The sequence below is a fragment of the Cupressus sempervirens genome, chromosome 11, assembly GCF_028749045.1.
Source record: "Cupressus sempervirens isolate cs-2001-9-10 chromosome 11, ASM2874904v1, whole genome shotgun sequence".
NCBI lineage: Eukaryota > Viridiplantae > Streptophyta > Pinopsida > Cupressales > Cupressaceae > Cupressus > Cupressus sempervirens.
In genome coordinates this window covers 603242633-603314721 of record NC_143128.1, presented here as the reverse complement: position 1 = coordinate 603314721, position 72089 = coordinate 603242633, and positions in this window count along the sequence as shown.

Genomic DNA, 72089 nt, shown 5'->3' with positions numbered 1-72089 from the left:
TTATGTTTTGAATGTCAAAATTTAAACAATTTTACCATAGTCAAAATTTGGTTGAAATTTCGACCATATCGGGCCCATTTAAAAAAAATAAAAAATTTAACAACCCAAATAGGCCTTTGGTCAAAAATTTTGGTCAAAAATGGGGGCCTAATGTACTAGTGTTGTTAGAGGATTTCAACACCCTGTTAGAAGTGTGCTTGGTTAGAGGACTTCAACTTATAATTAAGTAACCACCTTGTTAAAGGATTTCGTATAGCTTGTTAGGACTATTCTATTAAGAGAGTTAATTGAAATCACTTGTTAAAGTGTCTTAGCATAGATCTTGCGGTTAGCACTTGCTTTCCTAATAATAAATCATCACCGCACAATATCTGATTGATCCTTCACGATTCGATGTATCAATGCTGCATCCTTCTCTATCCTTTGTTCTTCTCTAACTTATTCTACAATTCACTCTTAATTCTAAGTCGCCTTGAATGCAAACTATCTTGTTTGCTCTTCCAATTTGATCATTCACCCCTTGTACACTCATTAAAAATTTTAGGTCTTCGTCCTCCTTAAGAAGACTCTGGTGGCTTAGGGTTAGGTAAGAATCTATGGCTGAGATTCATCCATTTTTCCACTTAAACCTTCTCATTTTTTGATTGGCTATATGTAATTGCACAGTGAATCCACATATAGATTCATCCTTATCTCCAAAAGCTCATAATCTATCCTTAAGTAAGCTCAAAAATAGTTTACATAGTTGTTAGTGACATTACAAACAAATATGTCCAAACCGTGTCACTCGAAATATGAAGTCACTGATGCTCAACATGCACTGCATTTCTGCTTCTGACTTGGCACCTAATTACTTGACATCCACTATCTACTTGGCACTTGAATCACTCAGCATGGTCTATCTGCTCAGCACATGAGTGACTCGATACATGAGTGACTCGACACTCATTGCAACTCAACATGGTCTAATATTTACATGTTGTGCTCAACATGTATTACTTGTTCAACATGAACTAAGTAAATGTTTTAAGTGTGTTGACACTCACTTGCCAAAACAAATATGAGATCAACATTATTTTCTTCACTTGCACCAAGTGCACTTTCCAAATTGTCAATCATTTTCTTGGTTTTGTTTAATACCTTGGGAGCAATAGTATTCATCTTGATATTTTCCTTATCTTCTTAATATATCCCAAATAGTTTCTCACCCTTGTTAACTAGCTCAGTCCATAGAGTTTCAATAGCCTTGGAGGCATGATCTATGCTGATCTCATAATCCATGGGTTCAAGCAATGCAACCTTAGTAATCACCACTTTTGCAAGTGTATTGTCAGTATCAACAAGAAAAAAATATCATCATGATATTTTCCCCACTTGTTTTGGTGGATTTTTTTTGTCTTTGGTACATCCTTTCCTTGAAGCTTTCAAAGTACTAGGTCATTAGACTATCAAAGTTGTTACCCAGTGAATGAATAAATCATTGTTTTGATAAATATTTGGTGTGTATGTGCTGCAATTAAATTTTCCAATTGAGGGTCAATAACATATAAAATAAAATGCATGCTAGTGATAAGCCAAATTTGTATGTATTAGACCTTGCAAGCCCGATTGTCTTCACATTTTCTACAAATTGCCTCAGCTGTAACTCAATTAAATCGTACTTATGATCCTTCTTCACAATCTTGTATCCTAGGTCAACTGTTATGCATAACATATTGTTCGGTCTTCTTGATTGAAATATTTTATACACCATAACATAAACTTCAAATTTCAATTCTAATTTTTCTTTTGGTACAACCTTTGATCCTCAATTATCCTATTGTGATTTCATTTTTTCTATTTCTTCCTTTGAAGCCGTACACATTGATTAAACCCTTTTTGTTATGGGATACCTTATGACCATATGAATTACATCTTATGTAATTTTAATTGGATCATCCAACCACATTTTTATATCATGAACTTGGCTCAAAATAGTACAAATCCACTCTTCTTTAAATTCCTTTGGGAAATGAAGGGCATGGGTGAGACCCTTAGTCTCCAAATGTTTGTATTCATATTTCAATTTTTGATAAAGACATAATTTTTCATATACTTTCCTCAATTCAAAATAAAAAATTTCCCCACTTTTACAACAATAAAATGAATAGATCTCATTAACCATAAAAAACCTAGGTGGAATTAATGAAAGTGTACCAACCTTATCTATTTGAGTTATGACTTTAGGAGATAATTTTTACTTCAACTCCTTATAGGCTTCATTGTGGATCAATTTTAGTGAGTTCTCATTCACATTTATCTTCATGGTTGAAGAACTTGAAGTTAATGGCATGGGTTAGGGTTTTAGAAAATAAACATTTCACACTTCTCTCAGTTCACACCAAATTCTCCTTTGTACTTTGATTTTTAATAAAATTTGTACTCACAATCTTCTGTAATCAACTTCTCACATAAATTGTTCAAATTTTCTCTTTATTCTTTACAAATAAAGGGTAACCAAATGAGTTTCTTTAATCCTTTTTAATACAAAAAGTTTCCTTGAAATGTGCATTAGGACATATTAAATGCCCCATACTCCATATTCTATTGTAATTCATAAAATTGTTTACCATTGATTACTCGATCATGATCCATTTCCTCACTTACTCAATTAGCATTATAGAGTTGTCTCAGGCTCATTTAACACGCCATCTCTCCTTGCAAAATTAACAACTTGGTCAATATTAAATCTTTAGTCACTAACCATCTTGGTGTGATCACCAATTTTGTAAAACTTCCAAACTCTACATGTCCTTGTGCATCATACAATATGAAAATATGGACTTCCTTCCAATGTAAATTGGGAATTGATGTAATATGTATCAATAGTAGTATAGTTCCATACCTGTTTTAATGGTTTTGTTAGAAGTAGAGGTTTCACCTAATCCATTGGATGAGGTGTCACCATTAGTTGCATTTGATGTTTCATTTTCTTCTAATTTCTTCCTCCATGTCTTATTCATTTGTTCACATATTTCATCCATGTCGACTCTTCCTTTTACTTTTTGATATTCCTATTTGGTGATGACACTCAGTACCTATAGTTCTTTCTTAAATGACCAACACTATGGCAATGATAACTTGCCATACTAGAGTTCCTCCAATTACCAGATCTAACTCCAAAGTGAAATCTTATGAAATTAGTAGCAATATGACCATACTTTCTAGATTCATTACAAGAATACCATGTATTATAATCTCAATTGGTTGTATTTTCTTTGTTTCTTAGTGTCTGGTTAGACTTCATCTGTGATCTATATTCTTGTGACTTGTGTCCAAACTTGTTGTAAGTATAATAGTAACTATTAAATGCATACTTCTTAGGGGACTGACTAAACTTATGTCTACATTTATGTGCTTAGTGACTATACTTGTTTCAACTATAATAATATTCATCAAACTTGGGAGTAACATTGGACTTACTAGTTTTGCTTTTGCAAACATTTTCTATGTGTCTAGGATTCTCACAATGATAGTATGTAGGTTTCTTTGGCTTGGGATTTGAGTAAACATTCCTTTTTTTAGGTTCCTTAGATGATTCTCCTTCTTTGGTAGTAGAATTCTCAGTATATCCTAGTCCAAATGTGTCTCTTAGTTACCTCTGTCCTCTAAGTTGTTCATCCAATATCTTGATACTTTCCTTTGATATCTTTAGTCTCTCATTTATTTCTCAAATTTTAATCACACTTCAATTTTTCTTTCTCAGTTCTTAATTCAACTATCTCTTCCATCTTCCTTCCAATCTCATGGTCTGCACTGAGTAATTGATTCACCATATCATAGCTTCTTGTGTCAACCTTGTGATTTATTCATCCTTAGCATCCAATCTTGATATAATCTATCTTTTGTCAGCTTCCGTCATTTTCTTGTCATCCTCAACTTTTATTTTATTTTATTTTCTTCACCAATAGATAAGCTATAGAAGCATCATATTCATTAGACATGTTTCCATCAAATAGTTCTTCAATTTATTCTTTCAGATAATTTCATTTGTTTGTTGAGAAATTTCCTTCCTTCTTTTTGATGACCTCTTCTATGTGTCTTTCATCTCATTTATTTGATTTTCTATCATCCTTAACTCTAGTATTTGATTATCAATAGTTTTGTCAAGCCTATACCTCTCTATGACTCAAATCTATACTCTTAGGTGGTAAAACCTTCAACAAGAGAACTAGGCTTTGATACCAATTGTTGGAATACTAGGACATGTAGGATGCTTGGGTGGGGGAGGGGGGGTGGTAAATCAACATCCTCTAAAAATTTAGTGTTTCTCCTTGCTTCCTCTAACACTGAATAATCACATAACATTTTTCACAATATTTGTAAATGAAAGTAACTTAACTAATTCAATGCACCAACCATAAAAATCATAAAGATAAAAAAAAATACATAACACAAATATTTGATCACACAAAAACCCTTGGATAGGGGGAAAACTATAGTGGGGATGATACCCACAAATCCATCACTACTATAGTAAGAGGTTTCCTTGTTAGGACTACAATGGTTTTGTTACCTTTGGTAAATTACTCTGTTAGGAGTATACAATCAAATCTTCTAGGATCTACTTTCTTCAAGGATTTTACAATACTCTACCAAGTGTGTACTCAGTTAAGATATTTTACATAAGACTATTAAGTCTACCTTTTGCAAGGATTTTGAACTACTACAGTGATTAAAAGGTAGAAAAAAATGATCTTTATGATAGCAACTTACTTTTCTTGATTAGATCTCAACTCTACATATTTTTTTATCACCTCCCATGACTATTCTTTAATTCCTCTTTACACTATTTGAATCTTTGACCTTTGATATACTCAATGATTCCCTCTATCATAAAATTTTCTCAATTGTAGTAGCAATGGTATGCCTGTTCTCACTTCAAGAACATCAATGATCTAGAATAAACTATGTTCCATGCTTTTCCTTTCTTCTTTTTCATTGTCCTTTTCCTACCTGAAATCACACAACAATCAATTTGAACATTCTTCAAGAAATATTTTCAAATCTCAAGGTATCGATCTGTGGGAATCATGTTTCTCACTTGTTAAGATCATAGCACATTATTTTATGTGCCAATTCAGACATTTAGGTATCCTTTGTCTCACTTAGTAAATACTTCTAAACTTTATGTTGTCACTTGGTTGTAACTCTACTCGATGATCTCTATCTGGCTTGGTGATGTCTATCTGGCTCGATGTATATAGAGACACTTGGTAAGCATTGTGCTCAGGTATAACTATAAAAATCACCCATCTCCTCATTTATTGCTTGGGCAATATACTAACATGGTTACTATGCTCACCTACTAACATATTCACATCTTCTTTAATCTTTTTGACACTAATTGGCAACATGATTATATTGTTAGAGTAATTATTTGTTTGCACTTATTAATTAAATCACTTTGATTTAATTAATTAAGTTGCCTATTACTCTAGTTTGCTTAAGCTATCTTGTAGGTACATATAATTAATATTTTATTAATTATATTGTACAACCCTAGCTTTTTTAGGCTTTAGGTTACCCTTTTCAGGTTTTGATCTCCTTTATAAGGATTGATCTCTTTGTATTTTTCATTATGAAGATTCGTTGAATAATATTTTCTTCATCTGAGTTTTTCAGATCAAACCCTTGGCTCTTCTTGTCTTTTTCTTCTCTGTGACAGGTTTTCTGCATGCAGGTTTTCTTGGGCTTCATGGATTTGTTGTGCACTTTTGCTCAAATCCTACATGGTATCAGAGTCAAATCTGCTGTAGCTTGTTTGGTGTTTCAAGAAAAAGGGAGAACAAGGGTTTGGCGGATTAGATCTGGTATTTTTTTGAGCTTTTTTTTTGAGAAAATAGGGGGGTCACTAATTTTTAGAGTAGTTTGAGGCCAAACAGACCTCACGGATGGATTCAGAAGGCGTCAAAACCCCCATTTTGATATAAAATTTGTTCGATTTGGACAACATTCATTTGGGAGGCAAATTTTTTTTCGTAAAGGGCTGTACGACCTTTGCACGCAATCTAAGATGCACAAAATTAAAAAAATTGCAAAAATAATTGCAGGCATTTTTAGCTCGCGACGATTAGTTAACCACGATGTAACCGCTAGCTGTTAACCACTGCGATCATCATTGGCAGAAACTGCGAGCGGTTACTGCTGGCGGTCTGCCAATGGCCCGCAATGGGAGCCGTGGCTCCACCCCGTATTGGCCCTCCAGCCTCTGACCACCCCGGCCGCCACTTCGCCAGTGGTGCAGGGGTGGCACCCTTTTTTTTGTTTTTTATTAAATTTTCTTTTCTTGCATTTCAAAGGGATTGGTGGTTTTTTCTCCATAACTTGAGCATACATACGTATTTTTTCGATCCAAAAAATGTTTCAAAAAGCTGGTTCCAAGATGGAGATATTTGTGTAGGATTTTATGAGTTTTGGTGTAGTTTGGTTGCCTGTTTTGGCAGTCAAAGCTGAATGTTCTATTTTGCACTCTCGGAGGCGTATCTTGAGCATCCGATCTCCATTTTTGGACTTCTTTATATTACTAGAAAGCTCTTTCTGTGTTCTTTTCAGTGATGCTAGTTGTTGTTCTAGATTTTTCTCTAGGAACATTTTATTCAGCCTTTTGCATTTTTGCATGTTGGTGGATATCCTGGCCATTTCAGGTTCGAGGATCGATTTTGTTGCTTCAAATACTTCATTTTTGGGCTCTACCTTTTGTTGTTTTAGCCTTATATTTTTTATGATCTTTATTGATATTCATTGTAAGCATCTTTATGCAACACACTAAGATAAAGTGCCACTCTTGATTTTTGAGATCCTTTTCATCATTGTGATTTGTTGTACTCGCACTATTTTATAAAGTGCCATGGGGGGGGATAGCTGTTTGGCAATTTTGTGTCCTCTTCCTCTTTTTGTCTCATGCAGTATCGGTGACATGTGCCTTTATAGGTGTCTATACCTCACTCTTGATGTGTTTGGTTCCTGTGTTGTAGGAGATTTTTGGCCCATCTTTTCAGTTGCATGTCACCTCACCCCGTCTGCATTAAGGGGGGGTTATATTGTTGTTCTATGCTTCTTTGGTTGATGGTTCGTTGGTGTGAGCTATGTATTTAGTACCTGATCCTACATAATAGGCAATTGTAGTGGCTGGCTACGTATGCATTTCGGTGAGATGGATCATCTACCATATAGACATGCTCGGTTCGCGCCTTCTATTTCCATGGAGGCTCTATAGATCAACATTTTGATAGAGTTTTGCGATTATTCATGCTTCAGTGATTCTCTTTTGATATCTTTGTTCCTTCTTCTGGAACATTCTTTGCTATCTCTTTTTGGAGTACGGTTTTTCCCATGTGGTTTTCTCTATTTCTCCTCTTTATAGAGATTTTGTTGTGATTAGGTACTTGATCAGGCCTTGTTGTCGAGACCTAATTTTCCTGCTTTCATAGCTGTGCTAGGTTAGCTTACCTCCTGAGCTTCACTTAAGGGGGGGTGTTAGAGTAATTATTTGTTTGCACTTATTAATTAAATCACTTTTATTTAATTAATTAAGTTGCCTATTACTCTAGTTTGCTTAAGCTATCTTGTAGGTACATATAATTAATATTTTATTAATTATATTGTGCAACCCTAGCTTTTTTAGGCTTCAGGTTACCCTTTTCGAGTTTCAATCTCCTTTTTAAGGATTGATCTCTTTGTATTTTTCATTATGAAGATCCATTGAATAATATTTTCTTCATCTAAGTTTTTCTTCTTCGTGACAGGTTTTCTGCATGTAGGTTTTCTTGGGCTTCTTGGATTTGTTGTGCACTTTTTCTCAAATCCTACATATATATGGTAGTAACATAAGTAAATCAACAAAAAAATTAATCAAAATATTAGTCCATTATAGATGACATCTACATCATAATAAGGTAGAGCTTGTGTTAGTGATGTCTTAAAATAGGAATTAATGTTTGCCCCATATTTTTTAATGGCTAGTTATAACAGCTTTTGTAGAAGAGTAGAAAATATGAAATTTTACATCATTCTATGGTTTTGTTCAATCTTGGCTGTAGATAAGTAGTTTATATAAATGTCTTGTCTAATAGTCCCTTTGTTCTAACTTATTTTTAGCAATTATGTTGAACTTTTTTAGGGTCTACTTTTCCCCACTTATTTTAGCTCATCTTATAAATTTAATGTTAATTGGTAATGCATTTTGATAAATATGTGTTTATGTTGTTCATGATGAAGACATTTTCATTGAGATTATTATTTAAAAAATAATAGGTACTTAAAACCATTTGTTGATTAGAATAAATAATGAATGTTAAGGTTTAATGTAGATTTTTTCAAATATTCTATGTAGTAAGTCAAGTTTAGAAAAGTGAATCACACACCAATTGTCTGGAACTCTTCTTCATGCCAGCATGATAACTTCAGTACAAGGGATTATTCTAGAAGTGTGAAGACCCAAGGCTTGGAGGGTCCCATGGACAACCCTCTAATTTTATGGACTTAAAATTTATGAAAAATATATATTAATTTCTAGGCATTGACTGTGTTTTTTATGGCTATAAATATGTTGATTAAATAGAAAACAATTACAATAGTAAATTTCAACAAATCAATGAAAACAAAGCTGAAAATTAAGGCTAAATTGATTTATAGTCTTCATAAAAAATGAAGGATTGCAGATGCTAATTATGCATTTTCTAAAAGTCTTAGCTTTTACATTTACCAGAGCTTCATCACCAACAATATTAACAAGCCTAACCAACTAAACATGATTTTCTCAGTTATTTGGGGCTCTTAAAATGTTAAAAAGTGCACATAATTTAATTCAAGAAGGAAAATGTTGACTTAAATAAGAAAATAAACCAAGCTGAAATACTCGCACATTGCCAAAGTATGTTGGAAACATTAAATCCTCAATTGGTGAGACATTTAAAAATGAATCACATATGATTTTTATATAAAACCTAAAAACTTCAATGCCCAATAAAAAAAAAACTGAATAGAGAAACCAATAGTAAAAGAGTAGAAACAATCTTGGAGGAGAAAGGGAGGGCTTTCATCTTTAGTGCTTTCAAATCTTCTAAGAATTGGAAGTCAAGAGGAAAATCATCACCCGCTATGAGGAGACCCTTTCCAAATGTAAATGGTAAGAAAAAATACTTGTCGATGCGGAAGGCCATGTCCACTCCACCTCCAACAACACATGTAGTGAGAAACCCACATGGATACCATACGTCCACCAACATGCACAACACCACTAGAGGCTCCTTAGTTGGCACATTATAGTCAATACCACAACTTTTCCCCCAAATTTTAGAAGAGAGAAAATGTAAAATACTACTTGGATAAATGGCTAGGACCAATAAGAAAAAGGCATTTAAATATTAAAAATTCATGTTAATTGTAAATATTGTAATGACTTTAGGATATGAGGATTTTTTTTGACATTTTCACACATTCCTAAGCAATGATTAATAAAAATTAGTGAGGTGAAAACATTAGCCCCACCATAAAGGTAGGGACCAATAAATATAGTTAAACTTTCCAAAATTCTTGAATAATAAGAGTATCAAATAAATATAAGAAATATTCTTTGAGCTTGTTGATATTTTTTTAGCCTTGATGCAATAGTGTTAGCTAGGTTTTATTTTTTGAATGTCTTATTTTGATATTAAAAAAATTCTTCGCTAGTGTGTAAGTGTGATTCCATAAAGGCTCTTTATTGTGTAGTTAATCTTCTATGATCAAAATGCTTATTTAGTAGATATTCATAAAGAATTTTTTCTATAGATAACAACAAATATCATAGTTTTTGTCAAGTGGGTTATTAGAGCCTTGGAAGGTAGTGAGGGTGCATGTAATGTAGAGTCTAAATATTTTTCTTTTTGTAAATGTAATCCTAGCAAGGTCTTGTCTTTTATGCCATAATCATCATGAAGAAGACTTCATAAATTCAAGACCATCTTTTGCTAACAATGTATGTAAGATTTGAGAGACCATTCAATCATATCTTATTTGGAGTATACAAAATTTAACAGATTTTTTTGTTAACTAATAGTTTCCTTAGTATTATCTTATACATAATAGATAGAATATTCATCTTACCAACATTGTCTACGTTTTTAATTTAGTTGTTTTACATGAGAAGTTCATAATATTCTAAACCACCTATCTAGAGACACCAAGAATGATCTCTTTGGTGATTTTAAATTCTTTCAAATAGTTGTGAAGTCTATGCCTTGTAAGGTGGTCTTGAAAGTTGGGTTAAGGAGAACAAGCTCTAGAAGAAGGGTTACATGGAGCTCTGAAGCACTCTCTTTGTGTACAAGAACTGTTTGAAAAAGGTATTTGTAGGTTTCTTCTTTTGACTCAAAAGTTTTCTAATATTGAAGTTATTCTATTAATTTTTATCCATTGACTTGTATATCAATTTAATCCACATGGTATATGAATCAAAGAGTAGAAGTCATTAGAATGACTCAAAATTTTAGTAGAATCACAATTATTTTCATCAATTTTCATGAGATAATATTTGAGAAGGAAATAATTTGTTAACAATGCTAATCAAAGGTGTTCTTAAAAGGTCTAGATCTTATGTGCTAAATTGACAAGAAAGAAGCAATATTTTAAGTTATGAGTTCCAAATGTAGTTAGAGTGGTTAGAAGTTTCATTCTGAAATTTAGTATGTCGACTTCCTTCATCTAGTTAAATTTTAATTATATTTTATACGAAATTGGATAATATTTCACACATATAGAATATAGATTCATGTCTAATTTAAGAAACAGATCTATCCATATATCTTTACTATTTAAAGATATTTGCAAATTTATTCAAAACTCTCTAATTTCATCCAAAATAAGTAACCTCTATGCTCATTTAAGTAGACTAATTTCTATGCTCTACCTTAAATGGAAAGTCTACTAACTATATATGAACCTAATAGAATTTATATATTTATTCTTTTAATACTTAGATCAACATTACACTTACAACTTGAAATGTCTACAATATTTCTTCTTAATAATATATTTAAAATGAGCTTCACCTACTTTCAATATATAAAAATTATATAAATGAGCAAGACACTAGGATTTGAACATTTGTAAATTTATAAAATAATAGTAGATCCATTAACTCATTCATCATTATATTGTCTTTCGATTCACTTTTTTCCTTTTTTTTTAAAGAGAAGTTGGCCTGTTGGATTTTTCAAGACATTAGGGCTTAGTACTAAATATTGCTTACATATAAAACATCAAAATTCAAAACGATATTATCAAAAGGTCCCATAAACGGCGGTCAGTTTTCAATAGTCACGACGGCTAGTGCAGAACTAGGATTACTATAAAGAGGCAATGTAATGAAAGACCAAATAATACATCTCAATATCAACAACACAAGCAGATCAGTAGAGAATACCAAGAACATAAAAAACCGGTTCATTCCACAACACAAGAAGAGAACAAAACATTAAGAATACAAGTAGAGTATCAAGATAATACCCATTAGAACATAAAAAAGTAGTGTTATCCATAATAAAACAACGCTGCATTTGAATATAAAGAATACAAGGAGTACATAGAATCTCTTAAATAACATTGCGAATTGAATACGGCGAGCTGAAGAACATAACAAATATCGAGGTTTAAGAACCCTAGTAATTATAATAGTCACCATGGAGTCCACAGCGAGCAGTAACAATTACAGGTTTGGTAGTTATCCTGTACTAGTGAGGAGTAACATTAACAGAGATGAGTACGAAACGCCTGAGCTGGACATACCACCCCCAAATGATGATGGCGATGACGTCACAGTTGTCGATCCTCCTCGGTTGATAGAGCCGAACAGATATCAAACAAGCAGCGGCTTGGATCCTGAGATAATTATGGAGCGGCTTGTTCAAGGGCCACACCTGCGAATGAGGTGTTTCTTAGCTCCACCTAAACCTGACCCTCAACTTCTACTCGGAGACCCCACTCCCACTGACGAGATCGTTCAGAAATATGAAGACGTTAACAAGGATGAATGTGTTATTTGCATGTAGCCCTTCGTTGGGGATGATCATAACAACACTGCACCTTCTCCCCTCGATAAGCTATCTTCCTCCCAGTTGAAGGGCCTTAAACAGTTATCTTCTTGCCTTCACACCTTCCACTATAAGTGCATCTACAAGAGCCTCCTCAGCTCCGACTTCATTTGCCCCATCTGCAGATATACCCAATTTCCTCTTCCTGATCACACTCTTTAGATTGGAGCGTCGCCCATTTATGAAAGGAGCATGCTGATACCGTTTATGGTCAACAATTTGTCCAGCTTTCTATATAATGATCTTAAACACATTTATGTCGTAGGTTTAAATCTACTTATTTCATTCATTATTTGAAAATATCTCATACTCATGAAAGGAGCATGTTAGAATCATTTAGGGACGACCACTTAGCCTGGCATATTTCATTAACATTTTAATGCGTTTCTTTCATAATGGTTTATCTTTAATGATATAAAAATCTATTTTAAAAGTTTTAAGAGATTATGAGTCTATATTATGAAGATAGTACAAATATTATTATTAATTTATTAATGTTTCATTATAATTGTATTTTGAATATTATATAAAAGTTATTATATTTTGTGGTAGTATTTTTTTAGATATGTTCTTAATTTAATTAAAACATATAACTAGTAAATGAAGTAAAGGAAATGCATTTAATAATAATAAAATCTTTGAGGCTATATACTTTAATTGCATATGGTTATCTTATGAATGAACATAGTATTTGAAGCATTGATTTAGGTAAATTGGACTAATGTGGTTTCTTAATTACCTAAATGAGGTTAGTTAAAGAATTGTTCTTTATGTTTTTTTTTTGATTAATAGTCCCTTCTTTATATTAAAAAAAATTACAATAAAGTTACATATTCACAAAAAAAGGGGTCGGGGGATACAGGATCACCCCGCGAGTTCATACAACCACTGGTCTAAAATCAACTATTCATCAACAAACTTTAGAAAACAAAGAAATTCTCAAGCTACTAGCGCAATGCTAGCCGAGGAAGGAGGATCCTTATCATCAGAGCTCCACCCAAAAGTGGGGAGAGTAAATGGCTTAGGGGGAGCCCAACCATTATCCGCAACAACAACATTATCTTCTTCTTTCTCTCCCTCAGGCCTGGGAGGAGAAATGGCTAAATCCAGCTAGGGAAACACCCACTTGGGGTTTGAGTGAGTAGAGGGCCAACTAGTAACAGAAGCATCCATTGGAGACCACCCTGAGCCAAACCTTTGGGGAGGTGAGGCTGAGCGGTACTAATCACCAGAACCTCCAAAAATGTGGTGCCAACCAAAAGCACCACCATTGGGAGAGTGGTCCTATTAAGAGTGAGGTGTATGTGAATGATGAGCATAACTGCTACGTCCTCAATAGCGGCCGCGAGGAGGGGTATGGTCATGGGAGGCCAAATCCGGTGAAATACGAGCAACCGTATAGGGGGCATTTTCCCAATGAGCCAAAAGCTCCTATAAGTGCACCACCTCCAAAGCCACTTTATCCATTTGTACTTGAATTTTCAACATGACATTGTTATAAATACATGCTTTAGAGTACATAGCAACATTAATGTCAAGTGTGTTGTAAGCATAAATGACTGCATTGTGATCTTTCCAAATGGTAAATAAGATCTCCAATCTAAAAGCATTCCATAGTTGGGCATATTTGAAGGGAATCAAGGTATTATCACCCAAAAGAACCATATGCCAAGAAAAAGGTTCTGGGCAGAAGGGGGAAAGAGATCATGGATCCATCGCCAATAACACTGAGCTCATCTATAGAACCAAAAAATGTGCAAAAAGGACTCTGGTTGACCACAAAAAGGGCAACAGGGGTCAGGAACTCCCAAATGCCACAACTGAGAGCCTAAATGAAATCCTTGGAAAAGAATAGACTAGGCGAAGTGTGCAATTTTAGGTTTAGTAATGGCATGCCACACAGTGGAGAACCTATGACTCCAAGTGCGATGCGAAGATTGCAAATGCCAATGTTGGTTGAGAACATCAACCATGGGCAGGTGAGGAACCATCCATCAATAACCCAACCTAGGTTTATAGCTGGTTACCGAAGTGTCTGGATACCACTTTCAATCTTTCCACCAAGGGTGAGAAGACTAAATGCCCACTTTGTGTAACAAATGTGAAACTAGAAGATCAAAAGTCTGTCGATCTGGACAAGTGAGCCAGAATCACACTTGTATGTCTTCCCATGACCACAAGCTCATAGTAAATCTAGAGAAAATATCTTTAGGGGTCCTTATGCCACATTTAAAAAAATGCAGAGCACTAGCCTCGTGCAACTTAGCTAGGAGAATAACTTGAATAGCAAATAAAGGTGACTTCTAGAGATTATGCTGGTTCAAGGAAAGCCCATCTCTGAATCCATTTCTAACCTAGTGAAGCCATGGCTTAACTGCTTTCCAGGATTTCCAAATACTCTTGGCAACAAAAGTACCTTGAATTTGAATAGGTTTAGGGGTAATTAGAAGGGTTTGAAACCCAATCTCCTTCTAGGCTGGCTAGTGAACCAGAAAGCCTGAAGCAATATAATGCCTTAACATAATCTTCTAGGCTTCATTTCCAGAAAGAGCTCAAATCACCCATTTGGCACATAAAGCAGTACCTTGCTTCTGGGTGGACAATAAGCCAAAGCCACCAGACTCCTTGGGAAGACAACAGAAATCCCAGACAACTCTATGAAAGCCTTGGTGAGAAGCGTCTGACGCCCAAAGGAAGTCATGTAAAAGGTGTTCAAGTTTGAGGTACGAGGCCTTTGACGAAGCCCAATAGGAAGAATAATAAACATGGGTGGCGGCTAGCACTTTGGAACAAATGTGGAATCTTCCTACAAGTGAAAGAGGTTTGGTTATTGCTTCTTCTCTATTCTAGCAAGAATTGCATTCTAGAGCTCACCAGGTGAGGCTTGGATGGTGAAGGGGATACCCAAAAAATGAAAAAATTCCCCATGTTGAACCCATTTCCATTGGTATTGCTCAAGCCAAGTAGGACAAGGAAGGCAATACTGTTTGAAACAAAGCGTTTTGTGCCAATGAATGGTAGACCCTAAAGCAAGACAAAATGTGTCAAGACATTGCAAAGCACAGGCAATATTCTCTTCATCCTCAATGCGAGTGAGGAAAGAGTCATCTACAAGATGACCATTCACAAGTTGGTCAGGGGAATCTGAAAGGGAAATACCTTGAACCCTTCTTTGGGAGATGGCATTAGCGAGCAAATACCCAAAACCTTCTATTGCCAAGACATATAATGAGGGTGCCAGTAGGCAGCCTTGGAAAATTGAACGATAAAGCCCAAATGCTTCAGACTGATAGCCATTAATGGAGATACAAGCAGAGGCATCTCCAAAGAGCATTTGGATTGACTTCAAAAATGTAGGGCCAAACCCAAGAGCTTGAAGCAGGGCCAGAATGAAAGGCCACTCAATCCTGTCATTAGATTTAGCAAAATCAATTTTAAGAAAGATGGCCTGTTGCTTGGAATGACAAGCCAATTCCATCCCTTCCCACCCAACAATTATATTATCCAGGATATAACAAGACTTGATAAAACTTGTTTGTTTAGGGTGAATGATCAGAGGAAGAAGATGGTGGATTTTGAGTGAGAGAGCCTTAGTAATGATCTTATAGGAAACATTCAACAATGTGATGGTCATCCAATTATAGATGTCTTCAGGGTCACTTGCCTTAGGTATGAACTTAATATTTCCTTTGTTAATAAGATTACCTAGAGAACGGGAATTGTATGCCTTGATATAAACCTTATGTAGGTCTAGACCAATCTCATCCCAAAATGCTTTGTAAAATTCACAAGGGAAATCATCACAACCAAGGGCCTTATCATCTGCCATGGAGAAGATAGCTTCCTTGAGGTCCTCTAGAGTGAGCTTCTACTCACAGAACACATATTGTTTTGGAGCAAGTTTTTTAGACGTGATAGCCAAACAAGCTTGCAAGGCTTGGTTCCTAACTGCCAAGGTACCCTAAGCTATGAAAACTTTTTCATAGTGGCAAACAAAAGCTTTAAGAATATTAGGAAGCTCATAGAGGGTATGCTGACCCTCCCAAATACACTTGATCCCCACCACAGAGTGGCATGCCATCAACACATTAAAGAATTCCTTGGAAGCTTGATCACCAACCTCCAACCAATGAATGCGGGCTTTGAGTTGAGCTCCCTAGGTAACATAATTATCTGTAACTTGTTTTTGATGGTGAAGGTTGGCAAATCAAACTCGGAGATCCATATCAAATAGATTCATGACAAGAGCTTCAATGGCCATATAGAGATCTTTGATAGTGGCCTCATAGGATCTCTTGAGTTATGTAGCCAATTGTCTCCCATAAATGCGAAGAAACCTTAAGCACAGTATGGGTCATGGCATCATTCCACCACTGGATCCACCCAGAGGATGAGTGGGGCCTAGGTTTAAGGTTCCAAGTTTGTAAAATATTGGTAGTGGTGAGCAGATGAGACATTACAGAAGTATTAAGGTAAAATTGAGTTTTACAATTACGAGGAGGGGCAAAATGCTAACTAATGGAGAAATGGATGGGAAAATGGTCTGAAAGAGTCACATCAGGGAGTAGAGTGACAGGTAGCAGACTCATGTGTACTAGACACCATCAGTCTAGTGGCAATGAACAATGGGATAAAAAAGACCCAACTTGTTCCGCATGTAGAACTAGGATTCTCACTCACTAGATGACCATCAAAAAGGTAGAAGGTCCACTTTATCAACAACTAGTTCAACCATATTAAAATCCCCATAGAATAACTAGGTGGTAGGTGGCAAAGAATCAGCTAGCCACCTCCATAAATGTGAGTGCTCAATCGCATCATTAGGAGCATAGATATTGAGAATGCCAAAAGAATGATTTTGAAAAGACAACAAAATCCAAACTACTCTTTGCATGGGGTCAGAACCAAGAGAAATAACAAAAGGAGAAAGTCGAGGGGAGAGGAGAGTGACTACACCACCTCAACAAGCTTCATGCTAAGAAGCAAAACTAACACCATCCGGCCATATCACATGGCAAGTTGAGTTGAGAAGGAACCCAGAGACTTTAATTTCTTACAAACATAGAACATCAATATTGCCAAGCCTATGCTTGGTATCATGAACAAAATAATTTCTAGGGAGGTCTATTAGTTCTCGCACACTCCATGAGAGAAAATTCATCATAAACCATCTTGCATATTCTCCTCGTCCTCAAGCAAGGAAATTTTTTTATGTAAGAAAGTTGAGGGTTCAAATGAAGAGTCACCCAAAGTGATGGCTTGTCGCTTATTGCCTTCAAGGCTGCATAAGCAATGGGGAGATGAAGAAGAAATCATAGAAGCTACTTGAGGTGCTCAAACCCAGGTAGCTCGTATCTCCAACTTAGTTGTCCCCTACAATGTAGGGTTTGAAATGGGTGGTGGCGGCACAACCAAAGGAGCCTCTAGTGCTGAGGGCACAAGAGGAGCCACACTAGAACTGGGATGGCTAGGTTCTTGAGAAATAGGGTTCGACTTAGTAGCACTCTTTCCTTTCTTGACAACCGTTGTCCACTCATCTTTTTTAATAGCCAGAGCTGGCTTGGGCTCCTGTACTAAAAAATGATTGTGCTCAAGAAGAGTACAATCCTTGATCTTGTGACTCATAGATTGATAGTGAAAACAAGTATTTAGGAGATTCAAGTAAAGAACCTTTTGAGAAAAGGTGGTAGCACCAATCTGAATTTCCACAATCTCTTTAAGGTCCCTAGAAAGGTCAACTTCAACATAGACCCTCCACTGAGGACAAATATTGAAAAATTTCTCTGGTTCCATGCAAATGACTTTGCCCATAGTTTGGGCAATTTTAGTGAGAAAATACCAACAAGGGATGGGAAACCTAGGGAACTCTACCCAAATTGGAACCTTAAGTTTATGGTCATCCAAGATACAGAAGTCTTGAGACCATCTCTAGAAAATGAGCAGAGACAAGCAAACTGTCAACAACCCATGGCTGAAAATACTCTCAACCTGGGAGGGGTTACAATAATGAAACAATAAAAAAACCCTTGGTGAGGTTTTGAATCCCTTCAAGACGAATCCCTTGGGGAGACTAGGCTTTGGATACCCATTCACGTAGCATGCTTTTAGATGGAGTGCGACCTACAAAATACCCAATAATGGTTTGGGTTTCTAGCCATTGGCAAGAAAAAATATTCAGAACCAAGTCAGGAGAGGAATTACCTCATGAAATACCTTGGGCACAAATTTGCGTAGGCATTTGCTAGGTGGGGCCATTATTGCATGCATCAGCAACTCTAGCACTAGCAGTAACTACTAGGCCGGAGAGGGCCAAGGCCATTATAAGCTAAAGTAAAATCCTGCACTAAATGTAGAATGATAGGCAATAATGCATAAAGGGCTCAGACGTAGACTATACAAACCCTGTTCTTTATATTTTCACTAGTGAGAAATTTATTTTTTTCAAAATCAATTTTATGTGATGCATATTGGTTGCACACATAGATTTAAATGTATGGGGTGGTCTATAACATGTGCATGTAGTTAGCTTGGGTTTTTACATGACATCCTTAATTATAAATTTACATTATACAAACTTGTATTTATTTATGGGGATGAATGTATTAAATGCCATGAAAAACTCTTGTTTTTCTTGATAAATGTTGAACACACACTTTCTTCCTCTTTCTATTTTCTATGTAGAATAGATGGTCCTTCTTGAAATTAATTTTGACTTGATTTATTGGAAAGGATTCCATATCTAGTCCATTGTGAGTTGTACCACATATCAAACCATCTAATCTGTATATTATTAGATTGAGAAGCTACTATCTCCACATTAAAAATTGGAATGTTGAAAAATCTATCTATATTATAAAAGGCAAATAAATCATTCTTTGAAACCTTCTCTTAGTCCTTCTATAGACTATGGAGGCTAAGGCCATCCCATGGAAAACTATTATAACTTCTCCAAGTCATAAATAATTTTATTTTTATTTTTCTCTTTTCTCTTATTTACCTTCTTACTATCATGTGACGCGAGGCTATACATCTTGTTACTTTCTTGCACATAGCAAAAAATTTACAATCATAGTTTGACTACAATAATATGTTGCATTATTTTCCATCTATTTTCGTAATCAAATTTTTAATAAAAGAAAAGAAAAATTGTGTACACTCATTTTATTTATCATTTATCAAAGTAAATAATTACAAATTTAAGAAATATGGTTGATCCCATTTTCCATGTCATTTGCCTTGTGGTGTGATAATGAAGTCCCCAACTAGAACGACAATGAGAAATTTCTCCAACTAGACCTTGCTATCTATTTTTTTAATATGACTCCTAGTGAGAGAAGAAAATAAAATAAAATAAAAATAAAAAGATAGTTGTGTTATGAGTTATCCCACTCCTAGTAGTGGAGTTCATTTAGAAATATACAACCATTAAAAAGGATCATGATCATGCACATCAAACTTCATTTAAAATGCAAACCACAAATGAATTTAAGAAAACAAATGAAAATGAAACCCAAATTTCAATTGTCTTTTAAAACAACAATTGAAATTTTAATAATATAGATGTAGAAATGGGAACAAGAACTAATGAAGGGTGATCCCACAATAATGGGTTCCACTTTTTGACCAATTTTGACATTGAAATCAATATTTTTTGCAACAAACGTCACGTTCAATTGATTATATCTTGAAAACTATAAATAATTTCAAGATGACATAAACTAATGATTTTGAGTACTCTATTCCTACTTTGTAACCATATTTTTTAATCTGAATTTTTTTTTTATTTAGGTCAATTTTTTCATCTCCTTTGAAAAGTGGTACATAATAAAATACAATATTTTTAAAGAGTGACAGTCCATTTGACACACATAACTTTTTTTCTAGAAATGATAATGATGTAATTCTTTTGGTGTTAGATTTGTAACATAAATATCCAGATGATACATTTAGTTTGATTCATTTTGATTGAATATTGTATAGTTTATGAAGTTTTGAAGTGACACGAATCATAATTCAGACATACGTTCCATTTGACATAGATAATTTGAAGTCAATTTATCAGAACCTTTTTTTAATTTTTTTTGAATAGAAAGGTATCTCAATAAGCTAGTTCCTACATATTTTTTTTAAAAAAATGGACCTAATTTAATAATTTTCTTGAGGTGTTGAAGTCGGTTGATGTTGAATCGATAATGAACCTATAATGAGTTAAACTCATATTTGAAAGTCTTAATGAATATAATATGTATTAGAATTATAGTCATTGGAAAGCTTGCTTCGAGTAGCACAAATTGGCATTTTTAATTTTGTAGTAGGAGATCATTCAATCTCAATTTTAGGGGTCAAAAGAGCCAATTTCATTTTTTCTCCAGAAAACAACACCAAAAATTTATAATTTGAGATGTTCGAATGAACACTATGTTCGCGTGAACTTGTCTAATATGTTCGTGCGAACACATGTTCGCACGAACGTATAAGAAAAATAATCTGGCAGTCAAAAATTTAATTTAACATGTTTGTGCAAACATGTATAATAATTTGTGTTCGCACAAACATACAAAAAGGGCAAATTTATCAAGATCTCAAATGGAAAAGTGGAATTTTAATCGCAAAATTGCCGTTACAAATATGTTCGCACAAACATATTAACAAGCTATGTTCGTGCGAACATACCTTATTTAAACTCAATATGTTCATGTGAACATATAATTATTTTATGTTCGTGCGAACATAGTTAGCACGTTCGGGCGAACATAGGTAAAATTCTATATGCAAATTTTTCATCATTTCACGATTTCCTTCATCCCCCAAAAGTGGTACCTAGTATTGTGGGTTCACCCTAAAGAAACATGTTTTAATGATAATAAATTACATGAACATTTTTAAAATAATAGTGATGTGATAGATACTCTTCTTCGATTTGTTTCATGGAGACAAATTAGGACACATGTTAATAGATTATCCACACAATTTTTAAAAAAATAAGAAATTTGGGTTTCACTATCAATTAATTATGCAACTAATTAAAATATCTTAAAAATGCAAAAAGTGAAAAAAAGGTTCTACTGCCTTTGATTTTGTAATGCCTCGCCAAGGGATCCAAAGAATTAACCTAGTATTTCACTAAGTTTGGTAGCATTTTTTTTTTTTAACATGAAAGTAAATACCACATATAACTTATGCACAATAACGGAAGCAATAGCAATGTCCATCTGAAAGTAAACATAACATACATAACAGATTACATTCTTTAAAGATCCCTTAACATTGAATTACATCTAAAACAACTAACATACATGAATCCAACATCCACATGAAATAATAATGATAAGTCCAATGGTCATACATTACATTTCCAAATGCTCAATCATCCACTATACATGTCACAGGGTATGAAAAGCTTAAAAGAATATCCATATGTAGAATAAGGTACATCATCCTATTCTAATCCATGATACATCAAAGTAAAGATAATCACATGATACACATGACACATCATCATAGAAGACATATACATCCATCATAAAAATCAAACATAATAAACTAAGTGCACGGTTCCTCCTAGCCGTTAATAGCATCATTAGACCACCATGGGCCCTAGCCATCCCTCCGTGCGTAACATTCCAAATCATCGAAGAGATCATCAATATTAACATAGTAGGAATGTCACTCATATACTATATCATATGCAGAAAGTAATCTAACATGCAAATATAAGCATAAGATAACATCATCTAACATATGCTAATCATCAATGAAAGGATACATATCCACCATCATGAAGGACACATCAGCCATGATGTCTCAATGAATCTCAAATGATAAGAGTGGAAAGACACTACCACTTGACTGCGTGGTACCTAAGTGGTCCACTCCCACCGTGCTGAGGAGATAATCTCAAGTCCCAAACAGGTAATCAAAATCACATAACACAAATCTCTATAAGTCCAGGAATCCTAAAAGTATACTAACTCAAAGGTTCCAAACACAAAATTGACATCTAATTCCAGAGGTACACGAAGACATGTAGGAACCTACTATGCAAGCGAGAAAGTGTCATCACATTTATCACGTACAAGTTACCCTGGTAGTTAGCTAAACTCCACAGGTCCATACTGATCTCATGCGGCCACTAGTATCCTCTCATATGGACGAGGCATACTATGGAATGCAAGGTCGCAACCATGCGTTCTCTCTAATCCCATCCTAGTCTATACAAGCACTCAAGGCATGGGCGAGAACCAAAACACTTATCTTTTTAGGTTCATTTAGTTAGTATTAGGTGTGAATGTTATCACTTATTAATCCAACTTACAATGAGTTACCCTGGCAGCCTCTTAGGGCCTCGACCCCCATTACAAGCCACTTCCTGACACTAAATGCAGATATCCTACCCTAAGCTCATGGAATCATAAATCTCAAAATCACAAAAGATAATCCATAATAAAATCATCAAATATGCATAAAAGCATCAAATCTCCATGAGCAAGCATCCATAGAAAATCATGATCTCAATAGCTCTCTATTGGCAACTGAAGTATCACTGATAATCAAAAGTATCCAATGGTTCTCAATAACCAAAATATATCTCAATCATACTGATCGAAGACTCCAAAATGGTTGAGTCAAGCATGTCACAACATGACATCATCAAGAATAAATCCACATTACAGTCCTATCATGGCGACTAGAAAATAACCAAAGATAACTGATCGATGACAAAAAATGGTTAAGTCAAGTATCTCATACATAAGAATTTCAACTATAACAATCAGTAATTACAACCAGTACATAGAGCATTCTATCACATAACCATGGTTGGGTTTATAAAGATTGGGATTAAAACATCATCATGACATCACAATCACATAACCCCCAAGCCTCTGGTAGATGCCCTATAACTGGTGAACACTAGTCAACCCAAAATTCAAAAACAATAGCATAAAAAATACACAATGCAAACACATGTTCTGGTTTTGCTAAATTTACAATCTTGAATTTAAATGTAGAGGTCTCAGTTTATGTTTCCAAGTTTAGAGAATTAATGGAGGAACATTTTGTACAGTTTTCCTAACACATGTATTATTTTGGATGAATAAAAGTTTTCCTTAAAAATCCATCTTTCAATTATAATCTCTATTTGAAAACGTCCCCCACCAAACTATCAATTAACTTTCATATACTTTATTTAATAATTTAAAACAATTAATTAAATTTTAATAGTTAATTTACAATATTATAAACTAATTCATCCTTATAAAAGATGAAACTTTAATACAAATCATTTATCAAATAATAATAATAATTCATTAATAACATTTTACATACTTACCTATGTGCATATATATATATATATATATATATATATATATTTAACTATTGCATTTTTAATAAAATGAAATATAAAATTGAATTATACAAATTTGATTGATGACATATAATATGGAAAGAAGCATTATATAAAAAATGCGCTTCACATATAACAAACAACGACGACCATACTCAGTGTTTAAAACACCATCGCCACACATAAGCTGTGTGGCTTGCTGCGCCGACACACTGCCAAGCGCAGGTGCTGTGCACACGGGTCTACGCACGAAGGACAGTCGGGTTGGTACGTTTGGCCGACCCATGATCTAATACATATAACGTTTGTTTTTATAGCATTTTTTTCAAAAACGCAAATACAAACCACAATGCGATTTGACGAGTCTCCACTACGGTAATTCACTCAATTTTTCCATTTAAATAAATAAATAAATATATATATATATATATATAGATATATGTATATATGTATATATATATGTGTGTGTATATATATATGTATATAAATTTGTAGAATTTAAATATGAAAATGCAGATCTGGTATCATATATATATATATGTATATATATATATATATATATATATATATATATATATATATATATATATATATATATATATGATTTTATGAGTTTCCTATAAAATATTTTCTCTTTATTTTCTCAATAACTTTCTAATGAATTTGACTACAATTCAACCCTAGTCCCATGTTCTTTTCAGATTTATGCAAATAAGATTCTCAAATATACTTTAACTACCCATATTGAGAATGCATATAATTTAAATAGAAAAATCTTCAGAAAACACATGGAAAACATGAAGAAGACAAGGGAATGCAAGATGCGAAAATAGCATAAGTAAAATCACAAGAATCTACCCAAATTTTGATGCTAATTCACTCTTCCTCAGAAAACCCGCAAAGCAAGCTCCTCCCTTCTTCAGAGTTCTCGAGTCCTCCAATGCTCCAAATGCTCTCCACGCTATGTCTAAGCTTCTAGGAATGCCTGAATATAAAGAGCTCTCAGGAAACACCTAGAATGTCTCTAGAAACAGCTAGAAGGTGTCACCAACTAAGCATGTGTCTTTTCCAACCTTCTAGATGAGTCATAGGGTTGTAGACACCATGTGCTTAATTGATGCACTAACCCCTGTGTTGTTGACATATGAGAAATGAAAAGGTGCATTCACTCTCATGCAAGCTTATAACTCCAATTTACTTTTTATATAATTTCTATTTAAATTTTTATAACTTTCATTTTAATTTTTATAAATTTTATTATTATTATTTATTTATTACTTTATTATTATTTTATTATTATTATTAATTTTAATTTCTAATTTTCTTTTATTTAATTCCTTTTTCCTCAATTAATTCTCATTTAATCAATTATAAACAAAATATCAAATATCATGATATTTTATATTAATTTTCTCAAGTAATTAATTTATTAATTAAATCTATTTATTAAGACTTAATTAATAGAAAATTCACAATAGCCCTCCAAGATAAAATATGAAAACCCATCATAGAGCAATTCACACAAAATCAGTCTAAAGGGTTAAAAGTCACGAAATATGTCATCCGACACATTCGGTGGGTAAAATATCCAGATACTTGTCCTATCTCACTAGGAAAAATGGTTTAAGGGTTTGGGATTTGGACTTGAGAATTTATCTCCCCTCTCTTATCATTGAGATAGTATAATAGGGTACGCTCATCCTGGCAATTCAGGGAAGTCGATACCTAGTACCTGCAACCTGCAGAAAAACCATGCATGTACATACAATACATATAATGCTAAGCTAAACAGACAATATCAGGAAGTGGTGCATCGTGTAGATCCCGACTAAGCAGGTGACTACGACTCCCTTCCTTAACCACATAAAAAATGCCATACAATAAGAAAACACGCACACCATACACATGCAAGTATGGGGTAAGTATCCATAATAAAGCACATGAAATAATAAACCATCCGACTAATCATCAACAATAACTGAAAGCAATGTAATGATCATTATACATACATGAAATGTAAAGTCTAAATGATCTCATCATATAACCACTAAATCCATAACATAATGTCTGATAGTCTCAAAACAATACTACTAATCCATTAACATAAAACTAGTCCAACATAGTCTGATAATAACAACAATGCCCGAAAAAGATGTGAATGAGGGCAGGTACTACAGATTCTATCTGAAAGTAATGTCACACTCTAAAGATAGGAATGCAATACAACAAAAATACAAATAACTTGTGATAAAAGAATGACAAGTAACATATGTGGATTAAAAAATGGAAAGAGTTGTAAAGAGAAGAGTTAACTTTGAAAGTAATCCAACAAATCATTTGTGGACTTTTATTAGTAGACTCCCAAGATTTGATATGAAACTTACTAGTGAAGTAAAAGCTTTGATTGAAAAATATTGGTGTGATAATTTTTTTAATACATATATAGTACCATGTATACTAATGAAATATTATAAGAATACATGGTAAGGATATACCATATAAAAATATAAAGAAATTCATTTCAGGTTTGTTTTGTAGCTCACATAATGAACAATAATTTATTTTTGATGCATGCATTTATTTCTTATGTGATGTGTGGTAATCTTTCATTATTCGATGAATGTTTATATGAAAATCCTTCAACTAATTTTGGATGACAATTAGTTGATGTAAAAAGATTCAAAACTATTGAATATCCATTGAAGACTAGAAAGGTTAGAATACAATGTGATCTAATTATTAAAGAAATAGTTTTCATGCATTTATGAATGAATTTAAGAGTAAGATCACAACTAACTATGTTAAACACTCTTAATAATTTTTAATGATCGAGACATTATAGAGAGGTCAAAACAAAGATTTGGACACTGTGTTTTTAATTATTAGAATAATGGAAATTTGGTGAATATTGTGGAAATTAATCCAGACCTTGGACTTATCAAAATACTCTCAAGATTCTCTTATTTGGGGAATCCAATCTAGTAGGAAATACAAAGTGGCTATAGTCTCAAAAGCTAAAATTAAAGATAGTTCCCCTCCATACAATAAGGCATGGATTCTTTTGGATTGATATTTAGAGTAAAATATTGATTATTGATAATTTGAATAAAAGAGGTTTTCAGTTGGTTAATAGATGTACCCTTTACAAGAAAAATGCAAAAGACATTGACCATCTATTCATCCATTGCAGCTTTAGTCTAGAGGTATGGAAGAATATTTTGGATTATTGGAAAGTGACTTAGGTTCATGCTAATAATTTGACAAACTATTTTAGGATCTTGAAATGCCCTATGAAAGGTACCCAAGTCAATGTTCTATGGAACTTCTCTCTCTTCCTCATTTGTGCTGGGGCATCTACAAAGAAAGTAACTGTCGTATCTTTAGGAAGAAAAAATCCCTAGCTTGGGTGGTGGTTCATAAAATAATTAGGAAAATTAAGGAGAGTTTCATCTCCCAAAATGGAGGAAAAATTGATTTAAATATCATGGAACCAATCATGAATATCTCTATTAAAACTAATTCTAAAAGAGAGGGTGTGGTTTGGCTTTCCCCTCCGAATGGATGGTTAAAAGAAAATTTTGATGGGTCCACAAAAGGGAATTCAAGAAGGGCTAGCTATGGAGGATGTTTGAGGGATCACTATGGGAGATTTTCTAATGCTATTATAGTCCCCACGGGCATTTCCTCTAGTCATATTGTAGGAGCATGTGTTGTACTTTATATGGTTAGAATAGTAGTGGAAACTGGATACAAGAAACTTTGGCTAGAAGGGTACTCTCTTAACATAATTATTATTTAATTCATGGACTATTGAAGCTACTATCGTGGAAATAAAGAGGCTCTTAAATAATTTTGATAAAGTCCATATTTCCCATGGCTATCAAGAAAGTAATAAGGTGGCTTACTAGATCACTAATATTGCTGATAGCACTGGGAGATAGATGACATGGAGGGAGGACTTAAGTATCCATATGGAGCTTAAGGAATTATTAAAGTTTGATGTAACTAACTCTAATGTGGGGAGGATTAGTTAATATTTTTTTATATAAACTATGGAAGCATTGATAGTAATAGAATTATTCATCAAAATTTGGTTGAGTACTTTTTCGTTATTATCATATTAATGAAGCACATATTTTGGGTGTTGGTGAAGGAATGTTTGGGTCTTAAAATCCTTTTTGTGACTATCATTTCTTCTCTATGAAATACCTTTGTTTTTCTAGCCTAAAAAATGGGAGGGGAGCCAAGAAAGAAAGAGCCATCAGATTGCAAGATATGGAAGGAGAACCAACCTATTTAGGAGAAGCTTAAAAAAGGTAAGGCTTCCCACTATCTAGAAAAAATTCATAGAGCTTTTAAGTCATATGTTATAGAGGAGTTATATAAAAACTATTCTAGTAAGAATGTTACAATGTATGGGGTTACTAAATTAGTTTAACTAGTGAATTTATCGATGAGATAACTAGTTTTCTAAACATGGGGATTAAGTTTATAAAAGAAACAAACATTTTCAAGGAAGCTTTGAAGAAATTTCTAAAAATACCTGAAGAGAAGAAGAAACTAATTAAGGTGGGGAGTTTAATGGACTTAGAAAAGATTAAGGAGATTTGGAAGGATTTTCTTTCTTGTGTTAGGGAGTTTTTCATTGTTGATGGAAGGTCTATTTAAAGAGTTCACAATTACCACTTTATTTTCTTGAACCATTTTAGGTACAAGGACATGATTTCATTTCTATTTTATCTCAAACACTCTCTCCTTTAGGGGTTAAGGGCTCATTGTAAAAAAGAGAGTAGGCATGTTCCTCATCAGGGTCTAATATTCTTGATTACAAAATTATGCAGAGATAGGGCTCTAGGGGTGTCAATGTCAGCTGTGAAGAAAAAATGGAAATTGATTAAGGGTCCTCTGGAGAAGGTTGATGTCAAAAGAGAAAAAGGGAAATCTGAAGGTAAAAGAACTACTTAGGCTAGAGGCATGGAAGCTAAGTTGAAGACATGGTCTAAATATATGGAAGAAGAGGTGGAGAAATTAGAGAAAAAGAGGAAAATGAGAATTGCGAAGAAGAAATCCAAAATTCCAAAAAAGGATAGAGACTCAAATGATGACATGGAAGCCAAGATGGAAGGAAAAATGAAGAATTCAAAAGATTGGGGTGAAGAGGCTATTATAGAGAAAAGTGGGTGTAGTTCAAACAATGATGGGTACTCTGGTATCCAAGAGGAGGCATCGGTTAAAACCATGAGAATTGGGACTTAGTCAACAAAAATGTTTGGTATAGGGTTGATACTAGTAAAACCCAATATTTGGAGAAGATGAACCATGATGGATTTCTTAACGTCCTTTAGTCAGAGTCTAGGGATATGTCCTTGAAGGATTCTTCATTGGGTAATGAGAATAGGAAAAATATGGGGCTAACTAAGAATAAAAAAGGGGATTTGTACGAAATCTTGGGCATACCACTAAAAAAGCTAATGGAGGATGTGACTAAGATGGGCAAAAATGTGAAGGAGCCAAATGATAATATTGTCATCGAGAATGAGAAGACTCTATTAAAGGGTATTGTGGATACTAGGTGAGAGGATCTAAATAAGGGACAATGTGGTGAGAATGTTAATTATGTTATTGATGGCCTGAATGAGATGGCTAGGAAGGATTTGGGTGGTAATCTTGAGTTTCTCCATAAGGTTAAGATGCATGTTGACGTATCCCTCATGGTTGACACATGAATGTATAATGAAATAAATTCTTTGAGAAAGATGGTCAAGGATCTACAAAGAAATTTGGAGCTAGAAAAGAAAAATAAATGGAGCTAGAAGCAAAGGTTGGGGATATTCCTGGTAAGCTCTTGGACTATGAGGACAAACTTAGGTAGCTTATTAAGAACAATGAGAAGAAAATGAATGGAGTTACTTCCATCTTATGTGTAGTCATTGGTAGCTTAGGAAGGAGCAATATGCATGAGATTGTTTCTCTAGTGGTTGTTTCTCTTAGTGGGGTTCCTAGCAAGAACACCAAGAAGAGCACTAAGAAGGCTATTAAAGATGGTCTGGGTTCAATTGCTAAATAATCTATTAAGGAAGTGGCTAGCATTTGAAAGAGACTATCCATAGTAGTGAAGGAGATCATCTAAGAGAATTTTGGTTTTCTTTTTGGTTCTGTGGTTCTTTTTGATCTGTTATTTGGTTCTTGTTTAATTGATTTTGGTCATAGTGTCTGGTCAGTATTGCTGATCTTTGTCTTATTTATAATAGTAAGGAATTCCCCTTTGTGGATTTTATTTTATTTTGTAGTGCTTTATATTTGAGGTTTTAGGTCCTTGTAAAACTTTCTTATTTTGTTGATACTGTGAATTTAATAATTTATCCTGGTTAATTGTTGCATGGGGTTTCACATCCCCTCAAAACCTATTTTTACATTAATCCAAAAAATAAATTTACATATTATTTATAGGCACACACCTAATAGTACAAATGAAGATCACTTTTTTTGAGAGAGTGCGATTTTTTTATGAGTGATAATAAACTAAACTCATTTGAGTTTTATATAATTTTTTAAAGAAATATGGTTTGATAATTATATAGGAAAACTAAGGAATGCTATCTAATGTTAAAATAATTATGCTTTCATGTCAAAATAATTGGGTCTCTAACTTGATTCAATTTATTCCCATATTTTTTAAGAAACTAGTGGTGCCCCTTGTGATTAGCATGTGGTGAATGGTCAAATACCATATAGCACTACTCCAAAAAATGCTCTGATTTATAGAGGTGTCGACACCATCTAATAGAAATATGGGGTATCTTAGTTTCATTTATAGTTTCACCCATCTTTAAGTTTACAAAATAATTTTTCAAATTATCTTTTGAAAATTTTAACTCATGAAACCTCTTTATAAGAGAGGATGTCATAGTAATAAGCATGGATGGACTCCCTCCATGTGCGAAAACCATGAAGCTCACTATCTAATGCCTTGAGAGAATCTACATTTCCTTGGATACTATCATGAAGATGAAGTATTTGAAGATGGGGATTAGGAAAATGTCTAATAGTGTCAAAGCCTTACATGATATCAAAAATATTCACCCTCATACTTTATCTCAACTCTTTGTTCTCATGGAGCTAGGGGTAGGGGTGGAGATGGAGGTGTTGGCAGTGGTTCTTGATGTAAGAGGTCATCTAGACTGAAATCATCCATCCTTATAATTTGCACACACACACACACACACACACACACACACACACACACACACACACACACACACACACACACACACACACACACACACACACACACACACACACACACACACACACACACACACACACACACACACACACACACACACACACACACATGCATGCATGCACGCAGGCGCACACGCACAAGCGTGCACACACACACACACAGATATATAAAACTTAAAAATTTAGAATCACTATTTAATTAAAACAAATCAAACACACACACATACACAAAAAGAAAAAAAAAACATATGGTTACTATTTAAATAAATACATTCTATATAAATTACATAGATCTAAAGATCTAAAACACAAATTAAAATGAAAATCTAAATATCAAAAAAGAGGAGAGAGAATGAAAAAGAGAGGAGAAATAAAGGGAGGAGGGAGAAAGAGATAAGGGAGAAAGAGATGAGAGAGAGAAAGAGAGGAAAAGGAGAGAAAGAGATATGAGAAAGAAAGGGAGAAGAGAGAGAAGGATAAGAGTGACAAAGAGAGATGAGAGATAAAGAGAAACTAAAGAGAGAAAAAGAGAGAGTGATAGAGATAGAGGATAGAAAGAGAGCAAGAGGAAGAGAGAGAAATAGATGAGAGATAGAGAGAGGAGATAGAAAGAGAAAGAGAAGAGATAAATGAAGGATAATGAACAATAGAAAGAGAAAGAGAGGAGAGAAAGGGGGATTGAGAAAGGGAGAGGGGAGAAAGGGAAAGGGAAGAAGAGAAAGGTTAAGAGGAGAGATAAAGAAAGAGGAGAGAGAAAGAGAAAGAGAGAGGAGAGAAAGGAATGAGAGAGAAAGAGAAATAAAGGAGAGAAAAGGGAGGAGAAAGATAGAGAGAAAGAGAAAAAGAGGAGAGAAAGGGAGGAAAGAGAAAGAGAGGTGTGAGAAAGAGAAAAGATAAAGGGAGCAGAGAGAAACAGAAAGATGAGAGAGAAAGAGAGAAAGAGAAAGAGATGATAGAGAAAGGGAAGAGAGAGAAAGGGAAAATCATGAGAAAGGTAAATGGAAAGAGAGGAGAGAGAAAGAGAAAGAGAGAAGATAGAGATGGAGGAGATAGAAAGAGAGGAAATAAATGTCTAAAATATATAAATTAAAACATCTATACATATAAAACATAAATTAAAGATGTAGATTAATGCCTAAGATGTTAATAGATAATTGACAAAAATGAAATAGAGAAAAAGAGAAGAGTGAGAAAGAGAGGAGAGAGAAAGAGAGAGAGGAAAGAGAAATAGAGGAAGATAGTGAAAAGAAAAAGAAGAGAAGAGAGTAAGAGAGTATAATAAGGGAGGAAAGAGAAAGAGAGTGATAGAGTGGTATCTAAGTTTATCTAAAAGATAAATTAAATACATCTAAACATATAAAACATAAATTAAATACATCTTAACATCTAAAACATTATTTTAATATTTCCAAACATAGATAAACCATAAATTAAATGTACATATAAATATTAAAAAAAGAGTATATATAAATAGAACTTGAAAGAGGAGAGATAAATATGAGTGAGGAGAGAGAGAGAGAGAGAGAGAGAGAGAGAGAGAGAGAGAGAGAGAGAGAGAGAGAGAGAGAGAGAGAGAGAGAGAGAGAGAGAGAGCAACAAGAGAGAGAAAGATAAAAGGAGTGAGTGAGAAGAGAGAATTTTACATTTTTAGTTTTCTACATCTAGAGCTTACTTTTATGATTTTCATTTTCTATAGGTGTATGATAATCATTTTTTCTTTTCTTTTCTACTTAGGGTTTATGATTTGTTTTTATTAGAGTTGAAAAGAAAAAATAATTCTAATACAATGAATTATTAGTTATGACAAAAAATAATAAAATAATATATAATTTTTAACTAAAAACTAAAATACTAAAAGAATGTAATAAAAAATAATTGAACATACCTAAAGAGTGAAAAATGGGCAAATGGTTAGTACGAAATAAAAAATAGGCACTCGTCATCTACATAACATGATCCCAATTTTGTAGAAGGAAAAATGAAAAAAAAGGGATGAAAATAAATAATTTCTTTTGAAAAACGTCACTTGAATTTTACTAAGAGTGAATTTTCAAACAAATTGGGTGTCCGCTTTGGTTTGTGCAACTGGATTGAAATAACTGCCTAATTTATATTTTCAAATCGAGCTATCAAAGACAAATAAGTTTCCATTTTTCTTTAAAGTACCTATTTTTAGAGACTCAACTTCTCAACCCACTTACTTTTGTAAAAATTGAGACTCATCTAGTGTTGGAAAATTAAGGTGCTAAGAGGGGGGAGGGGGTGGATTAGTACCTTCTAAAACTTTAATCCTCTATAACTATTAAATACCCTTTGAAACTTAGATCTTACTTTAAATTCATAGAATTAACATCTTATTGTTGAATGAAAGGAAAATATAGTAAAATAATTAGACCATAAACAAATAACACACATTAATGTACTTGACAGATTATTTTGGTCCTCCATAAATCCTTGGTTAGAGGGAAAATTATGGTGGGGAAGATGCACACAATCCTTCACTATTGTAGCATTAACATTTCTTCATTAGAACTTGTACAAAAGTATCACTTTTGGTGATTTATCCTATTATGCGTAATACCAAGAGACCTTTGAAAGTGTACCTTGTGAAAGGATTTTGCAACACTCATCAAGTGTACACTTTGTTAAGAGAAATACAAATAAAATATTGTTAAGGCTTACCCAATGTATGTATTAAGAATACAATAATAAAAATATATTCCTATAGTAACTCACATGAAATAGTGCATCTACCTATATGATAGATCAGATCCTTTATGCTTAGTTTTATTCCTTCACCTTTCACTTAACTAGTTTCACAATTCCATCATCTTTTACTACTCAATATAATTGTCTATTTTATCACTATTTTGTGCTCATTCATTGTCTCTCTTAATCTCTTCTTGATCCATCCTTATATAGAAATTGTGTAGCTTCCTCTATACTTGATCTAATTAGGGTTTATATCCTTTTAGAATTATCAAATGATTAGATCTATGGATTTTCATATTCATTCCCTCTATCCAATAAATATTTTCTTTGTTTCCATTAGTTCAAACTTTACCTTGGGATCATATAAATTCATTTCAATTCCAATAAATCTCACCTAACATTGTCCATCGCATGTCTCTTGGTGGCCTTAGTTGATATGCCAAGTTGTTATATTGTTCCTTCTTAGTAATACTTTTCCTTGGTTAAAATACTTGCTCAATATCGATTACACTAATTTAACTAAATCTATTTAGCGACCATTCTGCTTAGTATCTTGATTGCTTAATACATAGTCTATTAGGTAAGTTCTTTACTCTATGCCCAATAATAGTTACTCCTTGTCTTTCTTGAATAACCAAATGACTTCACTTGCTTCACTGACATATCTTTACTCTTCATCGACTTGATTCATCAACACAACTCTTCACTAATGACTTAACATTATTACATTTTGGATTAGCATATACTTTCTTTCATCCAATGTACTTCTCATATAAAGTACTGAGATAAACTAGTCAATGCAAAATCCAAATTATAATGAATCAAAAAAATTACACCCCTCACCGCTCAATGTAGATGGTTTTGAAACTTTATAGATAGTGTGTGTATAACTAACACTTATCAAAATGGGTCAAAGTTGACTTCTTATTTTGATAATTACAATAACAAATATGAAGCTATGGGACACTCAATACAGTAAGATGCAAGATCACTTAAAGATGTTATTAATTACAAGTGTGAAAATAGGGTAAAATAAACCAAATGTTAAAAATACAATGTTCACTTACAATTTCCCTAAATTGATACCGAATCTAGAAGGTAAACAAAAAATTATGCACTTCCAAAAAAAACACATGAAAATGTGTCCAAGTGAGCTTGAATGAAGCATTGTAAGTTGCAAAAAAAGAGAGTTTGAATTTAAAATAAAATCAAGAAAAAAAAAACAACCTGCACCAATTATGTGCGGCTACAAAAATTCTACCCTCGCAAAAAAAAATCTTGAATGGAGTCCAAATGACTAAGATAATGTTGATTTGAAAATTATATATTTTTGAATTAACTTTGTTGCACTTCCAAAATTTAATTTAACTCTAGATTTGACCTTAGATGTTTAATTTGGATGAAATAAAAGTCAATTTATGGGCTTTAGGATAGTTTTTGATGTATTAAATAGCAGCTAGAAAAGGGGGGTTGACCCTGGATTATAACAGGCTGAAGGCCAACTGGTAGTTATTCAATAATAGTTCATCATATTCCTTTTCTAAACATAAAAAATAATCCATCTTCACAATAAAGATCAAAATCCTCCCTATTAAGAGTATGAACAAAATTAAGCATAGTATCTAACTGGCTAAACCAAAAACATAGTAGAAGCTCATATCACAAGTGTTGCTATACTTTCCACAATGTTTCAAATTATAAATATTAGCCCCACTGGGCACAAAGCTTATAAAATACCAAAACATATCAAAGAATTTAAAATTAAGGCACAGGGTCTAGCTCCCCTCTTTGTCTCTTGGGTCATTCTTAACAGCCTTGTCTTCCTCCTCCTTCATAGGTTTTTCCAGTAGGGTTTTAAACTAGTTATCCACCAGGAAGCTATAGAGAGAGTGAGTTGCTTGACTTTATTTTCATGCATTCTTCTCCTCATTATTGACTTGTAGAAGATAAAAATTTGTGTCCACCATATGTATTACCTTAGTGGTGTACTCAAAAAGGTTCTTAAATTTCATGTACAAGGTCTCCAGGTTACCCACAAGTTCATGCAGGGATTTCTCTAGCCTATACATCTTGTTTTTAATTTTATCTTTCTCATGGGGGGTCTCTCTACCTTCCCCCCACCCCTCTCTACAATCCTTCTAGGTGAAGTGATATCATCACCCAAGATATTGTTTAAGGAAGGGTTACCTTCAAGAGTATCAAAAATATGGGATGGGCTAGGGTTATCTTTACTCTCAGACCTAGGTTTCATCATTTTCATTTTCCTCTTCCTAGTAGATTTGGTCTCTGTCTCTGTGGATTCAGAGCTCACATCCTTTTTGGGTGGGGTTCTAAATTTTTCCATTTTGAGCCACTTGCTCAATCTCCTAGTGACTTTATTGCTTCTACCAATATCAATATCTAAGTCAATAACACTAATATCCTTCCCAATACTAGTGGAAATCTTGACAAAAAAATTCAAGGCCGACCGAGAGCTTGGGTTGCTGGAAACCTGAGGGGTAGAAATGACTAGGGTGTTCACAATCAGGGGTGGGTTGAGGGCTTGGTGGAATTTGTAGAGCTTGAAAATAAAGGCTCGGTGAAGAATGTAAAAAGATCTCCCTTCTTCCCTCTTTTTTTGGATGTTAAAAACATTATCTTCCATAAATTTTAGAATGAGATACGAGAAGGAGATTAAATCATGGTTTCTAAAATGGTTTAAAATGAGAATGTGGTAATAGTAAAGCACTTGGAAGCAATCCTTGAGAATGATGTATTGTATGCTAGTCTAGCAAAAAATGTTCTAAGGCTTAGGAAGATCCTCTATAGAAAAGCCACTAAGAACGCACACTAGTTCCTCCTTAGAGTAGAAGAATTTCCACGAGCTCACCTCATCTAAAACTCTGGCTTACTTTTGCCAACTCTTGCCTTTGAGAGATGGGCCACCCACATTCACAATGAGTTCCTCTATGATTTCAAAATAAATCCCATTAACAGTCACCTTTTTGTTAGCCCAAGAGTCCACAAATTACATGGACACATGTTTCTCAAACTCTTCAATAAACTCCATGAAAGGAAAAAGGCCTATGTACCTCAAATAAACCCATGCTACTTCACTATCTCGATGTGGTCCTTGATCTTATCTAGCTCAATGCGATTAGAGTTGGCACCCATGGCCTCTTCCCCAATCTCAATCACAAACCCTCAGTATGCACTGACGTAACCCTATTGTAGGTAGGAGCTTGAATAAGGGAAAATTTTGAGACTTTATTGTTGTGAATGGCCTTATTGTCATAATTGATCACCATATTATGATCACAAGGCATCACATTTTCCAAATGCCACCCTATCTTGGAATGTATGAAGGGTACCTTCCCTATCATGCTCGAGGAATGCCAATTGTACCACCATCAATTTTTATGATGCACTTGAAAGTTGTAATGATGATATTTTAGTGTACCCATCCTTCACAACAACTTTCCTCTAATAAGATCCACATAGATCATCTTTTTGCCTTCATCATAAATATTTTTGGTGAACATTCCATAAAGTATAATAATATTAAAAGCCTCCCTTTCATTAATATCATTATAGAATTTAACCCATATTGAATCCCTCCCTCTTGGTGTAGTGAAGACTTGCCACATGTTATAACCCTTCATATTGCACCAATATATTTTATTTTGCTATCCACCTGAATTTGGGTGGATAGTGGGATCTGTTTGACATCATTCCAGTTTTGCATCCCATTAAAACTATGTCCTATCTTTGCCTAGTCATCAACCACACTATTGCCTTCCTAATAGACATGATCCACCATAGCCTCATACAATCTACTCATCAAGGTACAAATTTCTTGGATAATCAATTTAGTCTTCTAATTTCTATTTTCATCACCTTTCACAGCTTTAATAATTAACATAGAATATCATTTGATAGCTAACCTTCCCATTCTTCTTGCTTCTGCTATTTTCATGCCCCACAGAAGGGCCAAGGCTTCCACTTCATTATTTGATACCCTTTGAAAGATTCCCACATAAGTAACAACAAACATTATCATTTCATCATAGATAACCCCACTAGCTGCAGTCCTTCCCTCAATGGTAGAGTTATGAAATTTTAGCTTCATCCTTGAAGCAAGGGGAGGTTGTCACACCATGTTGTGTCTGGTGTTTATTTTGGAATTGTTAAAGTTTTCCACCCTCTAGCTAAGGTCCCATGGGTTGGCCCATTTAGTATCATAGTCACTTAAGGGGTTTGATGGAGGTTTCCAATGCCAGATATCACTACATTCCTTCAAAATATTCATCATCTAAATTACAACCACTAATGGGGGGGTAGACTTGTTTCAAAAGATGCAAGTATTCTATTCCTTGCAAATTTTCCAAAATCATCCCTTAGGAAATTTTATTAGTTGAAAATACTAATTTTATTTTAAGAAAAGAGATCCAAATTTGATTTCCAGTCGACTTACATCACACTGCTAGAATTGTCTTTTAAGTACTCTTCAAATATTGTGTTCCCCATCTATGTTTTCTTGTTCCTACTAGAAATTACTTCTATTAGATTCTATTGTATCCTTAATAATGCTATTGTCCATGAAGGATGGAATGCTTTAGGAGCTATAGATAATGAATCTTGTATCTTATTGTAGTCTTTGAGTTCAAGTCTATAGTCATAAAAAATGGCTATGATATTCGCGTCATGCTTGGATCTTAGGGTTTGCAAAATATTAGTTCTTTTTTAAATTCTGTAGTTTGATTACTTTTCATGTTTGATAATTAATAATCACATATTTAAAAATTTTAAATCATTTTCATTAACTAAATAAAGTTTATCTCATATTGAACTTTATGGTTTTGTTGTGGAAAACTATTTATAAGAATGAATTCTTATAATAGATATTTCCTCACATAAAAAAAAACTACTCATTTATGACCACTAATTAATAAATGACTAATTTTTGTAATTCTAAAGATTTAGGTCTAAATTTCTTATATGAGATTTCTTAAAATTGTTTTTTCCAAGAATCTATTGAAGGGAAAAGAGTTTCTTTTAGTTGAACTTTGAACTTTTGACCAAGATTTTCAACCTTTGAACTTTTATTGAACTTATAACTTTGCTCAATTGCATAAAATAAAAATTTAGTTCAATTTCTTCTTGAACTTTTTTTTTATGCAATTGATTTTAAAAAAGTTAGAAGTATTGTATTAAAGAAGGAGGTGTGTTATTAAATCTATTAGAGATTTGTAGCTTTAGTCGGATTAATCTAACCAATGCAATCAAATGTATAAGTGGCATGTTGGCCTTGAACATTTGATCTCTATCCTTTACCTTATCATAATTAATCTCTATGATATATATGATTAATAATCAATGAATTAATAATCACCAATTATGCATATGTATTTAATAATAGTCATATTATTAAATACATATACATGATCGATTATATTGAAATAAATAATAATCATATTATTGCTCAAGTGCATCGATAATTAATATCGATATATTACGGTGTATTGCAGCATATATAATCAATCATGATTATGATAATGATATCACTGAGTAAGGGTAATCAAACAGTTGTTAATGGTAACAAATGATAAGTTCATAAATGACATGTCTCACATAGAGACATGTCTCTATGTGAGATGTGGCTTCGCGTTACCTTATTTATTGAAGTCATTCCAATACTTAGAAAAGTACACAAATCATTTTAAGTGCAGAGAAAAACAAGTATACAACCATTCAACTAATTATATCTTAGCAACATTAAAGTCACAATGGATCAATATTGATAAACTTATCTTGGTGAGATTATTATGAATTGGAAACAACAATCATTCAAGGTTATAGAGCTGTATAAGGTTCGCTCATTGGTAATATGTACATCTACACATTTGGACATTTTGGATTAAGTGTTTGAACTTGGATTACTCTTGGATTGACATATGATAATTTTATTTCCTTAGGGGTTCAGATTGTCAATCTTATTCATATCTTGACTGTTAAATATGCCAAATATGGTATACAATAACACGTAGTAACAACTTTCAAATAATTTAGCACCAAATTCTAATCTTTACAAATTGTGTTTGTGTTCTATGTTGACATGACTGTGTACATTTTTTTCTATTGAATTGTTTCTTAAATAAAGCTCTAATTTTCATATGAATACATTGCTTCTTTATTTGAATATCTTAATCGAACAACTTATTTAATCTTCAAATGAATCAATCTAGGAATACACCAGATTTCATTGTGATTAGAAGGGCAAGGATATTATCAAGTGCCTTGATGGTTTATAATCTAGTAATATATATATTTTTTAATCATGTTTTGCACTAACATTTTTTTGGAGTTCACAAAAGATTTGTATAGAGCCCAGACACGACCTTGACATCATATATAGTCATCATCATTTATGTTATTCATTTTTTCCACTACTTGTTAATAAAAGACATTTATTATATATTCATCATAATTTTTCTTGGTGAAATATCCATAAGGGGCTTGACTAAAGCAAGCCCATTTACAATATAGTGGCTAAGATATTGAAGGTTGGGAGGTAGCCACCATATTCAACCAGGAAACCTGCATTATCACAAGGGTGGCTTTAGTAAAATATCATGGAATTTAGGTTATTTTAGCTTGAAGAGAAGATTATTAATTATATTTATTATTATTAGGATGCCAATGTAACAAAGTAAATGACCTATTAACTATTCATATTGAGGTTCACTTGTCATCTAAATTATTTATCTAACTATATTACTACCGATGAAAGAACATTCAACAATGCATAATTTGAATATCTTTGAAGTTGTTGAGATCTAATTGAAAATATCATTATTGAAGAAGGGAGATTGTTTACAAAGAGGGAGATTGTTGATAAAGAATGTTTTCAATCATTGTTTTGTCAATAATGTCAAACCTATTATTTGTTGGAATGACAATTGCTTATAAGAACCAAGTACTATCACTTAGTTGATTGATGAAGATGATTTAATCAATAAGATGTAACAAAAGCACCTAAGGGAAAGGTTGAGTTAAGGCTTTGTAATGAAGGGCAAGGATTAGTTAAGACGGTGATAAAATGATGTATTGATAATATACTTGAAGATATAGATGTTGGCTACACTTAGAAACTCTAGAAGAATAAGTTGTAACAAAGTTGTCTACAAAGCTCGACTAAGTTTATTAGTGGGTGCCGAGCAAGCTAGTTCATGCCGAGTAGATTATCAGTAAGTGTCGAGAAAATGCATAATCTAGTGTATGCCAAGTGAAATAGAAGAAGCCGAGCAACTTCAAGTGTCGAGAAAGTAATAGGTGCTGAGCATCAACAAACACTTAGTTGATGTCAAGCATTAGTAAAATACAGTAGGTGCTGAGCAGCAATAAAATACAGTAGGTGTCGAGTAACACAGTATGTGCTAAGCATCAGAATTTCAATAGTGCCAAGCTGCTACATTATTTGAAAAGTAAAAGATTTGCTAGATTCAAGCTGACAAATTTGTTGCCTTGAATTTTTTGAACAAGATGGAGGATAAGGATGATGAGCTGGTGGCATAAAATTTTAGGTAAACCATTTTTGGGAAAATATAGGAGGATTGTTCATGATGTTTCTATAAGAAAACAAGATAAGTGGTAGATTCATTGAATCTTACCTAATCCATTCGAACTAAAATTAAAAGTGGTAAGATTAAGAGTGGGAAAAGTATTCCAAACTTCTTTTTAAGGAGTTCTAGGTCAAGAAGCAAGAGTTGCTAAGTTGCCAATTTGTTGAAGTGGTTGGTAGGATGTCAAGGTGAAGGCATCGAGAGAGAAGGAAGAATAGACTATAGAGACTCTACTTCGGTAGGTGACCATAGAGGAGATTGCACCGATACATCGAGCATGGAGACTGAAGGAGACAGATCTTAAAAGGAGGACAAGTTGTCAGAGTTGTAGTGATTGAAAGCCAGGAAAAATTGTGAAGCTGAATCAAGATCTGAAATCTACAAGTTATGTTGTGAGTTGTATCAAATCGAAATCCCTTATCGTTACTCTCTAACAATTGTATCAACTAGGGTAAAATATTATGGACTTAGGTTGGTTTAACAACCATTTGTAAATCCTTTAACATGGTGGCATTCTAAGTTAATGTTCTAAAGTCCCCTAACTATGTCCACTTCTAACAAGGTGGTTTAAATCCTTTAATTAGGTCACATTCAATAGTGTGCTGTAGCCTTTAATAGGGTAGGTCTTTAACAAGGCATCACTTTAGAAGAGTGAGAATTGAGTAGCATGTTATTGGTGGTTTTTCCCAAATTGGATTTCCACGTAAATCACTATGTTATGTGTTGATTCTTGGATGTTGATTTTATAGTAACCTGCTAAGTAGGATGAATGTTTAGCTTGGATGCATGATTAGTTAAATGGGCTCACTATATTTAGTACAAAAGTTTTATTAGGACATTTGGACCTTGAATAATTGATTCACCCCCCCTCTCAATTATTCTAAAGCATTTTTAACAGAAGTGAGTGGATAGTGATATGACAGAGGCTTCATACATTACACTTAGTTGGATTTTGTAGGCATATTTCTAAAAAATGGGAGGACAATAAACTAAAAAGAGATTGTGCAATTATTAACAACACAACCAATTATAAATGGCATAATATCATTTTGATGAAACCCTTACCAAATACACACTTTGAAAAAAAAATTACTTTTTGATTTGATGAAACCCTTGACAATTCATTATGTGATTTAAGAAAAGTTGTAGATTTCTACCACTTAGTGATGGCAACTCAAAACCTTTCAATCATCTACAATGGCAACTTGAATCTTGTCAAATGTCTGCAATGGAAACTCAAACTTGTCTGCAATGGCAACTTGATCAACCTATAAACCATACAAGAAATGAAAACATAAATAAAAAAGGCACCTAAGGCAACTCAAAATACAATTAACAAAAAAGGCATGAAAGGAAACTTGATGGAAAATGGTTGTTTCTTACCTAAAATGGCACTCGTGCTCAATGTAATCATTCCTTGTCACATGTTAGTTCACTGATCAATCCCTCCCGATGATCAACTATTTATTGCATTAATAAGTAAAACATGCCATAAAAATTATAGGGATTAATAGGAAAAACTATATAATGAAAACAAAAACCATGGAATGAGCTGGACTGGGGCCTAGAAATGAATCAAATCAATTGGCCCAAAGAAATTTGTAATGATACAAGGTGGCCCTATTAGTATATTGTTGGCATGAACACCTAGATCACTAGAATACAGAGCTCACCAAAATAGCAACTTCTCCCATGCATGAAAAAGAAATGTTATGCTGTGTGATTTTTTGTGTGTTATTAAACCCGATTTGGTCAAAATTTTGACCAAATTGGGAAAACCTAATTTGGTCAAAATTTCAACCAAATCGAGAAAAATAACAAAAAAAAAGATTTCATAGGCCAATTTGGCCTTTGGTAAAAAATCTAGGTCAAAAAATCAATGAAAATATACTAGTGATAAATCTAAAGCTTCAAGAAATTCAAGTTCTAGAAATTGTTTTTGATGGTAAGAGTTCTATAGCAATACCACTACTTGCATCTAATATAGATAAAAAACTAATCAACATGACCCAAATTAAACAAAGAATAGTAGAAAAAGATGAGATACAGGTGTAAATTGAGAAGGGAAAAACAAGAGCACGCCATGAAGCATAATGCTAATGATACCTATTTGGTACCCTCTTGATGGGTAGCAAGAGATGGAATTTCAATGCAGCCATATTTCTCAAAGATAGGTTGCATGAGTGTCTCTACGAAAGTGTGAATTCTCTCTTTCATTGATGGAATCTCAATGAAAGCTTGAATGCTCTCTTCCATCGAGCATGACAACATAATTATGGTATCCTTCCTAGATGCTCTGACGTGTCACAAAAAAAATCACATAGCATAACATTTCTTTTTCATGCATGGGAGAAGTTGCTATTTTGGTGAGCTCTGTATTCTAGTGATCTAGGTGTTCATGCCAACAATATACTAATAAGGCCACCTTGTATCATTACAAATTTCTTTGGGCCAATTGATTTGATTCATTTCTAGGCCCCAGTCTAGCTCATTCCACGGTTTTTGTTTTCATTATATAGTTTTTCCTATTAATCCCTATAATTTTTATGGCATGTTTTACTTATTAATGCAATAAATAGTTGATCATCGAGAGGGATTGATCAGTGAACTAACATGTGACAACCATACCACTACCTACATCTGATCCAGACCAAAAAAAACTAATCAACGCGACCCAAAATAAGAAAAATAAACCCAAAACAAATAATAGTAACAAAAGTTGAGATATGGGTGTAAATTGAGAAGGGAAAAGTAAGAGCATGAATGAGTCATAATGCTAATGATACCTATTTGGCAACCTCTTGATGGGCAACAGGAGAAGGAGTTTTAACACGACCATATATCTCGAGGATAGTTTGCATTAGTGTCTCTATGAAAGCCTGAATGCTCTCTACCATTGATGGAATCTCCATGAAAATGTGAATGCTCTCTTGTATCGATGGAATTTCTATGAAAGCATGAATGTTCTCATTTGTCAATGACACTTTCAAGATTGAAACACATTCCCCTTCTGCCCTTGTCCAATGTAAATGCCTAGTACCTAGGAAACTTCAAAGAAATGAAAATAATAATAATAATATTTTTTTATGCCATATTTCATGGTTTCTTTAGGTCTTCTTGAGCATGCCAAATAATGTGTTTGACATGTATTGTGTTGCGAGAGATGAAAGAAGAAATTCGATGGCAAGGAGTTGAATTCATGAATTTTCTTTTTTTGTGCATGAGCACAAAACCGCCAACCAAATTTATGATGAAGTTGTCATTATCTTATTTAAAAAATGAATGAATTTGATTTTATTTTGATATGGTCATCATACTTTCTGCCTATTTAAATAGTAGGGCTTCGCGCTATAGGCATATTAATTTTTTTGCATGCCTCTTCTCTTAACAAGGTACATGCTAAAATCTTCCATTTTAGTAAAGTCTATATAAAATGGTACATTAGAAATAAGTACACTATGTAAAACAAAGCCATAAATTTTCTTCGTGGACATAAATGACTACTAAATTTAAAAGCAGAGCATGACAACATAATAACGATGCCCTTCTCTAGATTCTCTAATGTATCACTATCAGACGATTGTCGCTATCATTTAGAGATTTTTCATGCCTTCTACCTTCAATGTGTGTTGGATAGTCTCGTAACTTGCACAGACATGTATGAAACTAAACATGTGCTTCTGATAACAACCATCTCATATAAATATAAAGGTTCAAGAAATTTAAGTCTTGGAAATTATTTTTGCTAGTAATAGTAGTACAACCATACCACTGCCTACATCTAATCTAGACCAAAAACTAATCAACATGACCCAAAACAAGAAAAATAAACCCATAAACAAAGAATAGTACCAAAAGCTATGATATAGGTGTAAATTAAGAAGGGAAAAATAAGAGCATGTCATGAGTCATAATGCCAATGATACTTATTTGGCAAGCTCTTGATAAGAAGCAAGAGATGCAATTTCAACGCAACCATATTTCTCGAGGATAGGCTACACAAGCATCTCTACAAAAGTGTGAATGCTCTCTTTCATCTATGACATCTCCATAAAAGCATAAATGCTCTCTTCCATTGATAGCATCTCCATGAAAGCGCAAATTCTCTCTTCTATGGATGGCACTTTCAAGAGTGAAACACATACATTCCCCTCCTGCCTTGGTCCAATTCAAATGCCTAGTACCCATGAAACCTCAAATAGTAAAAAATAATAATAAAACTTCATATTTTTCTTTGAGTCATATTTCATGATTTTTTTTCTAGTCTTCTTAAGCATACCAAATAATGTGTCTAACATGTGTTGTGCTGTGAGGGCTGAAACAAGAAATTCGATGGCAAGGAGTCCAATTCATGAATTTTTTTAATTTTTAATTATTTTGCATGAGCATAGAAGCACCAATTAGATTTATGATGAAGTTGTCATTATCATATCTTCAACATGAATGAATTTGATTTTCTTTTGATATGGTCATCATACTTCCTACCTATTTAACTGGTAGAGCCTGACCTTACAGGCATATTCATTTGTTTCCATGCCTCTTCTCTTAACATTGTACCTGCTAAAATCTTTCATTATAGTAAAGTCTATATAAAATGGTATGTTAAAAATAACTACACTATTAAAGATACAACCTAATATTTGGTTTGCGGACATAAATTACTGTTAAATTTAAAAGAAGAGCACAACGATATAATATCAATGTCCTTCCTGGGATGCTCTGATGAGTCACTATCAGAAGCTGGTTCTAGTTATTTCGGAGCTTGTCCATGCCTTTTTCTTTTGATGTGTGGTGTATAGTCTTGTGACTTGCATAGACATATATGAAACTAAACATGTTCTTTTGATAACAACCATCTTGCATAAATCTAAAGCTCAATAAACTCTAGTTCTGGAAATTGTTTTCAATGGTAATAGATGTACAACCATACCACTGCTTGCATTTGATCCAGACCAAAAACTAATCAACATGACCCAAAACAAAGAATAGTAGCAAAAGTTGAGATAATTGAGAAGGGAAAAATAACAACCAGCCGTGATTCATAATGCTAATGACACCTGCTTGGCAACCTTTTGATGGGTAGCAGGAGATGGAGTTTCAATGGAACCATATTTCTCAAGGTTAGGCTGCACCAATGTCTCTACGAAAGCATGAATGCTCTCTTTTGTCGATGGCATCACCATGAAAGTGATGAATGCTCTCTTCCGTCGATGGCATCTCCATGAAAGCATGAATGCTTTCTTCCGTAGATGACACTTTCAAGAGTGAAACGCATTCCCCTTCTGCCTTGGTCCAATGTAAATGCCTAGTACTTAGGAAAATTCAAAGAAATGAAAACAACAATAAAACTTCATGTTTTTTTTTGCGCCGTATTTCATGATTTATTTAAGGTCTTCTTTAGTGTACCAAATAATGTTTCTGACATGTGTTGTGCTACGAGAGCTAAGAGAAGCAATTCGACGACAAGGAGTTCAATTCATGATTTTTCTTTTTTCATGCATGAGCACAAAACCGCCAGCCAAATTTATGATGAAGTTGTCATTATCATATCTTCAACATGAACGAATTTGATTTTCTTCTGATATGGTCATCATACTTCCTGCCTATTTAAATAGTAGGGCCTGGCGCTATAGTCATATTTATTTGTTTACATGCCTCTTCTCTTAACATGGTATGTGCTAACCTCTTTAATTTTAGTAAAGTCTATATAAAACGGTATGTTAGAAATAACTACACTATTTAAAAACAGTCTAAAATTTGCTTCATGGACATAAATGACTGCTACAGCATACTAACTGCGTCCTTCCCAGGATGGTCTGATGTGTTACTATCAGAAGCTGGTCGCTGTCATTTCGGAGCTTGTCCATGCCTCTGCTTTCGACTCGTGGTGTACAGTCTCATGAGTTGCATGGACATGTCTGAAACTATAACGTAACAGATCGCAAAACCAGAGTCTGAGATGAATAGAATTTAGATCCTAGAATTTTCCGAGCAGTTATTAATTTAGTTGTCCACTGAATATGAACAGATTGTAGATCCTAGGTTTTAGTTGCCCGCAGAATTTGAAAACGGGAACTGCAGCATAAAAGCTCAAGAACACGGCTTGCAGTAGCATAAAATTTGTTATGCTAAAAAGTTTTGAGAGCAACGGTAGTAGTTTTATGAAGAACAAATAGAAGTATTGGGTTTCATTGGAGTTTTCTTGCAACAGGACTGCAATGGTGAAAAGAAGGGCATCTTTTTCGAGTTACAGTTGTTCAAACAGGCATGGCAGAAGATGGAATCGGCGTTTTCCTATAGCCACTTTTACAAAAGAAATAGACTGTTATTATTCCCATCCTATCTACATGCAAATCAAAGAAATATATCAACAATTAACATCTAAAAAACATCACAATCAAAACTAACCATTCAAGACATTTACTTTATAAACACACAAGCAAATTTTAAAGTACCAATCAACGATTGTTCCTTTTGAAACAGTCACAACGGTTCCATACTGGGATTGCTACAAAGATACTTGCAATTTATATTCAAAGACCAACGAGAGGCCAAGTAAATAGCACTTGGATTGATCGAGATAAAACTGATAGTACCATATAGAGGATTTGAAATACACAATAACACGAATCATTTTACATTACAATTTGAAGACTACATACAGAAGAACAATCCCATCAATCATAGAAATAACTGAAACACCCACAAGACTCATAACCCATCTGAATACAAGGAATAAAAAGAGAAGTTCAATCCCTCTGCGACCAATCTTACAAAGAAGAAGTAAAACACCCTCTAAGACTAGAACTACAAAGAATAGCAGGAAGTGAAAAAAAAGTTGAAATAGATCATGGAGCGAGGAAGAGATAACAATTCATTAATTCCATGTTATCTTGTGAGGGTGGAAAGTAGTGCTAATAATTATGATGATTATGTGACCCCAGAGCTTCAGATACCCCCTAATGATAATGAGACCCCATGGTCTCCTCCATTGAATCAGCTACATAGATTCCATTCAAGACTTCCAGCTGATGTTTACATTGAGTGGATGAGAAACACTCTAGAACCAAATAATAATGATAATGACAATCCAAGTGAAATTGATGATGATCCAAATGAAAATGAGGACAATGATAATCTAAGTGAAAATGATAATGATAATAATGATGATCCAAATGAAAATGAAATTGATAGCAATGATAATCCAAGTGAAAATGATAGTGATGATAATGATAATCCAAATGAAAGTGATAATGGCAGTGGTAGTGATTACAGTATTGATGATCATGTGCTTCGTTTGGGAAGTCCCACTCCTAGAGATGAGATTGATCAGAAATATATAGACTTGAAAAAGGATGAGTGCCCAATATGCATGGAACCCTTTACTAAGGATTCTAAGGATACGCCATCGGCCATGCCTCTTTCATTTTTGCTTCGCCTAGAACAAGGCCTTAAACAGTTCCCCGATTGCCTTCATGTTTTCCATTATTCATGCATTTACAAAAGCTTTGCAAAGCGTAATTTTAGGTGCCCCGTTTGTAGACGTAAATATTCTACTGATGCAAGTGAGGATTTTTTCTCAGCCTTAGTTTCGATGGTAGATGCATGGGCTTCTGAATCTGACACATAAATAACTTTTAAAATCATAGCTTAATTATTAGTCATCCATTTCAAAAAAATATATATCTATAATTTTGTGTCTTATATTTATTGATCATTGTCACACATTTTCTAATGCAAAATCATTTTGTTTTCAGTGAACATATAATGTATCTTCAATTTTCTTATTTGTTTCATATACATATGTACATTAACATTGCACAACTAGAAATATCAAGGCTTGTTTTTCTCTATTTTATGTCCAACTGTTTTCAATACGTATGCGTGATTGCTTTGAAAAATTTAGTTATATTCACTCAATTATCAAGTTCATAAGTAGAGATATCAAGGTGTTTACTTCAAAGTCTTTATATTAAACCTTTTCACTCAAATAAGTGTTTAATTGAGTGCAATATTAAAAATTGTTTTTTTATTCTTAAATCTAGGTTCTTTTTTTGGGTTTTTTAAAACTATTTGGATATTTATGCTTTATTGGTTGTATCTTTCTTGTATTTAAGAAAATTAATTCATATTCATTCAATCAAGCAATTATTTGAATTTCAAAAGCAGTTTGTAGTGACATTTATATTAGAGAGCTTTACACAAATTTAACTATGCATAATCATCTTAACGAAATCTATATTTTAAAAATTTACTATTCTTGATTATTTATAATCAAAGTCATATTTTCATTAATATTATTAGTTCTTAGACATTTGTATTCTAAATATTCATTACTACTATGTGTTATGGTTCAATGATTGAAGAGAAACTTGCTTCTACAATATTTTAATAATTTTGATAATTATGTTTTGGAATCCTTACATTACTGAATTTTGTGTTTCATGTTTTCTTCCTAACTAAAATTTTATTTTTACTCATCCATAGATAATCAAATGAAATTTCCTTTTTTTCCTAGAACTTAGTCCAATAGTCACTTTCTATATTATTTTATTACTACATTTCTATATGTTCTCTTTGTCTATCTCAAGACCATGTATCTAGATAAATTTTGAATTCCCTATAATCATGCGCCACTCATTTCACATGAATAATAGTACTTTTACATGCTATCTCTTTCGATGGAAATTTCTATTGTGCACCTACATTGTCTCTCCCTCTTACCTTCTATCATTGTTCATAATTAGATCTTTCTTAAATTCTTAAGCAGTTGGATTTACCCACTACTTATGCTTTCTACTATCAATAATTATTAGTCACATGACCAAAATTTGAAATCATATTTGGTATTCAATAATTCTCTTACATGTGTCAAAAAATCATAAATATAGATGAAATATAAACAAAACCTCAATGACATTGCTCTTTTAGCATCCCTTTCATTAATGTACACATCATGTAACCTTACTCTCACCCTTTCAAATTTTCATTTAAAGTTATCTTCAATTATTGGTCTTTATCATTCACAAACTTTTTTTATTTTTTTCATTTTCCATCTTTCCTCTAACAACTCTCTATTTCTATTAATTTGATTTTTATCCCACCAAATTATAAATTATAAATCATTAATTCTATGTTGGATACCTTCTTATTGTTTCAAGTGTGTATATTCTAAAACTCTTATATTCCTTTTATTGAACATTCTTGTTTCTCCATTAATAAGCTTTAAATTTATAATGTCATCTTTTTCTTTACTATATGTTGGCTTGATTTTCAGTGTATCAAAAATCTTGCAAAAATACTATGAAAATCAGGATGTTTTTGTGCTTAGGGTTGCTTAGGGTTTCAAGCAAAATTGTCATTCATCTTCAAACCCTATGGCTTTTGCCTTATTTTTATTTCAATAGGATTTAGGGTTTTAACCTTTTGATAGGGATACATAAAAAACATGTTCATATATTTATGTCCCTAAGTTTTTCGCCCTTTACATCTTTTATGTTATCTTGCCTTAACATGTCTTAAGTTGTGATTGTATGAAACACTCCCAGGCACAACTTCGCTACCTTTTCACTACACTAACTATTTGTGAAGGTGTGATGGTGTGAAATGGTTTTACTGCATGTCTGCATGACTTTGTAGTGGTTTGGGCAAGTGTACAATTTGTGGTACAATTGAGCAATCGAGTGCAATGGTGATTATCGTGGCTTCACAAGAAAATTCACATGGTTATATTTTACGTTGCGACATGGCAATGGCTTGGTTCATGGCATCGTAGAAGACTAATGCTTACATGAAGTTAAAAAACTTTAAGTTACAATAGTGCAAGTGGTTGTCACATTTCTTGGTGGCCCCCTTTTTATATTAAATTATGTTGTTGGCGAGTATTTCTCGATCGTTAGATCTCCCAAGATCTACGATAGGCATTTCCCCACATTGTGAAGATGCTCAAGGTTTAAGGAATGTGGGGATACACCCTTTTAACATGTGTATCATGTAGGCCCGAAGCAAAAGTAGTTACAATTTATTTCATTGCAATGTCACAGTGGGCTAGGCACAAACTAAGGTTAAGGCTACAATATGGTGATTTCTTTATTGCACATTCACAAGGGTTAATGATGAGTTAAGCTTTTGAGTTGTGAAGTTGTGACCAAGGAAGAATAATATAGTTGATCACATGATAATAGGTCAAAATAGTCAGAGATAGAGTTAAGTTGTGAGGGGCAACTAAAGTTAAAAATTCTTGTTGCATGGTTGCGTTGGGTTAATGTTGACCACAGGTTTGAGCGGCGATAGTGAAAAATGCTCTAGTTCACATGGTCATTGGGGTGAAGAGCTAATCTCAAGTTAAGGTTTTGAAGGTGCGAATGGCTGCCATGTGGATATCCTTGTTGATGTGGTAGTACAGTGTCAGGATGAGCCAATGTATGACAAGTTCTTGATTGTTTGTAAGGTAGACAAGGGTCACAGTTGTTGTAGTTTTACATGGGCCATTAGATTTTCAATGATCTACAGTTATTGCTCACATAGATTTTGAAGATGTTCAAAGTTTATCTAAAGTGGGGAAATATGTAGTCAGCGCATGGTAGTCTGCAGAGGATTGTAGGCCCAATCTTTGTATGAATTTCTATTTTGCCATCATAAAGTTTTGATGAATTTATTCTATGTATTGAAGGGGCTGAGTTGGAGTATAGGAAACTTCTGATTGGATGGAGATGTCAGCAAGATCAAAATATCCTTAGTGTTTTTGAGACTGTATGATGATGGAGATCTTTAGTTGGTGTATGTTCACATTTTCAAAATGTGAGGAAGTTAGTGAAAGTGAGGATGCATTGTGAAGACACATCTCCATGAGGGCCTAGATGAAAAGCTAGAGTAGGAAGTGAGTGAATCAAATTCTAAAACATGGCATGCTCTTGAGATATTTCAAGGGTTAACAGAGATGGTAGGCCCAAGTTCGAATGAATTGCATGATATTTGATTGATAGAGTTAATGTTTAGTTCATTCAAAATTTCATTCGATGGAGTAGTCCAAGGATGATATGTAAAGGTACAATAAGGTCAAAAAGGTGATAGGTCCAACAAATCAGATACTAACATGTGGATCTCACTAAGTAGTTAACTAGGTTTGACCCTCAGGGTGGTAGATACATACAAAAACAAAGCATGGTGTAGGTCAACATTGAGTAGATGGATGATTGATGTTTGAGCAACACATTTTTGATTGGGGATCCGATTTCTTGGTAGAGTAAGAATATGGTAAAAGAATCAAATAGAATCAGTTTCATGGAACAACCATCAAGGGAGGAGTAATTACCTTAAAGTTAGTTACGGAGGAAGTTGAGATTTCCATGATGAAAGGAAGAGGAAGACAAACCAAATTAGATCAAGGATTCATATAGCAGGTTCCACCATGCCAATTTAATGGCCATTGTCTTGGTTTCATCTAAATGTAAAGAATGTTTTAAATGCAATATCATTCATATCTCTGCATGTGTTTTCTAGTTAGATTTATGACATATGTCCTCTCATTTGTAGCTTGCTACAATCCTTTATAAGGATTTTCAGGATGAGAAGGAAAGGGTTCCAATTTTTTTGGGTCAAGAGTCTCCCTAGCTATTGTGATACCAATAAAGGAGGTTCTAGTCTGTACTACCATGATTGCAAAGTTGACTCCAGTTTCATTGTTGTGATATCACCCACCTTTAGTATTTTTCTATTATGAACAACAGTGCTATATTTTCTTGCAAGAAAATAGTTTATATAGACATTTGTTTTGTTTTCTCTTATCTAAGTCTTGCATACACTTGATATATTAGTTTCAATGAAATGAATGCAAAGAACAATCAATTTCTTAGTTTCATTCTGATTCTCATCTCTATCTATAATTTGCAATATTTTGTGGTTTAGGGATAAAGAACTTAAACCCTTTTGCATCCCCTTAAGGTTGTATGTCTTGTATGTTTTGCTATTGGAACAAAGAGCCAAGTAAATGCTTGATATATTTGACAGGGGTGCTGGTTATTTGAGAAGGATATTTCATAAGTATAAGGTATTTATGAACACTTATGTCTATTTGCAAGGTAGATAGATAGATCAGATATCTAACTAAATGAGTGTATTTGGGTATCCAAGTGTATGTTATCACTTAGTTATTTCCTAATGGATAAGGGATTTATCAGCTTGGGGAATTCATGTTTGTGTTGTTCATACCTTAGTCTTGCTGATAATCAAAATAATTAATCAAATATTTTCCCTTTCATGTTGAAAGAGCTAAAAAAAGTTTCCCTCACTTGGTTTATTAGATTCATGTATCCTATTATTAGCTATTCTATGTCCATGAATGTTTGCATAAACATAGAAGATTAAGGGGTTTTTATTTGTTATATAGATTTAACTATATGCCTTTACATTGGTACCATATAAAGAATCTAAGGTCCACCCACCTAGGTCTTGTAGAGCCTAAAAAGAAGAAGGATCTTAAATAACCTTATAGTTGGCCCTAGTGTTTTAATAGGTGCATTGATCATGGGAGTTAGTTACCCCTAGGTGTGTGTATTCTTATCACTAGGTTATTCAAAAGCTATTAATTTGGCAGCCAACAAAATGGCGACTTTGCTAGGGAGTCTATGAAAAAATTCATTATTAAAAGGATAAGAAGCTCTAGTGTAAATTGAATATTTCAGTCCTACATCCCAGTAATGTTTTATCTAGGACAAAAATAGCTTGGAGAGTTGAATAAAAATTGCATTGTTACTAGTGTTTCTATCATTAATAAGTTTAGCTAAAGAAATGTATTCAAAGTGCTGCAATGTTCAGAGACAAGAATGAACAACATGATTGTTCTCTTTTTCAAGTTTGTAAATCTACAAGAGTGGTTTGATGATTTGCATGTTTTCTACAATTAAAATTTTGGTTCAGATTTTTTCAAGTGATAAATTATGTTTTATTTCTCACATGTGTGAGTAGTGACTTTGTATCTTTGTACTAGTGTTCCTAGTTGATTTCATGTTATATTTTGATGGACTTTCAGTTTGAATGGGAAGATCTTAAGCTTTTGATAGTTTCTTGGAAAATAATTTGCGGTTTCTTGATTGAAGTGTGAGTGTTGTATTACATCTACTATTGTAAAAAGTGATTTATTGTCCTCTTCAAGGAGGTGGCAAGTCTACAAAGTTTTATCAATGGTGTGAGAGAGTTTCTTGTTCACACCCATGCTAGATCAACAGAGGAAAAGTTTTGCATCAACACTAAAAGGTATTTTGCTTTTCATCATTTTTTCTTTTCATGGAATGTAAAATGCTGGAAATGATTGCCTTTATTCAGTGATTTTCAGAACTAGAGGAATGAGGTAGATTTTTATTTTAAGATGGAGTCAATTCTCATATCTGAGGCTAGTTTTGCAAGATTTGAGAGTTTGGAAACTATGGTTAATCACATTGCTATGTTGAACAAGAAAATCCATATTAGTATTGTCAGTTTTATAAGAATTACAATGGGAAGTACTCAGGGTCTAAATGTTGAAAAATGTTATCTAAATCTTAAATCAGTAATCAAAAAGATGCCTTTTCATTCTAGACCTAAGGAATCTTCTTTTCCTAGTGTTTTCCTTGACATTCTAGTGTCCAATTCAATTAATTGGCCAATACCTATAAGATTACAAGAGCTTTTGCAAGCTGTAAGACACATTAAGAATATGGAAAGTGATAACAATAGGGTTCATGTGATATCTTCTAATGATGATGATATATGTGTTGAAAGTTAGGGTAGTGTACACATGAAAAACCTATCTATCGAGAGCACGCTCAAAAAAGGAAAATTTAGTTGTACATGTTCATATAAGAAAGATTCAAGCAATGAAACAACTAAACAGACTTGTGTTTTACTAAGTTAAACCACCAACAAATATGATTCCCACACAACCTCAAAGTAGCTCAACAAGGGCACCCATAAGAGGTCTTATTGGTGTGCCTTAGATTGGAGGAATGTGAGTGTGCTCTCCCCAAACACAACTATGAATCCCAATGATTGAAATGAAATGCTATGTGAAGTATGAATCTAAACTAAGATGAGTGTAGAATACCTTCAAGAAATGGCTATGAATAAGCCAAACTCAAAGGATTCTAAAGATGTGATTATGGAAATGGAATACAATATATCAAACTATCAATAGTAAGTATCATGAAAATGCAAGCATAAGTGCAAGAATCTAACATCTAGCAAAAGGGTTAGTAATATGTAAATCTCTAAAACAACTAGAAAGCTCTAACTCTAAACTAGCATGATAACAATGCAAATGAGGGAGATAAAAAATGCTTGAGACAAGGGCTCTATTTATAGGCTTTAGAGAGGCCTTGGGGAGGTGGCATCTATGTGGCATCCACATAGGTGCCACAAGGGAGACACATGGACTAAGGGGACAAGCCATGCAAAGGTAAACATAAGCCTTTTGGATGAAAGTGATGGCTCAAGGTTTGCTCACACGTGTGAGAAACCTTGGAGAAAGGAGAGGGGGAAAATGTATAAGAGATGTGAATAAAATAATGAAATGGAAGCTTTATTGGATCTTGAGATTCTCAAATGTTTGAGAAAACACTTAGGAGCTAAAAGGTGTTTAGGATTAGTTAAGTGGGTTTAAGTAGTGGGTAGGCTTAGGAAGATGAGAGTGATGTGTGTAGACTAGGTTTTAGGATGGGATTAGGATTACATTAAATAAGATTTAACTTAATCATAGGATTAAAGAATTTAATAAAGTGGAGGGAATTAAATAAATTTTAAAAAGGGATTTATGAAGCACTATGTATTACATGAATTTAATACATTAGAGGGGAAGTATTTAAATTAAATTTAAATGCATTAGAAAAATGAACCTATTTAATTAAATAAGTAAAAGAATATGACAAATATATTTAATTATAATGTCAAAGGAAATACTAAATGAATTAATATAGCATTTGGGATGATTTTAAGCGTCTAAAGGTAGTAATGAATGTAATGAATCCATACATAATGAAAATCTATCTTCCAAGTGTGAAGAGGTGGATTTACATATTACTAAATCAGATGATTACAATTAGCATGAGGAAGATGGATATGTAACTGAAAATGAGTCTTGCGATAATGTATATGAGAGTGAAGAAGTGTATTATAGCCGTAGAGGTAATTCTTACCATGATGAAAATGAGTATAGTGAAGCTTCTTATTTTTCAGATCTTACTACTAATGTTTTTGCTGCTATGAGTTCTTCATGATATCAAGATAATAATCATAGCTAGGAGAAGATATGTGAGGTAGTCTTCTTGAGTCCTAATGAAATTTCAGCTTTGTTGGCTAATGATTTTGAAAAATATGCAAGTAATTCCAAGGATGCTCATATCCCTTATAATGTTTCTTCATCTAGTTAAGTCACTTCCCCAAGGTTTGATGTGGAAAGCGATATAAAATTTGAATAATCTTTATCAAATCTTGGACATGTATATGATAATGCCTCAAATATCTTTGCACATGATGACTTGTTGGATATAGGGGATGTTATTGAAGGGAAGTGTGATACTATTTAAAGTTTTTCTCATATTGGTGGTTAAGCTGCAATATGTTTTGATGGAAGTGTGATACTATTTAAACTTTTTCTCATATTGGTGGTTATGTTGCAATATGTTTTGATGCTTCATGTGATGAAGAGGAGAATAGTGAGGCTATAAGTTGTCAATTTGACTATGGATTTCCTTTATATACTGATAAATCCTATAATGATAAGTTCAAGGTTCCTTCTGACAGTTGGTTAGATGAAGACTATGATTTTGATTAGTATATTTTGTGTCAGCATTTTCAAGACATTTTTTCAAACTTGGTGATTGACCAGTTTTTCAGTGTGAAGGAGTTTCAGTAAATGAAAAATCTGATTTAATGAGTAATGAGATTGCAAATGAGTAGGGATCAGATTTCAAATACTCTTCACATCTAGATACACAAGGTGAGTTGCAAAATTTTGATGAATTAATGACTCTTTAAATGAAGAAGTGTACGAGCACTTTGTGTTTCCTATTGGTAGCATGCATGAATCTATTGATATTAAAGACTCTTAGTTTGATTGTGGAATTCAAGGGCATGCTAGTACACATTTTCATAGTGATCAAGATAAAGTAAGTAATTCAAGTTTTTATATGCAATATGAAAATGATTTTCAAGTTTCACCTATTTTGCTAATGAGCAATTCTAATGTGTCTGGTGAAATTTATGGATATGATACTTCAAGGTTACCTCAAAGAAATGTAAATAAAAATAAAGTGTTTGATAGAGGTAAATGGTTTTGATAGCCTATGGCCATTGCATTGTACAGTTAGAGTAGGTTTCCCTATTTTCAATAAGCTATTCAAAGAAAGTTCTATTGTCAAGTATGTAGTCTACTTCCTCCAGTGATTCTAAATCTTTGTCATGCCCACAAGGGATGTGCATCCTAGATAGAGCCTCTATTGTCTTGATTTTTAGTCTATCAAAAATCTTGCAAAATATTATGAAAAATTAGGATGTTTCTATGCTTAGGGTTGCCTAGGGTTTCAAGAAAAACTGTCTTTCATCTTCAAACCCTAGGGCTTTTGCCTTGCTTTTCTTTCAATAGGGTTTGGTGTTTTAACCTTTTGATAGGGATATATAAAAAATATGTTCATATATTTATGTCCATAAGTTTCTTGCCCTTTATATCTTTTATGTTATCTTTCCTTAACATGTCTTTAAGTTGTGATTGTGTGAAACACTCACAGTTGCTGCTTTGCTACCTTTTCACTACTAATGATTTGTGAAGGTGTGATGGTGTGAGATTGTTTCACTTCATGCCTACACAACTTCATAGTAGTTTGGGCCAAGTGCATGGTTTGTGGTGCAACTGAGTGATCAAGTGCAATGGTGATTGTCACAACTTCATAGGAAAATTCACATAGTTACATTTTACATTGTGACATGGCAATGGCTTGGTTCATAGTATCCTAAAGGACTAATGCTTACATGGAGTTAAAAAAAGAAAGTCATGATGGCACGATTAGCTGTCACATTTTTTGGCAAGCCCCTCTTTTCATTTTAAATTATGCTGATGGTGATTATTTCCCAGCCTTCAGATCTCCCAAGATCTATGGTAGGCATTTCCCCGCATTGTAAAGATGCTCAAGATATAAGAAATGTGGGGATACACCCTTTTGACATGTGTATCATGTGGGCCCAAAGTAGTAGTACTTATAATTTGTTTCATCCCAAATTCACAGTGTGTTAGGCATAAATTAAGGTTAAGGATGTGATATGGTGACTACCTTATCGCACATTCACAAGGCTTAATGATGAGTTAAACTTTTGAGTGGCAAAGTCATGACCAAGGAAGAATGATATAGTTGATCACATGATTGCAGGTCAAAATAATAAGAGATAGAGTTAAGTTGTGACAGGGCAACTAAGGTTAAAATATGCTTTTCGTATGGTTACATTGGGTTAATATTGACCATGGGTTTAAGTGGGGATGGTGTCAAATGCTTTGGTTCACATGGTCGCTAGGGTGAAGAGGTAATCTTGGGTTAAGGTTTTGAAGGTGTAACTGGTTGCCATCTGGATGTCCATGTTGATGTGGCAATACAATGTTAGGGTGAGTTGACGTATGACAAGTTCTTGATTGGTTGTAAGGAAAAAAAGGATCACAACTTTTGTAGTTTTACATGGGCCATTAGATCTTCAATAATTTACAGTTATTGCTTGCCCAAATTTTGAACATGTTCAAAGTTTATCTAAAGTGGGAAATGCATAGTCGATGCATGGTAGTTTGTAAAGGATGGTAGGCCTGTTCCTTGTATGAATTTCTATGATGTCATTGATAAAGTTTTAATGATTTCATTTGATGTATAGAAGGGGTTGAGTTGGAGTATAGGAAACTTTTGATCAGATGGAGATGCCAACAAGATCAAAAAATCCTTTGTGTTTTTGGGATTGTTTGATGATGGAGATATGTGGTTAGTGTATGCCCATATTTTTGAGATGTGAGGACGTTAGTGAAAGTGGGGTTACACTGTAAAGGCACATGTCCATGAGGGCCCAGGTGAAAAGGCAAAGCAAGAAGCAAGTGAATCAAATTCTAACACATGACATGCTCCTAAGATATTTCAAGGGTTAACAGAGATAGTAGGCCCAAGTTGAATTGCATGATATTTGATTGATAGAGTTAATGTTCTGTTCATTCAAAATTTCATTTGATGGATTAATCAGAGGATAAGCTATGAAGGTGTGATAAGGTCAGAAAGGTGATGGGTCCAACAAATCAGATGGTGACATGTGGATCTCACTGAGTAGTCAACTAGGTTTGACACTCATGGTGGTAGATATATACAAAAATAGAGCATGGTACAAGTCAAGACTAAGTAGATGGGTGATTAATGCTCAAGCAACACAATTTTGATTGGGGATCTAATTTTATGGTGGAGTAAGGATATGGTAGAAAATCAAATAGAATCAGTTCCATAGAATGACCACTAAAGAAACATTATAATCTTAAAGGTAGTTGTGGAGGAAATTGAGATTTTCATGATGAAAGGTAGAGGAAGAAAAACCAAATCAGATCAAGGATTCATGTAGCAGGTTCCACCACGCCAATCTAGCAATTTTTGTCCTAGTTTTGTCTAAAGAAAAAGAATGCTTTAAATGCAAATATCATTGATATCTCTGCATGTATTTTCCAATCAGAATTTTGACATGTTTCCTCTCATCTATAGCTTGTTGCAATCCTTTATAAGGATTTCTAGGATGAGGAGGAAAGGGGTTCTAGTTTTGTTAGGTTGAGAGTCTCCCTAGCTATTGTGATACCAATAAAGGATGTTCCACTCTATACTACTATAATCACAAGGTTGACTCTAGTTTTGTTTTGTAATACTACCCACCTTTAGTATTTCTCTGCTATGAACAATAGTTTTGTATTTTCTTTCAAGCAAATAGTTTATATAGTCATCTATTGTGCCTTATCTAAGTTTTTTATATACTTGATGTATTAGTTTTAATGAAATGAATTCAAGGAACTGTTGATCAAATAAATAAGATTGACAAATGAGTGTCAACACAATTAACCTTTTTCACTATACATGCCGAGCACAACACATTACAGTATATGCCGAGCAAAGCAAAAATTCAATAAGTGACACGGTAATCCTATACGAGCTGAGCAATGCAAAAAACTAATAGGTTCCAAGTAATGCAAAAACTATAGTAGATGCTGAGCAATCCAGAATAGATGGTGTCGAGCATTAGTATTACTTCATGTGTTGAGCAATGCAAGATCAACATAAAAGTTTGTGAAATTACAAGCCAAGATGTAAAAAAATTATGCATGACTCATTGACAGGATAAAAGGATAAGATCAAATCCTCACAACCACCTATGTGATCCTCATGCAACCAATTAGAAAATTGGAAACTGCATGTAGCTAATAGGTGAATTTCAAGGGTTTGAGCGAGAACATTTTATCCAAGGATGCATAATGAACCACTAATATTTATAAGGGAGTCTTGACGCCATTGAATAGAGAAGTGAGAAGTGCGAAAAGAAGAAGAAAAAGCAGAGCCTATTGTTGCAGAACATTGGTGTCAAAGATTAAGAGGAAAGGATAGAATTTACACATCTAGTTGATCAGAACAGAACAAGGAACACAGTCAGTAGATCAGATCTAGAAAAGATCAAGGGATAGAAGAGCAGATCAAGAGGTTGAGATCAACATTAGAGATTGCATTAGTTCAGGTGTATTATTCTAATACTCTCTCATAATTGTATTAGGAATTTGGAAATCCTATTGAGTTAGGTAGGTTTAATAGCCTCATGTAAATCCTTTAATAGAGTGGCATTCTAAGTTGAATGTTCTTAAAGTCCTCTAACAAGGCACACTCCTAACAGGGTGTAGAAATCCTTTAATAGAGTCACATTTAATAGTGTGTTGTAGCCTTTAATAGGGAAAACCAGTAAAAGTGGTTGAAATCAATTGCTATAGTAATTTATTGGGTATCATCCCCACCCCAGTTTTACCTTCTTATTCCTGGAGGGTTTCTGGGTCACCATAATCTCAAGTGTTATGTGGTGATGCATGTTTGTTTCTCATGATTATTTAATGTTTATATGCATGCATGCTAATTTTAGTTATATGTTATTAAGGGTTTAAAAGTGGTTAAAAAGCCAGTACTTCTGATTCACTACCCCCCCCCCCCCTTCTCAGAAGCATTCTTCTATTAAGACATTCCAAAAATTGGTATCAGAGCCAAGTTCTCTCAAGAAGAATCCTAACAACTTGGAGGAAAAGATGTGAAGATAGAAGTTTTCAAACTTGGAAAGATCATTGAGAACTATGTGATAGATGTGCATCTCACTCTACAAAAGGTAGAGGAAGCTGGAGAGGAATTAAGAAAATCTTTAAAAAGAAGGAAGGAAATAGCTATAGCTGAAAATGATATTCACTACAAGGAGATTGACACCACACAAGTATTTTCCAAAAGAGATTCCAAAGAATTTGATGTAGCAATAGCAGAACTAATGGAGAAAAACAGAGTTCAAACATAAGAAATAAAAACTCTTAAGATGGAGCATGAATCACATGCCATGATACTATGTGAAATCACTGAACAAAAGAAAAGAGCAGTTGAGGATAGAATCATGATGGAAGATGACAAAAGAAATCTTGCAAATAGACTTGAAGAAAAATGTACTGAATTAACAAGGATCTCAAACATGCAAATGGATACACTTGCCCAAATGATAAACCTTCATCATGAACTCAATATGAAAGATATTGAGATCTCTACGTTAAAGATGCAAAATGAATTGAACAGAGAAAAAGAAACAACATAGAATCTCAACAAGTCAAGTGAAGCTATCAAGTACTTTGAACAGTTGCTAAAATCCCCAAGGTCAGCCCATGATACATCAGGACTTGAATACTCTAGCATTGAAGTTGGGGAATCATCAAAGAATGCTAAGCAAAGAAGTGACAAAGGTAAGGATTCTAAACACACTTGTCATTATTGTAATAAAAAGGGGCATATTGCTAATGTTTGTAGGAGTAGAAGGATCAATAAGCCAAACACACCCAAAATCAAGGGTTACTATCACAAGTGCAACATGCAAGGACATATGACACAAGACTGCAGGTCTAAAGTCACAAGGACACATAGATTTGATGGACATTGTGACAATTGTAAAAAGTATGGACACAGAGCCTTTGAGTGTAGATCAAAGCCTATGTGGACACCAAATCAGCATGTAAGAAGGGACAACTATGTGCCCCATTAAAATTTGGAATAAAATACAAGGAAAAGCCGTCACTATTTTTAAGAGTATGGATATAGACCCCATAACTGCATAAGAACACATTTCAAGGGGAACTATAAAAGATGGTTGAAGCAAATTACTTGCTTCAGTTGCTTGAAAACTAGACATCTCAGCAGGAATTGTCCAATAAAGGCCAAGGCACACAAGACTGAAGCAAATAAGGGCAAAGAAAAAGTTAATGTGGAACACACCATAACAGACATGAAGAAGACATGGCAGAAAAAGGATGGATCAAGTACATCCAATGAAAGGATCACTTCACCCACGAGGTCAAGTGATCATTTCTCATCCAACTAATCACAAGATGAGCCTATGGGGTTGATACATATAAGGAAGTATCATACATCATCCCTAAACCATGATGAAGCACTGCAAAGTATAAATTTGCATGAGATAAGATGCTAAGACAAAACTTGAATGACGATGCCAAGCTGTCTTTGGATATCGAGTCAAACTGCTTTGGATACTGAGTCAAGAAGTTTAGTGGTAGCTGAGTTGTTAACAAAGTTAGTAGATGCCGAGTGAAAATAGCTGCCGAGTAGATGCTGAGTTGAAAAACCCTTGGAAGTAAAGTGAAAGGTGAAGGTACAAGAATGCATTAAATATAAAGTTTTTGAGCCATTCAAATGAAGAGCGATTACCAGGAGCACGACTGAGTGATTTTCAAGTATTCAACCAACGATTTGTAGTGATTCAACATCTACCCAAGCAATTTAAGCATTTAACTAGGTATTTCCTTCAGGTGCCGAGTTTTACAGTTTGTGAAGTCTGCTTTAAATATCAAACCCTAGTTCAGTAAATAATAGCATCTAGTTCAAAGATGACCCAAGGGAAAAAGAGCCATGAGATTCAACTTGTCAGTAACAAGGTTAAACAACCTGAGTTTAGGCTCATCCCAGAAGTTGCATATAAAAATGATCTTGCTAGTGCCCTATCTGCCATCCCTAAAAAAGTTGTTATGGTTCAAGATGTGTGAAAGTGTTATAACTGAAAAATAGGAGCCATAGGAGACTTGGAAATCTTTAATGCCTTTGACAAACTCTGTGATAATGGAATATTGAAGGATGAATTTTCAATCATAGAGAAGAAGGGTTTAACCAAAGCCCTAGTTTTTTCAATCGTATTCAAAATTGAGTGGATACGTATAATACTTAGCATAATTCATGATGGATCATTCTAGTTAGAGCAAGGAGTAGTTAAAATAACCAATAAAATAGTTCATAGGGTTACAAAATTTCCAACCCTAGATCAGCCCAAGACACTGAGAAGTGACAAAAAGGAAACAATTGAGAAAAACATAGGAGCAAAGTGGAACAATAGAGGCATGACCATAGATACCATAACTGATCCCATTCTAGAATTTTCTATAAGGATCATATCACATAAGTTTTATCAATCTAGCAGGCTAAATAGTGTACCCTGCATAGCAGTGGGTGTGGCATATAAGCTTGTAAAGGAAGACTGCACCTATGATCTTGCAGAGCTCATGTTGCAATAGATTAATGAAAATCTTGGAGCTATTAGAAAGTCCAAGGGAGCACAATGTAAATTTGGGTTAGTGGTAGTTTGTATGTTCTTCTATGTGATGAAGGAATTCCCTTCATTTGGGAAAGTCAATTGGAGTCAGAACAAAACAATTGTTGATCAAATAAATGATTTTATTGCACAAGTGGGAGATAGCTTTGATGATCAAATGTCTATCTATTTTGATGATTTCAAGAATGCAATGAGGAAAAGAATGAGGATACCAATTTCACTAGTAGAAAAACATGTAAATGATATATGCTTTCTTGTTGATATTGACTATACTTATATCCAAGCAGTCCTTCCAAGAGCAAGATGGCTTAGACCATTGGGATATGAACTTGATGTTGATCAAGCTTCTGCAGCCATCACAACATTACTTGCAGAGGAAATGGACAAATCTGCCAAGGCATTTGGAACGTATGACACTATCAAATCAAGAGTTGTTACAAAACTCAAGATAGCCACAACAGTAAAGAAGAAGGACAAGCTAGTGAAGAAGATAAAGAAGAAATTTTGTGTTGAAGAAAAAAGTACAGTAGGAGAAGCAAAGGAGATTAGTGAAGAGGAGCCAGAACAAGGGCCGCTTGAACTGTCACAAGGCCAAGGTGAAGAAAAAGATGATAGTGTTGAGGAAGAAGGAGTCAAGGAAGCACCCATCGAAGGCAAAGCTATCAAAAGGAAGCCAATGACACCTTCTGCTTCTCAGCCTACACCAAAGAAAGCTGCCATGCCAACACCAAAGAAGCCAACAACCAGAGCTACAACAAGGGCCTCCACACAAAAAGACAAAGAGGAAGCTACAAAGAAGAAGAAAACAATCAAGAAGGCACATGAAGAACCAAAGAAAAGGAAAATATATGTGGCTCAACTTGATACTGATGAAGAAGATCAATCTGAAAAAGTAAGTCATCCTCCTAAGTCTTCAATTGATACATTATGTGAAAAGATAAGGAATGGAGGCTTAAGTGATATGAAAAAGATTGATTTCAATAAGTTCACCAAAGACCTGAGCAAAATAGCATAGAAGAATCAGTCTATGCATTAATGGCATAGTTCAAGTATGCACCTCTTGAACTTGATGGACAATTGCCAAAGGAATTGTCTAAAATTGTAGAAGACAGATGGCATTTTTGTTTGAAAACGGAGAAGGAGATGAGGGAATCAACTCTAGCAAGCATACTACATGATTTGACAAGGGAACAAATAACTAAAGTAGTCAAATGACATAATACTAGGTTTACACCTAAGTATAGGGCATTCTCCATTCCCCAAAACAAAATTGAAGAAGTAATACAAAAAATCACAAGATCGTGGAAGAATTTATATAAGAAAATTGAAGATGTCCTTGAAGAGGAATACAAAGAAGAAGTTGCTGCTAAACTAGAGGAAAGAAGGAAGAGGAGAGAAGAGAAGACAGAAGTAGAGAAAAAGGTTGAAGAGGAGGAAAGCAAAGGTATTGATGAGAAGGAAAGTGTACAAGACACACAACTACCACCTCCTAGTCCTCCTCACTCTACTATCACACTTGCAAAAATCATAAAGATTAAGGATGTTGTTGACATCTCAAGTCAAAACATCAATCCACTAACTGTAGAGGATATCACTAAGATCCTTGACCAAACAACTCTTCAAGCATAGTTGTGTACAAGTCCCATATTGGTTAGTGTAGATGAGCTTCAAAAGGCAGTAGATAAACTCAAAGAAGGCAAGGTGTCACCACAAGAACCACCTCATATCACTCAAACTACTAGATTCCCATTTCTACTACCTCCATCACTGCTAAGAATAGCCATGCAAGCTCATCAGGAGCCTAGTGCAACAATAGGGGAAGCCAAAAGTACACCAGTATAGACAACAAGTACACCCCCAACAATAGTGACACAAGAAGAAGATAAGGAAGAAACACAGGATAAGGAGGAGTCTACAATACAAACTTTGGTTGAATTACCAAGAACAAGAATGCCTACCAAATCTTTTCAGCGGCTGAGTACAAACAAGTTAACCTTACAAGTTAGTACACCAAGCTCAAGTTCTACTAGGGTAGCCAAGACCATTCATTATGGTATTCCTGAGCTTCATGAAGAAATTAAAATTCCCTATTATGATTCAAGCACTCTAACTAAAGAAAAGATGAATGAAATATACAGTGCATTGGACAAAAGAAGGAGGCAAGAGGCAATGAGGAAAGACTTCAAATACAAGTAGACAATGAATTAGATCAAAGATATATTCATGGATGCCTTCAGCCTACAACCTCCAGATTCAACCAGACCAATCCTTGAGCAACTATCTGATATAGCTGACCAAGTGAATAATGAAGACCATGATACAAATGTAAAACTCATGGAATGGTCAGAGAAGAAGTTTTTGGCAAAGTCAACCAAAAGATAGCCAATAACATTATTTTGGGACAAGTTGATCTAGCCAAGAAATTGGATAAGGTAAAGATTGTACTAGGGAACATCTTTTCCCTTTATAGAAAATTGTATGATTTTTTCAGGTTCACATAAGAAATAAATCAAAAAATTCTGAACCTTGAGAGCAACCTTAAGCTTTCCAGTATGCAACTACCCTCAAATCCTGCACAGAGTGAGAAGCATTTTTCTTAAATGCTTCACATTCAGAGGGAATTAGCTACATTATCAACAGAAGAGGCTACTACTGTTAAAGAAAAGCTGATGCAAATGCAAGCATCTATCACTCCTCACTTGGAAGTATTACACAAGGAGAAAATGTATGCAGAAATAGCCCTGAAGAAGGATTCAAATATTTCTACACATGAAGGACTTGTTGATCTAGCAACAGAGCTTGCAATCCAACACAAATAATTGGATATTGCATTGAATAATTGGGATGCAACTCTCAAAATTCTCCTTGAGGTAAATAAAACATTTTTGGCCAAGCATGGCATTCCCATTTAGGACCCTTTGACATCAGTGTCAAAAAGGGGGAGATAATAATGAGGGAGATAATATTCTAAGGGGCAGATGTATTAAAGGAGGAGAAATGCATATAGCAAGAAAGATAAGGAGATAACATGAGATAACAAGGCAAGAATAGGTTAGAAACAGAGAACATTAGGCACAATGACACAAGATATCAGAATTTATGACATGAAAAGGCATAATCAACTTAGGGGAAGTCATAAGGTATATTGTTGATTACAATATCTTTTTGCAATTTTGTAAGTAAAGAATGTACATATAATGATTAGATCATGAATAATCAATTAAGTGTTTTTGACACTCATGTCAAAGGGGGAGATTGTTGATCAAATAAATAAGATTGACAAATGAGTGTCTACACACTTAACCTTTTTCACTATACATGCTGAGCACAACATATTATAGTATATGCCAAGCAAAGCAGAAATTCAGTAGGTGCTGAGTGACATAGTAATCCTATACGAGCCGAGCAATGCATAAAACTAACAGGTGCTGAGTAACACAGAAACTATAGTAGATGCCGAGAAATCCAGAATAGATGGTGTCAAGCATCAGTATTACTTCATGTGTTGAGCAATGCAGGATTAGAATAAAAGTTTGTGCAATCGCAAGCCAAGATGTAAAATGGTTATGTATGACTCATTGATAGGATAAAAGGATAAGATCAAATCCTCACAACCACGTATGCAATCCTCATGCAACCAATTAGAAAATTGGAAATTGCATGTAGCCAATAGGTGAATTTCAAGGATTTCAACAGGAACATTTTATCCAAGGATACATAACGAACCACTAATCTTTATAAGGGAGTCTTGATGCCATTGAATGGAGAAGTGAGAAGTGCAAAAAGAAGAAGGAAAAGCAGAGCATGTTATTGTAGAACATTGTTATCAAAGATTAAGAGGAAAGGACAACATTTACACATCTAGTTGTTCAGAACAGAACAAGGAACACAATCAATAGATTTGATCTAGTAGAGATCAAGGGATAAAAGAATAGATCAAGAGCCTAAGATCAGCATTAGAGATTGCATTAGTTCAGGTGTATTATTCTAATACTCTCTCACAATTGTATTAGGAATTTGGAAATCCTATTGAGTTAGGTAGGTTTAATAACCTTATGTAAATCCTTTAACAGGGTGGAATTCTAAGTTGAATGTTCTTAAAGTCTTCTAACAAGGCACACTCCTAACAGGGTGTAGAAATCCTTTAACAGGGTCACATTTAACAGTGTGTTGTAGCCTTTAATAGGGCAAACCATCAGAAGTGGTTGAAATCAATTGTTGTAGTAATTTTGTGGGTATCATCCCCACCCTAGTTTTACCTTCTTATTCCTGGAGGGTTTCTGGGTCACCAAAATCTCAAGTGTTATGTGGTGATGCATGTTTGTTTCTCATGATTGTTTAATGTTTATATGCATGCATGTTAATTTAAGTTATATGTTATTAAGGGTTTAAAAGTGGTTAAAAGGCCAGTACTTCTGATTCACCCACCCCCCCCCCCCCCCCCTCTCAGAAGCATTCTTCTATTAAGACATTCCAACAGGAACAACCAATTTCTTAGTTTCATTCTGATTGTCATCTTATCTCTCTATAATTTGCAATGTTTTGTGGAACTTAAACCCTTTTGCATCCCCTTAAGATTCTATTTCTTGTATGTTTTTCTATTGGAACAAAGATCCAAGTAAATGCTTGATATATTTGATAGGGTTGCTAGTTATTTGAGAAGGATATTTCATAAGTATTAGGTATTTATGAACACTAATGTCTATTTGCAATGTACATATAGATAGATTAGATATTTGAGTATATGAGTGTATTTTGGTATCTAAGTGTATATTATCACTTAGTTATTGCCCAATGGATAAGGGATTGATCAACTTGGGGAATGCATGCTTGTGTTGTTCATATCTTAGTCTTGTTGATAATCAAAATCATTAATCAAATCCTTTCCCTTTCATGTTGAAAGAGCTAAAAGAAGTTTCCCTCACTTGGTTTATGAGATTCTTGTGTCCTATTATTAGCTATTTCACATGTTCATGAATATTTGCATAAACATAGAAGATTTTGGGGATTTTATCTATTATGCAGATTTAGTTATATGCCTTTACATTGGTACCATATAAAGAATCTGAGGTCCACCTACCTAGGTCTTGCAAAGCCTAAAGAGAGGAAGGAGATTAAATAGGCTTATAGTTGGCTATGGTGTCTAAATAGGTACATTGATCATGGGAGTTAGTTGACCCTAGTTGTGTGTGTTCTTATCACAAGGTTATTCAAAAGGTGTAAATTTAGGAGTAAACACTATGTACTCTTGTTATTGTAATTGTGTCAAATCAAAATATAGGTAACACATCTTTGGTTTATTTTGGTTCCTAATTCCATGTCCTTCTTGCATTGAAAATTTTTATGGTCTTTTGTGATTCCTCTTCCTTTAGTCCATTCAGGCCTTTTGATTTTGTCCATATACTTGTATAAATATATTTTGGTGGTTCAAGAATCCTTGTTCCCTATGACTATATTTCTATGTAGAAGCTTTTTAAATTCATTTATTTTGAATTTATTTTTCTTATTTTTTGACTTGATATTACCTTTTGTAGGGTTTAGGTCATCTAATCCTGCTTAGTCAAAACTTACAACACCATGATGCCAAAAGTAGTATATTGTGATGCTTAAGTTATTGTATTGTTGTCCTCAATATCAAGGTTAACATTTATTATTTAAATAATAAATTTAGCCTTTTTTTATAAATGGTATATAACAAGTTTACTTAGTTAATAGCTTACATACATGTTATTAGAAATAATCAATATGTTTTAATCATTTACTTAAATGTTTCTTATAATTATAGTTATTCTAGTTTCTTATTTAATTTTGATAGTTATATATATTTTTCTATTTTTGCAAATATATTGAGTGGGTGTTTATTCTAACTATCATAATTTAATATTGAATTTTTTTTTTAGAGGGGGCATTACACCTCCTCTGGAGTATGTTATATAGAATTTAAGCTTTAACACCCAAAGTCACAAGTTGACTTTGTGATCTTCATACACCATAACTTCATTGATGCCCCAATAGAGATGTTGATGGTAACAGAATTAAACTTGATGAGCATAAAAATTCTCAATTCTTAAAATCCTAAAGCATTGGTGGCTAGTAAAGGGAATAAAAAAAAATCTAAACAAAAGTAGAAACTATGATAACAAAGGGAAGCAAGCGAAAGAAAAATTAATCTCTTCATCATTAGACAACCAAAAAGTAAGATAAAATTGTCCAAGAGAGATTTGATTACTTGTACATATTTCAAGAGTAATGGGTAAAATAATCATCATTTCTACAAGTAGGAAATAGATAAAATCAATAGTCTTCATATGAACAACCAAATAAGTCTACTTTTAATAATGACTGCTTGTTTATTTTAATATTTCTTTTTGGAAGAAAGTTTTTCCCATGGGTTTTTATCTTTTTCTCATCTTTATGATAAATTTAATTTCTTTTTTCATTGCATATTGTACATGGATACTATCATCTAGTAACTAAGACCCTAGTGGGTGATGGGGGAAATCTAGAGTAGAAATATGTCTCAAACCCACACTTTATACTGAAAATAAATTTCTTCTGGGGCTCGATCATGCATAATACTGTTCTCACGATTGATAACCTCAAAAGGTGTGTCTTCTAGATTTGCAATAGATGTGTACTATGCTATAAGGAGGGAGAGTCCATCCCTTACTTCTTTATCCACTACCCTTACTCTACCAAAGTTTGGAAAAGTATTCTGGTGCAGATTGGAGTTTCATATATTCTACACTATTTGATCTACCACTTTCATTCTCAAGTGGCAGTGCCCTCTACAACATCTCCTTATTAGAAAATGATTTGGAAGGCTATTCCCCCATTTGTAAGTTGGAACTTATGTAAAGAATGAAATAAAAACATATTTATGAGTACACATCGAGGGGGTGGTCATTCACAATTGAATGGGAGGAATAAGTGAGGGTAGGGGGGGGCTAATATGGAAGTGGAAACCTCCCCTCCACCCCTTGACCTACATTGACAAGGCCTAGGAGAGAGTGTGGGGAATTAATCAATTTAACGATAGAATGGCCAATTTGAAGACAATCTAGAGGATGCAAACTAAATGATAGCCACACACACCTAACTAGTTAAAGCGAAAATTTAATGGATCTAAGCAATTGGCAAGAGGTTTTGCAGGAGGAATAATTTAAAATTCTCTAGGTAGTGTTATCAAATGATACTCTAGGAAATGTGGCAATATATCAAGAAATAAGGTTGAGGTACTTGGACTCTTGTCAGGGGTTGAGTTAGCTAGGAGTATGGGAATTCAAATTTTGATTGTGGAGGGAGATTCTATGATAGTCTCTAAAGTGGAAAAGGGGGAGAATAATATGACATAGAATGCCACATTTATTATCAAGCATGCCCAATTTATCATGAAATGTCTTAGTGACATCAGAATACAATACATTTATATGGAAGGGAACCAAGTCGTGGATATCCTGGCAAGATACAAATATAAAATTATTAATGATCAAGTTTGGTAGGATGAGAAAGATATCCCAATGGTGATCAAATTGCTTGCTCATAAAGAGGAATTTAAAATATGATGCACAACCTGGCATATGATAAGGGTTGTTCTTTCATGATGGGTTTAGTTTTTTTAAAAATCTATTCGACTATTCATGTTGGGTGGTCATGATGAAATGATTTTAGGAGTGGCCTCTATTTTTGGCACTACTAATGAGAAGATGAAAGTTTTTATTCATAATGGTTAGGGGAAAATTGATATTCTAAATGTAATTTGGGGAAATTTCTCATGCCACCCAAGATGGGCTTCCAAATCTTGAGATAGGGAGATAAGGAGATGTCACTATGATTTGGTGATCTGGCCTCTTGATTTTAACTTAACAATTCCCAAAAGACATTTATTCATTTGGGGTCCCTTTAACTATAAAAGATACTACATATTTTGTAAGGATTTGTCTTTTTCTTTCATTGAAAATATGATCACTTGGCAAGAGCAAATGGTAGCTGAGATTAATTAGGAAGATGAAGAGTTGGTGGTCCACCTAGATGATTATGATATTATGGAAGGGGAAAATTTGAGACTAGAACTATCAAGAAATGAGAAGATTTTAAAGGATGAAAGAGTGGCTTGATCCCATCTAAAAGAGTACAAACTTAACCCTTTTAAGATGAGTATAAAAGGGCATGATGGGATGGTCACCTAGAAATTTGTCAATT